The sequence below is a fragment of the Gordionus sp. m RMFG-2023 genome, chromosome 3, assembly GCF_954871325.1.
Source record: "Gordionus sp. m RMFG-2023 chromosome 3, tfGorSpeb1-WG-v2, whole genome shotgun sequence".
Classification (NCBI taxonomy): Eukaryota; Metazoa; Nematomorpha; class Gordioida; order Chordodea; family Parachordodidae; genus Gordionus; species Gordionus sp. m RMFG-2023.
This window is the reverse complement of record NC_088777.1, coordinates 15292063-15355784: the sequence shown is the minus strand read 5'-3', so window position 1 is coordinate 15355784 and position 63722 is coordinate 15292063. Positions and strand designations below refer to the sequence as shown.

At 26.5% G+C, this 63722-nt stretch overlaps 1 protein-coding gene across 1 annotated transcript; it reads left to right on the top strand.

The window, feature by feature from the left end:
* The first annotated feature begins 18002 nt into the window (after positions 1-18002).
* On the top strand, positions 18003-60879 carry LOC135927622 (metabotropic glutamate receptor 2-like). Its single transcript, XM_065463729.1, has 9 exons — positions 18003-18649; positions 40981-41138; positions 54839-55009; positions 55636-55780; positions 56491-56810; positions 57262-57508; positions 58362-58608; positions 58740-60106; positions 60215-60879. Exons 1-9 carry the CDS (start codon positions 18265-18267, stop codon positions 60616-60618), a joined length of 3444 nt encoding a protein of 1147 aa, XP_065319801.1. The 5' UTR covers positions 18003-18264; the 3' UTR covers positions 60619-60879.
* The last annotated feature ends 2843 nt before the right edge of the window (positions 60880-63722 follow it).

Genomic DNA, 63722 nt, shown 5'->3' with positions numbered 1-63722 from the left:
ATGGCACATTTTTATTGAAATTTTAATTAACTTGTTTATGATTTATATTTTAACATTTTTTTCAAAATATTCCAAAAAATTACTAACATGGCTATTATCATTTTTTCATGGTTCCTTCATAACTGAAATATTGATTTAACATGTTTACAGTATATATTTTTATCTATTAGCTTCAATAATTCAAAAAAGTATAATTATAATGATTATGACAATTGTCACTTTCCTATGGTGCATCTTCACTGAAATTTTAATTTAACATTTTACAATATCTATTTTTACCCATTTGCTTTAAAAAAATTCAAATAAGTTGAAGTCGTAAAAAAAGACCCGATGTTTGAATTTGAGTCTGAAAACGACCCAAACTTTGAGTCGGGTCGAAAAAACCATCCATATTTTGGGTCGAAGTCGTTTTTTTGGCTTGAACTTGGGTCGAGGTCGAAAAAAATGACCCAAATTCTGAGTCGGAGTCAAAAAACGACCCAAACTTTGAGTCGGAGTCGAAAAACGACCCAAACTTTGAGTCGGAGTCGAAAAACGACCCGAACTTTGGGTCGGGGTGGAGACTCGCGGCATTTTAATAACACTACTTGTAAGATTTTCTGGAATAAATCCTAGCATAATTAATGTGTTTATTACCACCCCATGGGTGGATGGATTTTTAATTATGTAATTAATTTTTATTAAAATAATTAATTCTTAATTTTAATCACATAATTAATCAGGATCTTCCCCGCCTTTAACCACTTAGAGTTGCTTAAAAGTTATTTTTTTTAAGATTGCTCAAAAAATAATGATAATAAAATTTTTAACAAATTTTTTTATAGTTATTATGGTGCTAAAATTTTTAAAAAATTGGGTGATTAAATTAAATTTAGGGTTATCCTTATCTGATGCAATAATGCATATGTATACTACTGGATTGACTTTCAGTGATTTTACATAAATTAATTGAAGTGTTTACACTAACATAATATAATTCACTATTGTCATTAATTTAATGATTTTTTTGTCCCGGCCTTTTAATTATTTACTATTGGTCCCTCAAGGAATACATATAATATTTAATAGTTTTTTTTATCCCGCCTTTTTTTATTTTCTAATATGAATTATTTTATGAGAAAATGCATAAAAAATAAAAAATTGTCATATTCGGACCATATTTTGTTTGTAGTTAAATTTTAAATATTTATTGAAATATAAAATTTAATAATTTTTACGTGAATGTAACTCTAGTGCCAATAAAAATATTTTAAAACATGTCGTGTATGACCAAACTTTATCCTCTTTTTAGAAATAACATTAGATTTCATCTGACAAAACTTTACCTATGTGCCGTTTAATATTTTATTTTAGATCTAAACGATTATGGTTATATATATATCCATAATGACGCGGTCCATCTCACCCGTAGTCGAAAAATAACTATTTGTCCACTGACAACCCCTCCCAAGTTCACATACCATACCACAGTTAGCCGGCTTTAAAAATGGTAGAACCCTGGGTAGTCCTAGTTCTTTCCTTTATTTATATATTATTTTAATTAATTGAAAAATATACGTGAATTAATATAAAGCATAAAGTAGTTCAAAAGCTTAAATCCTAATTGTTTGAAATTAATAAAGCAGGTACACGATATGATGAAATACATTTCCTTCAAAATCAGATTTTATAAATCTAAAAATTGCCCTCATAAAATTATTAAAATTAAGATATTCCGAATTCCTATGTTTATTTAAATTTTTTATGTTTATTTAGCTTTTTATAAAATTATTTTTTAGGAGCACCCTATAATTAAAAAATATAGCTTTTAAGGATGTCTGAATGCAAAAAGCCAGTGATGTCTGAGTTTGCAATCAAATATAAATTTCTAAAAGGTTTATGGCTTGCCAAGGGAAAAATATAACCAAAGATATTAATAAAAATATCAAACTAGCATTTGTATTGTCTGTTACGGGTATGGCCTTCATGGACCGGCCCACAACCCGCAGGTCCAAACCCGGCCCATATTATATTTTTACCGAGCTTGGGCCAGGCGTTAGTTTTTTAAATTTTTTCCAATGGCCTTGGGCTGGGCTTGGGTCTTTTATTAAATTTAATTTATTTAAAACAGTTGCTAACTTAAAGAAATATTGCCATTTTTTCTTATAATAATAATAAATTTCAGTATTGTAAACAAAATAATTGCCTAAATACATCTAAATATTGTTTATATTCATTAAGTAAAAAAAATTAAAATTTTTGGATATGGGCTTGGGCCTGGATTGGGAAATTTTTTTTGATTTTTTTTAAATATATAGGCCGGACCGGACCTGAGGCCTATAAAATATTTTTACTTCGGGCCTGAGGCTTGATTAAAAAATGAAGACCCATAAAGGTCTCTGCCTACTCTTAAAATGCCCCCTTCTGACGCCCATATTTAGTTATCATTTATTTTTACCACTTTAGTCAATTCTAATGTTGTTAAGGTTTCATTTCCTCTGGTCCATTTATTAGCATTAGATATTTCAGCAATTAGCATAATTCTTTTGGTACCAGGGATATAAACCATAGAAGTTTTTTTGTCTCAAAGGTATCATATTGTTAACTAGATAATTAATTATGGGCTGGTTTAAATTTAACTTTGAAAGTTTCCACAATGAAATATGAAGTCGAAATGAAATAATTAAAAGGGATTAAATGACCTATAACTTATTAAAATATGATGTTATATAAATCAATTTTTTTTCATAATATAGTATCAAGGGGGGGGGGCAATCATATGTGTTTTCCATCTATTCATTTTTTACAACAGGTAAATGTTACCCTATATGTTAAAATGATTTATTCAAACTTTTTCTTTTCCAAGACGATATACCAAAAAATGATTTTTGTCAAATAAATTTTTTTTTTAACATATCACATATTCTTTAGTAATTGTATACAAAACTTAATTTATAATGGCAATCTTTATTTTAAAAAGGACTATTTAAAATAATCATGAATTTTTGCAATCATTGTTTGGTATAGCTAGTTATATTCAATATTATATACAAAATATAATGTAATTATGTTATTTTAAATATTTTTCCAGCTTATTTTTGGAAAAATTAATTGTTGGAGAGTATATATAGACCTGAGGCCGAGATATATATAGGCAGAAGTATTTTTTTACTCGGTGACTGTAGGAACTCCGAATATGCAGCCGCCTGATAAATTGACAGTACAGTAGCGTATTTCAAAAATTTTAAATGATTTTATAATTTATTGCATTTTTATAAATTCTTAGTTTTATCGTTTTCACACTTAATATAATTCTTAAATCTTTTGCCTAACCCTTATATAAATTTATTCATTTCGCATTCTCCAAAAATAGGTTTATGAAATGGTATAATATTTTTAAAAAAAGATCCCTTTTTACTTAGTCACATCAAAACAAATATAGATATATAATATATACACTATCTTTATAATTATTATTATACATTTCCAATGCAAACAAAATATTTACAAATAAATTAAAAATCAAATTTAGCTAAATGATAATTGCCGCGAATAATATGACTTTGATTTGTAGAACATAATATGTACTGGCGTTAAGAATTAATCGAGCTGTAGATTCTTTCGCTAGGCATACATTACAGGTACACAAGAAACTTTTCTAGCTAAATTAGCTAGTTTAGGGAGTCCTAGTTTCTTTTTACCCTAAATTAAATGATAAGGCATCCTGTTTTGGTACAGATTGTTGGGTAAGTAAAATATAACATTCCTGCTTTAGATTGTTAGTGTCATTTAAATTGATACTTAATTGGAGTTTTCGGGCTATTTTGGCACTATATGTACCTGATTTGCGTCTTGCTATTTGAATATCAGCTTCTGCGTCTTAATCATTCTCGATATATCTTAAATGTTTGTTCAAAACTGAAGTAGTGTCATAGAATTTGTATGAAAATAATATAACAATCCTAGAATTTTGATATCGCGAATCAACTGCTGTCGCTAATAAGCAGTGTTCAAAATATTTTAATATAATTAAAGTAAGTATTACGTTAATACCTATAAAATAAAGTACTTAAAGTTTTGGTGATAGGAAATCTATGATCAAATTTTTTTTATCCTACTTTCTTTGCGGCAAATTATATCAAAGGTTTAGCACTCTGGAAATTTGTTTCTATTTTATTATAAAATAATAAGCCTAAAATTAATAATAGATCTCGGCAGAAATGTTTCACGAACTCTTTAAATGTAGTTAGTAAAGCCAGTAGTTGGTCGACTAGATCCCATTAATTGTTGAAAAGTTTTAAATGTTGTTTCCCTCTTTTATTTAGTGCTTGTATTTACGGGGCCCTGCAGTACTAATATTTTAGGACACTATTAAAATGCTGTGTCAACGGCTAGTGTAATTTAATCTTTAGGTTTCAATTATTCGACTTGTTGGAGCATGGCAACTTGTATCATCAGTTGCATCAGAAATTACAAGATGTTTATCTAGCTATGGTTCAGAGTCAAATATCTAAAATTTTCCCTGTCTTATATTTTACCGTCAGCTGTTACCAAATTATAGAGACCGTGCCCTAGGCACAAACGATGTTTATATCTCCCAACCGAATACTTCTATTAACATTTGGACCTGCGCTAGCTGTCACTTCTATTCTATCAATCTCATATAATATCTTCACCAGTATATTTTTGCACATTTCTAGTTGCCAATGTAAAATATTTTAAATTAAAATTTTTTATCTATTTGATGAGGACTAAATGTAATGTAATTTAGACACCTGAATGTTCTGTCCATAAATAACGGTGATGGAACATATTTTTGTCCATAATCAATTAGGTTTGCATATACTTATAGATAAATGAAAGAATTTAATGAATGACAGTAAAATAACAGAAGTATATCTTGATAATATTAACATAACTGGAAAAAAGTATACGAAATATTTGAACAATCTAAAAGAATTTAATGAATGACATTAAAATAACAGAAGTATATCTTGATAATATTAACGTAACTGGAAAAAAATATACGAAATATTTGAACAATCTAAAAGAAGTATTAATGAAATAAACACAATGGATTAAGGTAATACATAAAAATATGTTTTTTAAAAGAATCAATTCCTTTCCTGGTATTTGTAATAGATAATCGCAACATTCACCAACAGATGCCATTCGCATGATTCTAATAACCCCTACTAATGTTACATCTGTTGCGATCCTTTCTTGAACTCATTAACTATAATTAAAATATTTTAACACATTTACAAGGTACAGCCGTACATTGTATAAACTAACAAGTCAGCTTTCTTCGACAAGAAACGACATGTGTTTAATAAAATAAAGCCACTAGTATACTAGTATCGACATATAGGAAATTAATTCCTTATTCTCTATACCTGCAAATTTTATAGGAATTGATGCTCAGCGTCTACATGAACGGGGGGGGGGGGAGGAGGAATAGGAACAATTTGCAACCTATTATTTGTGTGGGGGGGGGGGGGGGTAGGGGGCTTTAATGGGGGCAGGATAAATTTTTTCGGGGGTTATCTATTAAATTTTGAGATGAAATAGGACAAAATTTATTGCTTTAAAAATTAATACTTTTATTATAGAATTATTATAATACAATTCATCAACCAAATCTATATATTTCAAACAATCACAGACATTATTTTCTAAATAAAACTTTCTGCTATCCTTCCAAATATAATTTAAAAGGTTTAGACATTTTCAGCAAGCTCATAATGCTATAATAATGAATTCATTGTAAATGATAGGGGTTTTAATTGAATTTATTATCTAAAAAATAACTCCTTTATATTCACAAAATGTCGATAGTTGGTAGTAGAGATAAAATAATATAAGTTATTCTTTTTAAATTTTCTGAAAGAGTATCATTATAATTAAAAAGGTGAAATTAGAAATAGGGAAACATCGGCACCGAAAGTGGGGGAAATTTTTTAGGGGGGTAGGCATGGGATTTTGAAGTTTGCATCCAGTGAAAATCCTGTCATGTAGACACTGTTGATGACAACAACATTAGTCCTATTATATTCATTGTAAAAATATTATGGCAAACGATTGCTCTTGCATTGTGAACACTATTAGAATCGGAGAAAAATTAGGCGTCACTAGCAAAAGAGACACGACCATTCTTGCTTGGAATAGAAAAATTCCATTTAACTCCTAGAATAATTACTTGGTGATGGGTTAGTTACAAAGTCTAATAATGAACTTACTCAGTGGACACGGAAAATACCTCCTTATGCTTTTCATTTATATATCACTCATGAAAATAATACATACTCGCAGGTACTTTATCAAGACTTCCAATATCAAGCAGAGAATAAAATATTGATTATAAAAACAATAAAAGTTATATCTATCATCTTATTATTACAAGATATAAATCTCTCCTAAGTTAAACTCCAAAGAGAAACGGAAAGATAAATGGCTAAATAAAATAATTAAAAATATCGAGCGAGTATGGGTTGGATTCGATTCAAAAAATGATTCGGGATTAATTTTTAAAATTATCGTGATTTTTAGAATGAATTGTTGATAGCCTAATTGCTATAAAATCATTGAACAGTGTGTTTGCCAATGTATCCCTTGTCAAAGTAACAGACAAACATAACGAAGATTCCTTTATATTTATGAAACACCGCTAATACACTATGGGAGCTCATTCACTTAGATTTTGATGAACCTATCAATATTCATGGTAAGTTCGAGTTGATACACACTCCAAATGGGTAGAGGTCGAGTTGATGAGAGAGATCACTTATCTAACAATGGTTAATGAACTAGTTCACAAGTTTTAGAACGCTAGGGTAAATTGTCTTAGACAATGAGACAGTTATCTTTGAAGAATTCAGATTTTTAGACTAAAAAATATTAAATTAATACATTCAACACCATATCACCAAAACAAATCATTTAGTTGAAAGGATCAGAACACTGAAAATTCGATATTTTGCCATGAGAGAAAGGAACCAGACAAAGCTGCTGGTGAATTTTGGACAGTATAAAATATGAGCGTGTAACAATCATCTAGACGTTCATCGATAAAACTATTATTGCGAAATTTAAAAACTGGATCAGATTGATTACATCCAAATGTTAAAGATGAGATCGAACTAGCAAATGATAAATAAAAGGGATCTCATCACCGAACACATTTGAATGAGAGAATTCAAGATATATAATGAAATCAATTAAGGATGGAGGGAAAGAATCATAAAATAAGTCCATGGTAAATATTCATATTCGTCAGAAAGTAACGATAAAACGCTACTGAAAAATTTCAATCAGCTGCGAAAAATGAATATAGCAAAATATATGGAGAAGCTAGGGAAAGGGAGAAAAGTTAGTCAAAAGAGTTGAAAAATTGGAAGATGTAGAAAATCAATTAAGGCCGAAGGGAGGGATCAAAATAAATCCATGGTAAATATTCATAACCAGCAGAAAGTAACGATGAAAAGCTAAGGAACATTCCGATCAGATTCGAAAAATGGTTATAGCAAAACAAATGGAGAGCTAAGGAAAGGGGAGGGAAAGTTAGTCAAAAGCAGATGAAAACTTTGAAAATGCAGGCAGAAATAATACCTAGAGAGGAAGAAACCTGTTAAAGAGACTGAGAAGAAAAGATTGGATACATACAGCACCACAGGAAATGGAGATAATGAGGCTGTCCATATAAGGGAATATTGCTAATGAATATGAACTTAAAGTTTAATTCGTAGGTCTATAATGTTATAGAGTTTAATTGAAATAAGAGGTTTATTGTTTTATTTGGAATGAAATAAAATAGATTTAACGAAGTTTTTGGACATATAATAAAATCAGAGGTTATATTGGATTTCCCATTAGCTGAATCTTTGGGGGGGGGAATAGGGTGTAATTATCGCTAAGTCTTATAATATCCACCTTTATCATTTAGTCAATGCATAACGAATTGGGTCCTTGATAAAGACTTTGCCTTAAATTGATCACCGTTTGCCTCCCTGAATTTTAAGCATTGACTAGTGATCTTACTCTACCTTTGATTATCGTAAATTCATTTTTGTTATAGTTTCTTTTTATAAGGTCCACTTTTTGTCTGCTTGGATATATTTTAAATGGTTATGAAAAGTTCGATTACCTAATTAACATCGAACTAAATTAAGTATACTTCAAATAGAGGGAGGAATATTCTAGTAGAGAGGTGGTCAGATAATCATAGGAAGGGAAGATTATCCTGAATTTGACTGTAAATAAGATCTGACCTATTCTAAGTCTATAATGTTAGAGTTATTAGTTAGACTTAGTAGTATTTTCTAGAAAGAACTCTAAATCCGCCTAAAATTGGTGATCAATATATTTTCAGATTACCATATCAATTTTATCGTTGGTATCTAACAATATTTTGCCATCAGTTAGGCTAGGTCAAGTTACGCTATGAGAACAAATTCTCATCTACCAGGTAAGAAATTTGAATCTTTATACCAAGAGAATTGCTATATCTCACCCCCGTCTTTCATAGCTTTAGTAGGTTTTGGATTGCAGTAGCAAAATACCCCTTAAATATTATATTATGAATTTTCTAACTGAAATCAACTTTTTCGAGCTTTGTATTGATTTTTAGTATTTTCATAAAAGGGATGGAGATGTTTATTGGAATATTTTTTTATTGTTTAATACTCACAAGTCAGCTTTGCATTACCAGTTATTTTTTCTTTTGTTTTTTCAAAGTATATTACATTTCAGGTGTCTCTGCTGGGTGTTATGGCCCTTACTGGGAAAGTATTTTGGTGTGAAATATTTCTTCTAAATATATTTTTAATTAATACCTAGTAATTGAAAAATTAATTCTTATATTAACTTTTATTTCTAATTTTAAGAAACTTTTTTTCAACATAATGAATTATCCACTCAGGTTACAAAATTCGGGCATGACATTTGATGAAGATTAGTAAAGATCAATACTGCCATAATATAATAGTGGTATATAATTAACACATAAATTTTTATAATAGTGGTATGTAATTAACACATAAATTTTTATAAGATTGCCAACAATTAAATTAAATTGTTCTATTTAAAAGAAAGAAAACAGGTATTTTCCTCCAATTATGAAGTATGGGGTAAAAATATAAATAATTATATTTCATAACGCTACAATAAAAGTCTACCAACGAAAAGTTGAAAATTATATATTATACTTTTAAAATACAAATGATTATTTTTTAACAAATGATTTATTTAGCAAAAATAAAAGTAATTTTAATTTTTTTTCATTTATAAATCTTCTTTGTTATCGAGATCTCTAGTCTTAGATCTAGGTAAACTTAAGTGTCAATCTTAAAACATTTTTTATTGATTTTTATTTTAAATAGTTTCTCAGGGTCAAAATATTATCATTATCAGAAATGAAAGCTCCGATTGCTATAAATAAATCTGAGGCATATCAAACGTTCTAATAATTTCTTTATTATGGAAAATATATACTATAGGCAAATCAATGTTATTTACAAAATAAAATATGGGGTTTGAAACTGATAAAATGCAAATTGTATGGAAATAAATCATTTATTAAGTCATTGCAGGCGCGTACGCAGCAGGCGGGGGGGGGCAGGGGGACTAATCCCCCCCCTAGCCAAAAAATGCAAATGCCGGGTATATTTTTCAAAAATATTACTGTTTATATTAATTTATATTTGTTAATATTTATTCCTATCTCATATTAAATATTTAATTACATTTATTTATCACATTCATCTACTAAGTTATTTTATCAATTAATTTCGATCTCAATTTTTCCCGCGTAATATTTACTTATTATTTTCAAATTTTTAGTGGCGTAATATTTATCTACCATTTTCAAATTTCTAGTCAAATAATAATTATTTTTGAAACTTCTTGTCCAACAGGGAGAAAGAAATTGTAACCTTGTCCAGCGAGATAGAGTCTCCGCCATCAAGCAGTAACAGCTTTTATGGAGTTAGAAGAGCCGATTATTTGCTATTACTGAAATATCACAATGGCCTGAACGAAATATTTCCTCAGAAACAAGAAAATTATCGGATTCAATGCTTATTCCAAATTTTTTTCTTATTAGAATGTATTATTTAATTATACAACTATTTTATGTATTAATTTTCAAAAACATGACATTGACTTGATTAAGAAGATGAGAAAAGCGGAGAGCATTTTATTAGAACTCAAGGAAATTAGGGCAAATGTTGATGAAGAATTTCATATTTTATATGTTATTGTTGAGTCAAAAGCAGAACCATATACATGTTTAATATTTGTCTCCCTCGACTTGCAGCAAGGCAAGCTCTTCGTTAAAACATTAATATAGGATCAGTAGAAGAGTATATCTTAGATACAGATACATTTATAACCCAAATAAATGAATGGTTTTTAATTAATCATGCAGCACTTACCAATCTGCAAATATTACTTCCACAAAAGCCTTCCCAACCTTTTTCATATTAAAATATTTGTTAGATTTTTATATGAAGATGTTAAAGTATCTTATGATGCCTTATTAACTGAATAACTATGTTGATATAGTCCCAAAAAATGCTATGGATGCTCTGCATTATTTCAAACACATTTTAGCTTATACAATGTATTAAAAGGGTTTATATATATCAGCAACCCTTCCCATTAGTAAACTAATTAGAGAACATTCTCTTTTTTAAGAAGAATAACAGAGCCCTGCAGAAGTACCATTTGCAAGGCACGGCCCGGAATTTTTTTTAAAATTTTTTACTGCCCGGCCCGGGCTTTTTCTAAAAAAATTATCATGCCGGGCCCGGCTTGTTTTAAAATAAAATTTTCAGGCTCGGCTCGGATTTTTTTAAAATAAATTATATTTATTTTGGATTTTTATAGCTAATAATAATGATTTCAAATATAGGCTGTTTTAAAATATATAGCCCGGCCCGGATATTTTTTTAAAAAAAAATTTCGGGCCCTGCTCGGGTGTATTTAAAAAATTAAAATACGATCCCCGGGAACCGGTCCTTCAGTTCTCTGAAGACATACCTAAGAAGTACAACTTCTGAAAGTGGATTGAATGGTTTGGATCTTTTGAATATTCTTAGGCATTTGATGACAAGCAATGATGAGATAATTGAAAAATTAGCCCAATCCCAACGAAGATTGGATTTTACATTGTAAATATATATCATACAAAATACAATTATTCCTAAGAAACATTTTGTGTATTAATTTTTATTTCCAACATTTAAATTATAAATTTTAAAGGCTCAAAAAATTGAAATTTCTATTTTGGGTCATTTAAGTGATTCTTATAGTGGTTATCTTCACTTTATATTTTATAATTCACATTTATTATATAGTTTTTCATATACCTTGTTATATCCGTTTAATATTTTTTAATTCACATTTATTTTATAGTTTTTTATATGACGGTTTATACATATAATTTTTTTATAATTCACATTAATTTAAAATTGTGCATTAGAAATAGTTATTAGTCCTAATAAATTTATGCTTGATATTTTTTATTTCTTAAAAAAATTTATTATCCCCCCCCCCCCCCCCCACCTAGACCAAATTCCTGCGTACGCGCCGACATTGTTATGAATATTTATACCGGTCATATTATATAGTGATGTGCATGTTTTAAAACCCAAAAGTTTCAGAGGTTCAAGTTTTCCTGCCATCTAAAATTTATTAATAGGTAAAAAAAATTGTCAAATGGAATTTTGGGAAAAAATTTCTTCCATATAATCCAATGAACCCCCTCCAGTCAAGATTAATATTACGGGGCAGACAATCATTCAGCTAACCTCTTGTGCAAACATATATCCACATTTTAATTGGTGCAATACTTTTATTAAAAATATTTTATTTCTAAAATAATAAAAAACAAACGTGTTAATGTCTAGTGGAAAGACACTTCTACCCAGAGTTCTCAAGTTTCAATTTCATGACAAATCATTTAATTCTGAAACAAATTTGATATTAGACACTAGGTTTTGAATAATTCATTATTCATATCCTATTTGTATTTTAGGAATACGAATATATTTATAATAATTCGAAAATATGCGAAATCGGGGTTTTGTTAAGAATATTAAAATATTTATAACAATTTGTAACTATATCATCAATGAACGTAATGCGATTTGCGATCTTTCACGTGAAAATGTTTTTTTTTATCTCAATTAACGAGGTTGATGTTTCATTACTTGCTAATCCTTCAAATTCTTTGATAAGTAAGGTTATTCTATTGTATTTTTCTTTTCAAAATGTTTGAATTTAATTATTATAACCAGTGTTTTAAAAATTATAGTCCTTCATTAAGTAAAAGTGCCCATGACATGAAGCTTATAGAATTTGCCTTAAGAATGGGATGGCACATCTCTATCTTATAAAAAGCCTTACCGGACTCATTGGTAGGTTTGCAGATAACGATAGAGAATGTTTCTTGAAAGTGGTTAAGGTGATGGAAATAATGGGAATGAATACGTGGACATTCGAGATTACTAAATATTTGGTTATTTTCAACTGTTTCTCTTTCTCATATATGTTGAAAACTTGATTAGAATAGGCCCTAACCATAAAGTTAATTCATTTTCAGGGTTTTTGATAAATCTCATCAAGGCATTCCTTCAAATCTGAAGAGAGAGGGCGTTTCTAAAATAGACGATATTCCAGAAGAAAGTTTTATCTGTTATCGAGTTAAAGTTGTTTCTAATAATTAGACAATTCTAAGCCCGTCAACGAAGGCTAAAGTTCATGGGAAATTAATAATAAATAGATTTATTTACTGACTAAATGCACTTTTTGCCACACAATTTTTGCTTGTAAGTTTATATATCATATTTATAAGACTATGGAAATAATAAATAAGTACAAAATAATATTTTATGTTTTTAAATCTATTAACCCTTTCTAACAATGCCCTATTTACCATCGATTGTTAACATCCGAATTATTCTTATTTGATGGGAAGGAAGGCCTATTATTTAAAAATCGAATATTCTGCGCAACTCTCCAGCAGTTTTTTTAGACGTAGAATGTTATGATTTATGAATATCATATTTCAAGATTCTGATTGCAAAATATATTTTAGGTTTTATATTATTTGTTTTGAAAATGTCCTGATAAAATTATTTTGTAAATCAAAGTCATCTAACTTATATTAATTAATATTATAATAGATTAGTTATTCATAAAATAACAAAATGGTTAAGATAAAATAATTAAATTATATGTAATTTGAATTAATTAGTTCCAGACCCCTGATTTCACTTTTCTCCCTCGCCGTCTTTTATAATTTTATAATTTCAGTTGTTTTCTGATTTTTTTATACTTATAGACACTTTAAACTTTTGGATTGTCGGATGCTTTTTAAATTATTTGCAATTTAATTACTGGCTGAAAATAGCGACATTTATAATATCGGATGCTAACTATTATATAGATTAATAGGGTACGATGATAAATCGATATTTCATGACAAAAAAATTTTAATCAATAAAAACGGATATTTAAATTTTAAAATATTTTTAAAAAAATTGGAGGGTTTTTTTTTGTATTTTGAATATAAAAAGGAGATTAATAAAAAAATTATATTTTTAAAATAGGGAAAAAATTATTAGAATTATTGTATTTTGTGTTAATAATTTGTCATTAAATTTTTAAAATTATTATTATTGTATTTTCGCTATATTTTTTTTAATTATCTAACACGTTTTTAAAAGCCCGATGAATGATTGATACTTAATTAAAAGAAATGTAATAAATAATAAAAAAGGTTTTTCAGATGAAATATTGGCACAAAATTAATTTTCTATTGTGTATTTAGAATGACAATGAATTTTGAAAAATAAAATTTATCATGAATCCTTGATATACTTTTGCATTGAATGAATTTTGTAATATTTTAAAATCTTTTTATTCTGTATTAAGGAGAATTATAACCCTGTTGAATTCGGTGATTAATTTAACTTATTACGGGTTCATTTAGGAATATTTTTAATGTTTTTTATGTGCTTTCCTTTTTTGATAAAATAATGCGAAGAATAGTTGAATGTCATGTCAAAAACTTTTTATGAGAACCCCATAATTTTCTTTAAAAAAACTTAGCTTTAAAGCATCTCAAAATAAAAAGAATAAAAAGTCACCTTTCTTGACCTAAACAATCTTGGGTGGCGATTGTATCTTATCTTCATTTATAAAATTGATTCGTTTTCCATTTTTAAATTAACAATTTTATTTCCTAACCCACCATCATTCCCCAATGAATAAGAGGTCTAAAGCTAATTATTTTTAATTAAAAAATGGCGCTTTTGAACATAAAATCTATGTAAATTTTTTAAACGTACCTAAATTTGTAAGTTTTTTTCATAAATATCATTTTAAACCAATAAAAATTATCCCACTTCAATATAATTTTTTTTTCAGAAAAGAAATATTTTAATAAAAAAAAACTTTAAAAGTAAAATTATTTAATAAAAAATATAACCCAGCCAAAGACTTGAATGTGCCTAAAGTCTTCCAATAAAATTTATGAGATAAATATTCTAGCGTTAACTGTATATGGACCTGTGGAATTTAAATTAACTTTACTATACATTCACAGGCGCGTAGCCCGGGTGGCAGGGGGCAAATCATCTCCACCCTGCATAATAAAAAAAAAGTGCAGATTATAAATTATTTTTTAAGAAATATAAAAAGCTTTCATGACAAGTAGGTTATATTCTATTTTAAATTTTTACAAAAATTTAAAATTAATTTAAATATTTCTTTCTTGTTTATTAATATTTTTTTCCTACGAAAATTTATAGTATATATTTTTACATTTTTTTAAAGCTTAAACACTGAAGGATATAAGAGATTTTATCAACCAAATACACCAAAAGTAAAACTTAATATAAAAACATATAAACCCAAACCCGATATTAGTTTCAAAAATTATAATAATTGATTCATCATCACAATCTTTAATTGCATTGTAATGTATTAATAAATAATTCCATTACACACAATTTTATTCAATTCAATAAAATGATATGGATGGCTGAGGTTATGTAAATCGCGAATATTATTTAAAACTTAGAAAACTAAGAGATAATATTGATCAAGAATTTCACGAGATTTATGTGATTGTTGAGGGGAAAGTTAAATTATATGATTTTGAGATACTCAAGCCTCTAATTGCACCTAGACAAACAAATCGTTCCAATATTAACGTGGACGACTCAATTGAAAATTATTATAAAATAATAAATATTTTGGACATATTTTTGGCTCAAATAAATGAAGGATTTAATATTTATCAAATGGCTCTATCCAATTAACAAATGCCATTACCTAGAAATCCTTCTAAGAATATATTAAATTATGGTAATTTAAATATTTAGTTTTTTATTCAAAGGACATAAATCTATATAATGGCCAATTAATTTTAGAGTCTAAATCTTGGCATGAAAAATTAAATTTCGTAGACAATCCTTTAGAAAAAACGGCATGAAAGTATTCCTTTAAAAAAATATATGCTTTTTTGTGATACTTCTATTATTTTAGATATGATAAATCAATTTATAGCATGCGTTTTTTTTAATTTTAAAAAACGTGTTTGTCGAAATCGTATTCAAGCATTTATAAAGTATTTTTGTTCTATGAATTTCGACAATTTTGCCATGAACAATTCCTTAATTTATACTAATTTTTAAGATAAATTAAGAAACGCACAACATTTAATAGAAATTCATAGGTATTCTTAAGCTAAGATACACTAGGCAAAATCAGGTATGTCTAAAAAACTTGCTATTAATATTCGGGTCATCTGAAACATTGTCGCTAAAACCCCCAGGACAAATATATCAAATATGTTAGCAAATTAGACTTATTTTCTATCACTTAGAGTCGCTAAACACCGCAAATATAAAGTATTAATAATAGCATAAAATTATGAGATTTTATTCAAAATAATATTATGTAAGCCTTGAGATTTTATTCACAGATGGCAGAAAGGTTTATACCTCTATTTGCCAAATTCCGAAGCTAGCATAATATTATTTTGGCTAAAATTATAATCGGGACTTTATTAAAACTCGACCCAAATAGGGCTTTTTAACAACACTAATCCAAGCAATAAATTTGCTGTTACTGGGATAGCTCAAAAATTTAAGATTAAAAAAATAATAGATTTAAACTTCTTATACTAACATGGTTATCATACCAATCCCTATAATAGGGATGCCATCAATAATTTTGTATATCTAATTATATCATAGGAATTATTGTCGACATCTATGCTAAAGTTTTAAGATCGATAATAAAATTTCAAATAAAGGAATAGAATTCATATATTTTGGACTTATTTTATATAGTTTCAAAAAAAAATTCACTATTTCCCTCATTATTTAATTTGCACTTTATATTTTATATTTTGAGAGGGGAATTATTTTTTTCTTTTGGTATTTACTATATTTAGCATTTAATGAGATCGAATTCAGTAAAGAGATGAATAAATAAATGATTGCTATATCTCTTCGCTTTATTTTTTATGGTAATTCGAATTCTTCAATTTTATTTTAAATGCAATATTAAATTTATTGATTTGAATTCTTTCGTAATATTTATTCCCGATATTTCTAAAAAAAATATTTCTAAAAATATTTTAATCTTTTTTTGTGTTTTGTAATATTATGTTTATACATAAAATAAAAGCATATTAATTTTTTTTAGTATAAAATTATTATTTTGTTGTAATCTAGGAAAGTGATCTATCCCTTTTTTTAAAAAAATATTTATTATATTAATTGAGATTTAGAAAGAAAAAAAATATATATTACATATTTTTTTTCAAACAAATATGTTCGGAAGATAGTCTTATATATTTTTTTTAAAAATTAAAATTTTATTCCATAGCATTTAAGAAACTAGAACTATTTGTATTTATAAAATTATGATGAAAAATCATGGGAAAAATTCCTTCTAATTTGAAATATATATCAGGTAAATTAAAAAAACACAACAATATATTATATTTTGGAATTATATTATGACATCTAATAATATAGACTATAAAATTCCCACTTCAGATATTCATTGGTTAAGTTTATTCAAAGATAATTGATTATTTTTATTCCATTTTGCTCCTTTTGAAAATAACTAAATAAATTTATTGGTCGAAAAAAATGACGAGGCACTAATTAATGCTTGTTTGAATTCATAGCTATCACGAAGAGGGGGAGAAATTTCGCTATTATTTAAATAAAAAAATTAAATTAGCAACTTCTTATAAAATATACATTATAATTTCAAAAAAAAATGCCTGTAAACGAGCCCAAACAAAAACAATGTCAGACACTTATCAACATTAAATCAGATCTATGTTATAAACATTTCATAAGGCTTATATTCCCAAGTACCTTCGGGGATTTTTGGAGCCGGAATTCACCATTTATCACATGTTCGGTACTTTTAATAGTTACCTTGACCTATGCCGTATCGTGCATCGATGCCATTCGAATCTTTAAAATCGCGAACAAGCCGATGTACGGCCGGAATAATATGTATTCTAATTCAAATATATACACAGACAAATTATTTTTAAAGAACTCACCTAAGATAGTTGTCCCTAGGCCAAACATAAATGCATATTATAACGATAAATTATATGTTACTGCCTCATTGTGGCCTTTTAATGATACAAACATGTCCGAAGATATTGAAGGCAATCACATAAAATCGTCGCCTTTATATATTAACACAATACTATCCTCCCTTAAATCCCATTTTGCTAGGATAACTTTTTGGGGGAGAGAAATGGTCAGAGAATCTGCTTTTAAGACGCAAGCGTTAGTAAATGCAAACACTACTAGTTCGTACTTCAAAATTGAAAATCGTATAACTTCAAAACATTCAGGCCGAATAAGTTTATTCAATAAAAATTCTACGCGTTCAGACATTCATCCCTTTTCTAAATCCAGGAGATATAAAAAAGATATTAGATCAAATTATCCATATCCAATTGTTCCTTATAGGCCTTACTTTACGAATTTCCCATATTTGATTTCAGCTACCTTATTTTCTAATTATAATGGGCAACTAGATGCACACAATTCGGCACATCTCAAAAGAGTAACCCGTAACAAATATTATTTTCAGAACAGAAATCGGAGACGGTCTCGACAAACCTCTCTGATTTTTAAAACCTCGCCACCCTCTCCAAAAATAAATTTACCATCTGTTATTCTTCCCCCTAAAAGCAATCTTCAACATAATATTGGATCACCTAAAAAAGATTCAATGATATCGCCCCTTTCTTCTGACCAACTTAAGGCTTCGGATGATGAGAAGGATTACAGTTACAATAAACCTAGCTTGGGAGATAATATGCATGTGATGGCCAATGCTTACCTCAATTTTACGTGGCCTAACAAGAAAGTCAGTCAAGCTGATGGAGACATTATGTTGGGTGGTCTGATGATGATTCACGAGAGGGAAGAACAATTAGTCTGTGGTTTAGTGATGCCACAGGGAGGGGTTCAGGCCTTAGAAGTTATGCTGTACACATTGGATTATGTAAATGAAAAGTCTAATTTGTTACCTGGCTTTAAACTAGGATACTACATTCTTGACGATTGCGATAAGGACACGTACGGGCTAGAACAATCGGTGGATTTTATTAAAGGTTTTGGTTTTATAAAAAATTATCTTTTGATGGTTGTATAAATAGTATTTCAGTATATTAAACATCCAAATTAATAGAGAAATGCAGATGACTTAATGATTATGTGAACATGTCAATTTATGCATACTATTAGTGTTAGATTTTAAAAGGTCTATAAGTTACATGTAGCCGTATCCGGTATTTCTTCTAGTGTTGTTAAACAGCTCGTTTTGAGCCGATTTTTAAAAACGGCTAACTCAATATTTTCGCCAGAAAAATATTGCCTAAGTCTCAAGATTTTGATAATATATGTCTAGATCTTTGTTCCTTCTATGAGCAGAATCTTCAGACTTACTTATTATTTTTCTGGATAAAATAATGAGTTAGCTGTTTTTAAAAATCGGCTCAAAACGAGCCGTTTAACAACACTCATTTCTACCAGGGAGAAGGGGGGGGGGGATGTATATTTCATTTATTTTTACATTATATTTATTTGGAATGCAAAAATTTTAAATCAATAACCTAAAGTATATAAGACATTGGATGAATGGGAAATAATTAAGAAAATATAAATAAATTAGGAATATTATAAACCAGCTGACTTTATCAATATTTTATAGTGCAAAAGTATCAAATTATACAGCACAGCACTAGTGAATGCAAGATTTTTGTAAAAGGAGGGGGGGTGGGTGGGTTAATTTTTTTGCCATAAATTTTATTTATCCTTTGAAGAACTTTGGTCTGATTAATGAAAGTCAACGATTCTGTCCTATCGAACATAAACCGGGATGGATGAATTAACCAATCTTTTTTCGAGACCGCAGTCCGGACATGTCTTTAAATTTTTATAGTCCGGACAATGGTAGGGCCGGTCTTTTATTAATATTTAAGATAGCCTTATTATTCAATTCATATAAATTTTATTTTATATTACTTTTCATATGACATATACTTTTTTGTAATATTTTCTTTTTTTAGTTCATTTTTATTTTGTTATATACTATAAAACGCAATGTTTGTCAAAAAGAAATTTTACCGTCTGTGCATATTTCAGACCAAAGACCGGACCGTGACCTTCCCTAGGGATTACATTTTAAAATTTTCTAAAATTTCTGATATGGTCATTATTTAAAAATAATTATTAAACTTATACATTTTTTATAAAATATGTTTTATAATGATATATTGTATTTATTTTATGGGAGAAAGTGAAAGTGGAGGGGGGAAGAATTTTTTATTTAAAGTGACATTCACGGAAACGTACAAATAAAGGGAAGGGAGATGTTTCACGCCCCTCCCCTTGGTTACGCTAAGTGGCGTGACTAGCCTTTACAATCTTAGGGGCTCAAAAAATTTTTTTTTAATTATCTGATTTTTTTAGCTAATAATTTTAAAATTATCTCTTTTTTTAAGTTATTTTAAAAATATTTAATTTCCAGGGAGCTCTTTAAATTTTTTAGGTTGCTCGAGCCCCTGCTCTCACCCTCCCTACTGACGGTAATGCTTACATGATCTACAATATATTAACAATCAACGCACATATCAATATAGATATTTATAGATCGATAATTTTAGAAGTATAAATATATATATTTATAAGGAGTTTCATATGCTAAATAATACTGTTGAAAATTCAAGAGCTATTTGCAACAATATTTACATTTTTTAATCAAATAAATAGAGGACTATTATAATATATTAATATTTTTACACTATTAGAAAAAGATTTGAGGGTATATTCATTTGTAAATTTAAGTTATGGCATAATAAATTGTTGCATTCACCCCTTTTGAGTTTGATTTCTTTCTTATAAGTAAATATAAATTGAATATCTAGATATTTAAGATTTTTTATTATCTCTTCTAATATTATTTTAATATTTTATCTCTTTTAGTTATCTTCGGTAGTATTTCTTTATGTTATTTTATTTATAAATAATCGGCTATCTATTGTTCAATATTGATGATTAAGATAGAAAACTACCAATAACGAGTATATTTGTCTTATCTAATATATATAATCTCCATAATCAAAACATGATCGTTTTTCATATCTTCCTAATGTATTTAAAATTTAAGGAGACTATATAGTGTAATGTTATTTTATTGCTCTCTACGAGAGTTGAACCAGAAACCTCCCGTTTCAAAGTCGTATGTTTTAAGCTTGTACCAACTTGAATATAATTAAATTTAAAATAATAATGAATTAATAGCTGATATTTTTAAAATCTTGCCGTTTATTACCATACTAGCTGACGGGATTGAAGGGTAATTATTTAGTTTGTGAGTATGGTACTAAAAATACTTTATTAATAAATTTTATATAAGGAGAAAAAGAGGTAAAATTGTTGCAATGTATACCGTGATGTATTAGAAATATCAAAATTTAAATTTGTGATGGAAATCGTATTGGATAAAATTTAAAATAGAGATGCTTTAAGATCTTTGAATTTTAAATATGGGTTATACATTGGCCTGAAAATTTTTTTTTGAAGACATAGCCAGGCCTGATCAAAAAACCAAGTTCCATGCAACTTTTGCCATTTATTTTTATTGTAATTTAATAAAAATGTCTTAAATTTAATTTTATGTTTAGAATAAAATTTAGATTTGTGATAGAAATCATATTGTGTAAAATATAAAATAGAAATGCTTGTAAATTTTTTAATTTTATATGGGCTAGATATTGGCCTAAGAAATTTTTTTTGCAGAAATCGCCAGGCCTGATTAAAAAACCAACCCATGCAAATTTCATATCCGGATTTTATTTTTAAATGAATTATGACTTTTATATATTTTATTTCAGTTCTCAACTAACAAAATTATTATGGTCTTTGGAGGGTTTGAGAAAATTTTCCCAACAATATGGTTTTCAGAGATTTACCTATCTCCAGGCTTGGGAAAAAATTACTAAATTATTATGGATTGGCCAGGTTTGAAAAAAATTTCAATCCAATGTCTGGTCCATATTTAAAATTAAGAAATTTTCAAGCATATCTATTTTAAATTTTACCCAATATGATTTCTATCACAAATTTAAATTTTATTCTAAATAAAATTAAATTTAAGACATTATTATTAAATTACAATAGAAATAAATGGCAAAATTTTGGGAAAGTTGCATGGGACGTGGTTTTTTGATCAGGCCTAGCTGTGTCTGCAAAACAAAATTTTGAGGCCAATATCTAGTCCATATTTAAAATTGAAAAATTTTGAAGCATCTCTATTTTTAATTTTACCCAATATGATTTATATCACAAATTTAAATTTTTTGATATTTCTAATACACTTAATGCTCACGGGTTACATTGCAACAATTTTACCTCTTTTTCTCCTAAATTTTAAAGCGTATATAGTATACCACACAGATCAACTAAAATACCCCTCAACCCCGTCTTTTTGACGGGTTATTAACTAGTAATTTATAATAGGTTTGTAATTGTCATCATCTTTTCTCGGCTGTTTAGTTTAGTCAAATATTTTGATCGAAGTTTTAAACCTCTAACTCAACCCCCAAGTACGAGAGTATTTTGTAACGAGTTCATTTTTGCATAAATTCCTATAGTTTAAGATTTTATAGTGCTATTGTATCTATATTATAGAGTAACGCTAACTCTAAGTTGGAGGGAAGGAGGGGTAAATAATTAGACATATATGATCTTTGAATATATAGATTATATAGTAATCGATCATCCTTTTTTAGGATCATGTAGAATTATCTTTTCACTTTAGCTATTCTTCTGCTTATATGCTAGTTAATATACCTATGTACTTGCAATATGTCTATAATATGTAGCACGTTATTTAATTTTCTGATATTAATATAAATGATTGTTTATAATATTATAAAATCAAATGTAACTATCTCAGAATATATATTATAAGTATTTCTGCAAAAAACCACCATTTCGAGTAATCTATTTAAGAAATTTACGACCATTAATTTTCACATATTTTTTATTTTTTAAATTAAAAGAGCATAATTAATCCTTTGGGAAGTAAATTGAAGTTTTTATTATCAAAAATTAAATTATTTTTTTTTATCAAATAAAATTTCTTATTACATTTTTTTGGTATATCAGTAAAAGATATTTGGATTGAAATTTTTTTCAATATATTATTGTCCATCAGAGATCTGCAAAGCCCGTTCTTTTACGATATTTTGCACAAGTTTCCCAGCCCGTTATCTAAATATTTGTCTGCCCTGATAATTTTTTAATCATTTTTCGACCTGGCTTGACCCGTTATTACGAAGATTCAGGCCTAGCTAGCTCGGACCGTTTAATTTTTTTAGACTAATTTTTCAGCCAACATATTCTTAATGTCTTTATATATCCGATTTTTCTCAATATCAAATGCACCTCTCTATCTCTACTCTATGACTATCTATTCCTAACCGTTTTATATATCAATTGTATACCACATCATAAATAACTTGTTTAATATTTTGTGATTTACTATTTTATTTATAGATTATGCTATCTAATTCAATAACAACCATTTTATAAATCAATTGTGCTTATCATATTATAAATAACTTGTTTTATATTTTCTGAATTTACTATTTTATTTATAGATTTAGTATTTTAGTCAGACAGCTCTTAAAATATAAAAAAAAAATTAGCAAATAGTATTAATAAAAATCCTTCTATATCAGGGTTGTGCGTTTGACCAGTCAAATCGGTCAATTGACCGGTATTTCTCCGGTCAAATATGGTCAATACGGTCAAATTTGGTCAAATTCGAATAAATATTTTTTAAGACAATATTAACTTTATTTTGTATATTGAATCTGTAATATAAATTTTATAATCCTTTTTTAAATTCATTGTTATTTTATAAATATTCAGCTCTTTTAAGCAGAGTCTTGTTCTTGTTCTTATTCATATTCAATATTATCATTTTCTTTAATATTTTTTAATCAATTTTCCTGTTGTCGAGGTTTTAAATCGATTTCCTTTTTTCGTGTGAATATTAATCCAGATCGACCATCTGAAGAAGAAGTAGAACTATGAATTGTTAGTAAAATGCAACTTCTCTTAATGGGTAAGGTGGGCAAAGCCAATTTCACCAACTAGGGGCCAAAATCTGATTGTTTTTTATGGAAGTTACTACTTTCCACATCTTTTACTATTAAATATGCCGTTTGTACTTCTTAAATTTATTAGAAATATTTTGATCATCACAACCTTGTAAAAAATGCCTAATTCATATTTCATATAATGTTTTGTTAAACTCATTACTAGTAAGATGCCCTCTTTGATATTGGGAGTTCAATAAATAAGTGATCACATATATTTATATGGGTTTTACTTTTTTCATAATTTTTATTTCTTTATTTGACCGTATATTTGACCATATCAAATATTCCTTCGGTCAATTGATTAAATTTGACCGTTTAATTGACTGACTTGCCACCCCTGATATATAGTATTAGCTTGTAACTCTAAAAAATATATCAAAATTTCAATGCTATGCTTAGCCCAATAAAATTTTCTTAAAAAATTAGATATTCTCGAGTCTGGCACGATTTTGTAGGTATGTTCCGTCAGGGTTTGCCCGTTTCTTTCAAAGAGTTTTTCAGCTCGTCAGATAGACTATATTTGTTTTGCAGTTCTCTATTGCCCATTAATTACTAATAATCTATAAATTTGTAACTAAAATATACTTGTATAAACAATTTTAAAAGTTTTAAATATCCTTATTTTAGGAAAACCATTTATATAAGAGACATAAAATAGTTTTTTTTAAATTAATCTAGGTGAATTTAACAATTTTTGAATTGCTTTACATTAAATTAATAATCTATAAATTTGTAACTAAAATATACTTAATAATATAAACAATTTCTAAAATTCTAAATATTTTTATTTTAGGAAAACTTATATCAGAGATCAATTTATATTAACAGCTCCATTATAGGATTTTCTAAAAAATTTTCAAACTGATTGATAATAATTTTAATTTATTTTGTAAAAAAATTAACCCATCATTGATTTTCAATTTTTTAAATGGAATTAAAAGTAACAGGGATGTCAGAACACTTTAATTTATTTGTAAATATTAAAGTTTAGAGAATTCATATCAGAATCTTATAATTTTATTGTCATATATGTGTTTCTTTTACCATACATTTGGATAAAAAAAATATATAAAATTTATTTCCACAAAATTTTTAATATAGTAAATGACACCCTCTTCTAACACATCAATGTTGTTAAAAGTAGCGCGCTACTTTTTTCAGTAGCGGTAGCTTTAGCTGACTATTTTTTTTAGAAAATAGCGATAGCGGTAGCTCGCTACTAATTTAGAAAGTAGCGGAGTAGCGCGCTACTTCGCTACTTTCAATTTTATATAATAAATACATCTAAAAATTATTAAAATATATTTTTTATTAAATCTAAAATTATAATCCTTTTATTTAATTTAATTTTGAAATTTACATTTATATTTAAAAATATACATTATAAATCTAGTTAGCATTATAAATCTAGTTATTAAAAATGTGTGAGATTGTTGAAGATAGCGAAATTTCTTTGGAAAATGAAAAAAAATATTGATTATCCTTTCCCAAAATTCAAAAAATACTTTAATCTTGAAGAAAAAATTACTACTGGATATCGGTTTCAATTTTGCCAACCACTGGTAGAGTCTAGGCTAAAAGGCAATGAGAAAAGGACAAAACATTTTCTATTATACAATTATATAAAATGAATCATTTATTGCTTGATTAGCCATAATTTAAATTGGCTTAATTTACAACACAATCTATAATATTAATATATATTATTAATATAAAATTCAAAATTAATATATTATTAATTACCTTGTGTATAATAATTATATTTTTAAAATCTTTATTTACCATAATTTAATGCTATTTTAATATTTTTTTTATAAATGAATTTAAATCTCAGATAAATTTAAATTTTGAAAATTAAAAAGGTATTCTTCTTATTTTATAATTAATACAATCGCTTTATATAAATTAGATTTCCAGATCTGTATGATGATGATAATGTAATAGCTGGTATCGTTCATCCTAGTTTCAAGTTAAATTGGCCATACATTAATTTGACTGAATCTAAAGGGCAACTTGATAGGCTGATGGTAACGTTAAAAAATGTCATGCCCTAACCACGATACTAATACTATAGCTAGATCGAAACCGCGCCCTTCCATAGACGATTTTTTTGAAATAATAATAATATTATTGAACCTCTAGGTGCTTTTTTTAAATCTAAAAATACTCATTTAAATATCTTTGATGATTTTTTTCATATAAAAAGTGTGTTTATTAAATTTAATACTGCGTGCCCTCAAGTGCTAGTGCTGAACATATTATTTAGTATAGCAAAGCTTATACTTTCTGATCGTTGCTCTAGACTTGGGGATGACAGTATTGAAATGTTATTATTATTAAAGTGCAATATTGAATAAATTATATATATATATATATGTAACAAATTATAGTCATGTTTTTATACCAATATTTTATTTGTGGAAATAAAGTTATGTAAAAAATATTTTTAAAAAAAATCAAAATAGCGTAAAAAGTAGCTAATAGCGCGCTACTTTTAAAAGTAGCGTTTAACAACACTGTACCTGTATTTTATTTCATAACAAAACAGGAGAATATTATTAATATTAATTGAACATTAGGACACGTAACAATATTTATATTTTTCATTGGTATTTTGCCAATTTTCTATTTTAATTTAACATAGAACCAAATAATATTAGAGAAAACCGCATTAATATTGTAGATGTTGCTTTTGTGGCCAGGCTCTATAAATACTTGATATATATTTAAGAATTATTTGTTATCATCATCACTAAATTTTACTTTAATTTTCATTTTTACATGTGTTTAATAAATTTTTAATAAAATTATTATTCTCGCATGTTATAAGATTAATTTTACTTGTTCCATTGCGTCACATGGCTTCGGTTAGACATATTCAGATGTATATTTACCATTACATGTTAACAATTACCATTTAAATATTGATCTATCATTTTAGTTAAAGTTTTATATTTTTTAAATATTTTTACAAAATCCTCAAAATATTATCCCAACCTTCCCTTACAAAAATATTTTCCAGGGTTACATCTCTGGCCTTTAGCTTTTATTTTATTAAGCATACAACAAAGTTATTTTCCAATTTAGGAGGGCTCAAATTCAATTGGCTATTTCCCCAGCTGTCTTCCAGATACTCCACCAAATTTGATATTTGCTCTATCGGATTATGAATATATGTATATAATTATTAGTAATTGTCAATAGGAATCAAATTAACTTAGACCATTATATTTACATAATAATTGAGAAAATTTTGTTTAAATTGAAAATATAACATTTTATAAACACCATTAAGAAAATTTATATAAAATGATCAACCTAATTTTTTTTTTAACTTCTTATTAACTCCATTTTGATCAATTTTTAAGGGAGAGTGGTTTGAAAAAAAAAACAGCATCTGGTTTATATTATAAGAAATTTTATTTTATGACATAAAAAAACTTAGTTTAAATTAATTTTTGAGATTAATACTAGAACTTATTAATAATCTAGTTTTAGAGTCTAGGTCTGTTTGGCATATATCTTTGTATACCTCGCCTTACTTCAATAAAAATCAAATCAGTTAAAAGCTTAAAACAGTATTCTCACCTGTTATAGAATAAAGTTTATTTTTATTTCTTATTGACTCAAATGGGCCTCTTTACTAATAACAACTTTGTTAGTAGGCTATATATATCCAAAAAAATCTTTTGCCCACCTTAGTTGTGCCCAGGTCAAAATTTTATTCCTGATCTCCTCAAGGTCACCCCTATGGCTTACCATTGTTAGGTGAACATTGCTTGGGGGGGGGGGGCAAAATAAAAAATAATAAAAAGAAAAAGGGGTCAGCAAAATCGAGAATAAAAATAAATTATTAAATTTTATGGAATGAATAAAAGAAAAATGTAATAAATGTAAATTATTATAAATATTTTTCTCTATTTAGTTTTTCGTTTTCGGCATCTATGATTAGGTGTAATGTCCTAAGTAAATTTTGTGACATTCGATGCGAATCGTTTATGACGCTTCAATTCAATGAATTCCATACCAATTTGCAGAATTCTACCATGCAAATATGAATTCAAAAGATTCAGATGACCTTCAAACGAGAGTTGGTGTACACTCTTGCGAAGAATATTTGTAATATAAAGTCATCTGTTGTCTTATATTTTTGCAAATTAAATACAAATCATTCTACAGGTGAACAGTTGTAGTCCCCAAATTTAAGTCCTTTTAGACTATTTGAAAAACTTTAGGGAAGAGTAATTTGGCGATATAAACAATACCTGCCAATGACGGTCAGCTTTTAATTGTTGGTATACGAGCAGATAACAAATTAATATACTAACTAAGAAAAAATAGGCGACTTATGAAAATAAATTTCCCCTCCACAACACTAAAATAAGTTGAAACATTTTTTTAACTTTTACAACTTTTATTTCTTATAAAGCATTATTTCCTTGGCTGGGTGGGTCCACTTTGCTCAAATATTGTAAAGATTTTGTTATACCTTTTTTAAGAGCCAAAATTACTTTGGAGACATATTGAACTAAACAGTAGACCACAAACTGTATTAAATTTATTTATGATCGAAAAATACAATATTTTCTCAAATAGACAATAGCTTTAGGAATGCTTAAATATGGCGCAAAGAGATAGTCAATTTGAGGTTAACAATAAACGAAATTGACTGGTTCGATGTTATCCAATCAAAACAAAGTCTTGTATACCTAAATTTGGAGGCAATTGACAAAAAAGATAGAAAATTAATTTATAAATAGTTATTATATATATTTATTTTAATAAATGATATACATCTTTTTTGGATTGTAAGGGAGCAAATTAATTTTTTCTTAAGGGTAGAAGATAACTTGGGGAAGTGCCCGGATATCCTGAAATTTAATATTTGAAGGAAACTAATACATATTTTTTAAATATTATTTTGTTCAACCTATAACTTTTTAGGATATTTTAAGACATGATATTTGTATTTATATTGATTATTTTATAAATTTTTATTTGTTTTATTTTATAATCGAGTCAAGATTTATGCTTTTGTTTTCATTTATATTCTTTGACCGAATTTAAACATTTTAATTGTGAGAGCCATAATCGTGGGCCAAAATTGAATTTTAAGAAACTATTAAATATAAATCCATTGTATTTATGAGGATAATTAAAGATATAATTTTTTTAAAACAGAGAGCAATTAAATAAAGTATGAATATTATCCCAGCGATTAACTATATCTATTATCCTAAAATAATTTTAAGCGGTATACTATAGCAGTTTCTTTGAATTGTATGTAATTAAGAAAGCTAGAAAATATAATATTTTTTAATATTTGATAAAATTAAAATCAAAAATGGACCTCTTAAATATTGTTTGCCTATAAGTAAATATGTCTTAGTTTTTATTCTCTATCTTAAAAGTATTGTAAATTTGTTAAAATACTACTTTAAATGTCTTGGATTTTGCCTAAATGTGGCTTAATCTCCCTTGACATTGAATTTGGTTGTCGCCAACATTCCTTACTGGCTATTAAAATATTTTTTAAACGAATAAGAAAAGCGAAAATAGAATTATTTTTACTAAATTTTAAAAATAAGCATATTTTTAAAAATATAATAAATATTTTAACAATATATACCTGATCAATAAAATTCCATTAATCATTCCAATTTTTCATTAAATATCAAATACAAATATTTTTACAAAACAAAAGTTTTTTTAAGGCAAAGATGATTTTTTTAAAATTTGTATAACTAATTGGTTATGCTTTTAATATAATAAGATGACTACGTAATATAATGCAAAAAGAAATAAATTCTTCCTATGTAGTAGTCTTAGGAAGGAAGGAAGGAAGGAAGGAAGGAAGGAAAATAACTTGTCCCTCGAAGCTTAAGTAGATTTTCAGCTTAGCCTCAAAACTTGAGCCAACTAAGGAATACAATATATTCTAATATTATGGTAATTCATTCGCATCTCTCCATCACTATTTATTTCTTTATCTTCTTATCTTAGTGTTGGTCAAGAACCTGCCCAAATTGAGAGCACTAAGGCGCAAAAGAAAAAGAAAGGAAGAGAAGGAAATGGGAAAATGAAGAGAAAAAAGAGCCCCGCCCCCCTCCTCTCCAACATATTAAATATGAGCTAAAACAATGGTCTAATATAAAAGTTAAAAAATTTCTTATATTTTTTTTAATACATTGAAACATTTTATATATTTCATTTTAAATTTATTACATATAAACAACATTAATAATTTTATCAATAAACTATCATCATTCCATATTTTTAATTTCTCTAACTCTAACTTAAACATCTGAAAATAAAATTTTAATTTTTAGTTTTATTGATAAATTTTACCATATTTTTATCAATATTTATTTTATTTCTAAATCCGATCACCTCATGTTAAAAGTGAAATTTAATTTTTATCATTGAATTAAAATGTATAATAAAGAAATTATATTTTAAAAAAATAAAATTGTTACTCAAAGGATTAAAAAAAAATTTTTTATATAATAATTTAACCCTAATAATTTACCCGCTTATATCACATATCTCAGAGGATCATAATCTAAATCCCTTAAGTCATTGCAGCTAATACCCCATACTAGGGTATCCCCATAGTTTAATGAGGCTATCAGCTAGTTCTCACGATCCCCCCTCTCATTCCAACAATGCATCTGCAGATTAAAAGTCGTTTAATTTAAGCCACATTTATATTATAACATCAGCCATTTATAGTGTTTATTTATTTCATACATTTTTAAAATCAGTGAACACGAATATCCGAAAGAGTTAGGCTTGAATATTTTCATTTAGGGGATGTTTAATTTATTTATCTGAATATATATTCTGACATAAAGAATTGCTTATCTAAAACAGGCATATTTTGGAAATTATTCATGGTATCTTCTATTATCTTTTGAAATACTAATTTTATTAAAATTAGAAGATTGGTACTGTTTATTTTCTCTTTTTTCACATTTACTGAAAATTTTCTAATATACTTTTACAAAATTCTTCCCATGAAATTTCTAACATTTGATGAGACTGCAAAATAATATCGTGATTCGAGGGATGCAATAAAAATTTGACCTTTCGAAAATTACAAAAACTTAAAAAATAATAAGGAAAAATCTTCAAATTTAATTTTTCAGATGGTGGAGAAATTTCAAATTACATAAAAATCCTTAGAAAATAATATATATAAAAATCACTTATAAATTTTGTCAGGGACCACTTACCTCCCCCATGCCTACCTATGCGCACTAATTTTTTAACTTGTTAAACCTAGCTGTTTGCTATAGCTAGGAAGGACCGGGGTTAGTTGAGCTACACTTTTCAAATACCCTATCTAAAATAATTTTTTGTTCTACATAAGGATTTTTCATTTTATATGTCTTAATTATAGGTATTAATGGTTTAGTTAGAATTTTAAGGAAAACTCTATTTTTGAAAAAGAAGATTTACAGAGAAAGTTTTCCAGTTTTATTTTGGTCTTACCATAGATCAAAAGTTATAAATATCGTGTAAAAGTATATTTTAAAATAATCCTCGAATTCTTCATTGATATTTGAATAAACGCAAAGCGTTTCTGAAAATAAAGTGTTCCCATACTTACACATGGATTAGGGGAGACCGGGCCAATACGGCAGATGTTTTGCTCTTTTATGATAAAATTTTAGTTTTATTTTAGAGAATAAAGAAGTGTACACATCGTTAGTCTATAAAATAAAAAAAACACGGGGCTTTTATCTTTTATACTGTGATTCTATTTATAATTAAGTAAAAAAATTTGATATTTATCTATGACCCTGGGTAAGATGACAAGACCCTTGGGGTAAGATGGCAAATATAAAATTCAACGCACAAAACACAAATTTTTTACTTTTTATTGTTATATTAAACACATATTATTTACTAATGATGAATATTTTTCTTTAAAAAAAATGAATTTTCACAATAGGGGCACACATAATGGATCATTCCTAGCCCAACTTGAATGGGCCCATTCGGGACATTTGGCTACACACTTCATCCAGTCTTCCCGCTTTTATTATGGTTATAACTTTTGCTGCCCATTACACATTCAATATTTTATTTTATCGTTTTAAGATTTTAATAATTTTTTCTTATGCAATATTCAATGCTCTTTTATTTTCCATTGTACACCCTGACGCTTAGCCCCAGTGTAGTGAGTTAGCAAAAATAGCTATAAAAACCTTTCTAAATGAGCTAGAAACTTCAGACTAAATTTAATTCGTAGCCTAGCTATTGGACAATATGGCATATAAATTTCATAAAATTTAAAAAAGTATTTTTATTTTTCTCAAGACAAATAATACTTAAAAGAAAAGTCGTTGAAAAAGGGCTAAAATATTGTTCCGATCAATATTTTTTGAATAAGAAACTCCCATTGAATGAACAATAGTAAGTATAGAAATATATATTTTCACAAAATTTGAAACAATTAGCCGTACAGATGAAAATTTATAGGCGTTTGTTTTTTTTACCCCACATGATGAATAGCCCCGGTTTCCCCTATAATATGAAAGAAAATGGTGTTTTATGAAAATAAATTTTGTATTTGATCGCTATATTTTATTTATATAATATGTAAATTTTGGATAATTATGTTTGTATTTAATATAATATATTTAAAAGAAAAAAATTATTATTACTCACTGAAAAAGATAAATTATTTTGTCGCATATACACTATATATTAGGAGGAAAAAAAAGGCTTGGACTCTCTATTACCTCTGGCTTATTATAACCCCACTCTATACTATCTCTTATATGATCTTATATATTTTAATAAACAAAACATTATTCTGACCAAAACAAAAGAGTGAATATTGATGAATCTGAGCCCGATCTATATATAATAAATTAATATATTCCAACCTAAGCCGAGCTATTAATTCACAATCATCAGATTTTTATTTGAATTTCCTGTTTTAAAATTTTTATTTCTCTCATTTTTTTTAAATTAAATCAGCGGAGTTTGATATTTTTTTTTACTAGATTATAAAACAATAACAGCAAGTAATTTTAAAAATTTATATAATAAACTCTTTTTTAAATTTAAATTATTGTATTACAGTTTTTAAAAAAAGGAAAGAAGTGTTATGGGACGATAAGAAGAATATTTTTGATGTTTCTTTAAAATTTCAAAAAAATATATAATAGATAGATAATATTTTATTCGTTATACAACTAACTTTACATATTGTCAATTATAAACTCTTGAAATTCTATATGAGATTTTTTTTTATCAAAAAACACCTAAAATTTCTTCCAGATAAATTTAAAAAAAAAAAATCTTAAAGATAAAAAATGGGTATGAAAAATAGACCAAAATTTGCTAAAATAAACTACTTCCCTCAATAACATTGGCGTCGAGGTACAAATGTAAATTTAATTCCAGTCGAACCTAAAATTTTGACTTCTAACACGTCTCTTTAAAAAAAAATTTATAAAAAATATGTATTTTTCAAACTTTGTTTATTTTATACAATTTTTGTGTTGTATTTATATAATTCTGCAATTTTTAGTCATTTGACTTGAAGCTGCACTAAGAAGATCTATATTGATTATGCTGGTGATTTCCTTTCCTTAATGAATAAGAATAATTAATGAGCTAATTTCGTTTTAAACCATTTTTTTTATAACTGAAAAATAAACAAAGTGGAGAAAAGTGTCAATATGTAATAAAAATACCAATTTCCTATATATTTGACAAAATATATATATAATAAAATTAATGGAAGAAATTCTACGAAGATTAATTTATATATTTTTTTAAAAAAAGCAATTTAATCTTTTCGTTGCTAAAATATTTGGCCATACGCCACCCCTAGGGTCGTTAAAAACCCCGATTCGGATCAATTTTTAAAAACGACCAGATGATTTTAGTCACAATAATTTGGACCTCTATTTGACGAAACTCGTGGCTAACAACATTATTTAAAATCTTAGTTATTAATAAAATAATTTGTTTACATTTTACATTACCCTATAAAGCATGATTCTATTTTTTTTATTAAAATTGAAATTGAGATTAAGAGAATTTGACCTTTTTTTGTAACCAGACGCTTTTCATACATATTTGTTATAATCAATACACTATATTTTTCTAAAAATTATTCTAAAAAAAACAATCTCTTTATCATTGAATATTACTTAAAATAATAATTTAAACTCTAATGCGGCGTTCTATCTAAAGCGTATCAGCGATTTGGAAATAACAAACCATGTGATTTAAAACTGGAAAATATTTACTTTTCATGTCCCCCATTATATAAATTTTATTTAAAAAAAAATGTAATTCTAAATTCATTGCCGATTATATTAGATGGTTTATATTTATTACATCAAAGAATAAAAATCTTTTAAAATTTTATTAACCTTTCGTCGGAATACTGCAAAACCTCGACTATGGTCCAACTCAAGGAAACTGCCTTAAATTTATATTCATCTATTTATACTCATATGACCTGTATTAAATTTTATTAAGACCAATCTAAACTCTAACCCATATATCTCTAACTATTAAATGTCCTAACCTTTAATCCTACTTCTTACTTCAGATACTTGTTCAATTATAAACATATTTCTTCCAATTATTCAGATACTTGTTCAATTATAAACATATTTCTTCCAATTAAAATTTTTTAATCTCCTTGAGTTGAGCGATTATTCAAAACTTCGTAAGTGACTTTTTTTAAATTGTTTCAGGGAGATGGATCTTGATCTATTTTATTAAGAAAATTGATGAAATACATATTTATAATTATTATTATTAAGCTGTTTTTATAAAAATATTTTATTATTGAAATATAGGCAAAAAAAAATTTGGGGAGGGAGAGGGAATCCCTGTTATATTTGAAGCCATTGAATTATTTAGGGTAAGGGATGACGAGGATAGTCATAAGATTTGGTGCGCCGGCTAGCGGTGAGTTAAGATTATGCGAAATAGCTTTGACCATTAAGGATCACACAGCGTTCAACGTGTCAATAAGGACTATCATTTATTTTTAGATGAGCCTTAAGGACTGGTGATGTAGATGACCTAAATAAAAATGTATACAGTGTTGGACATGTCAATTTGAGTCTATTCTTTATTTTAGAATGTAAGACAAAATGTAGCACGCTAATATGCTATAGTAAACATGTACAAATTTAATCCAACGTACAAATAAATGTAAAAGATTAAATAATAATTATAATTAAAATCATTAAAGTCTACGTAAAATAAGGGAAAGAAAAAGAGCCCTATCACAAACAATCTCGTCCTTTTATAAGTTTTTTTAAATCAATTATAACATCTGGCAGGAACGTTGTGTTTTTTTATTAACCAATCTGATATCTTAGAATTGGCGTAACACCTTAACTACACAAAAATATTAATGTGCGGGAAAATGTGGTTATATAAAATAATGGCCTATGTTCGACAAAAATGAAAGTGATTACTTGTTTATCACTTTCGAATTTTGTATGTTTAGTTAATTGCAGTAACAAAAGAAGGAGACAATTAAAATTAATTAGTTAAATATGTTGTAAACACAAAATTCCCCTATGCAGGAACTCCTACTCAGGAGGATGCTTCTAATAATAATTAAGATTTAAGGTTTTAGGTGACAATATAGGACCTCTGAATCATCTCTGCAAAATTATTTTGAAAAAAGGCACTTACAAAATTTAGCGAAGTGACAGAGGTAGTTCTGTAACTTAAGTAATGGTTGAGGGGGGGGGGGCGTCATTAAATGAAACTCCTTTTCTTTTTAATACAAAAGATTGTGTTACTTTTTAAAGTAACTTTTACGACCAGTGCTTTACCACCTTGCACAAGATTATTATTTTCCTTCATTCCGCTTTTTAATGAAACATTTTCAAATTTCCAAAAAAACCCATTAATTCTTCGAACCCTTTTTTCTTTAATCGGTTCTTAAAATTCTATTCGTAATATGAATAGAAACAATTTTATGGTATATAATACTTTTTAATAAATTATTAATAAATATATAGTAATATTATATTACTATATATAGTATTTTATTTTATAAATTATGCAATTTTATATAATTTCTTTCGAAACCAATTCTATATTACAAGAAACACTTATTTATATTTATTATTTTTAAAAAAAACCTAAAAAATTTTTTTATACAAATATAAATTTTTGTAATTTTTATATTTATATATTTTTTTAATGAATATTTATGAACTCATTGTCCAATGTCCATCCATATTTTATTTTTTTCTCAAACTCATTTCTTGTAAATAAGATAAAAAATTAAAATATATATTAAAATTTATGCCTTTTTTCCTTATTCGTCTTAAGAATAATACCTAACCTAAGGAGAATCATTTTAAAGCAGTTTATTTTTATTATTTATTTTAAAAATTCAATAAATAAATCATTTTTAAAAATGAATAAACTATATTTAATTCAATTAGTATTTTTGGTTCGATTTTTGCTTTATTAATAAGATCTATATTCTATATTATTTTTAAAAAATTAATGAATTATTCAAAACTTTTACACCGCCGCTTTTATTTGAATGCCCAATTTTTGATATATATTAATGGATGGATATTTAATCCAAATTATGCCCTGTTATATCTATTATTACCCCCCGGTATCCTATCCCAACCTGGAATCCAACTCGGGTCTCAAACATTAGTCACCATGCATCATTACCCAAATTTAAAATATTATATTATGTTAATAAGGAAAAATAATACCGGGTAAAAGATACGTAAACTAAAAATCCACTCTTTAGAAATTAGTATTAACGGTCCATGTATATTAAAATAATGGTTCTTAGTTTATTATTTTAAAAATAAATTCAGAACGATACTATCTTATAATAATGAATTTGATTAACCATGAAATATTTCAAAATATAAATAATTTATTTATAAACTACAGAATTAATTAAGAAAAATGATTAATAATGTTTCCAAAAAGGAACCATAATTACATCTAAAATTTTAAATTGAATTTTTTACCTAATATAAAAGAATAACTCCCTGGCCTCTTTTATAAAGTTTTTAATTTTGAGGTCTCTGGGTTATGGAAATTATGTTATTAGCAAAAAATTATTTATTGATGTTACTTTAAGGATAAAAAATGGGTTATGATGTATAGCACCGAACGTTTTTGATTTTCTATCTGTTTTTATAAAAATTTTAAATTATAGCGCAAAGTGTCTTCATATACAAATAAAATCTTTTTTTTCGAGCGCCGTCTGTGGCTATGAACACTGATTTGGGAATCACAATAAACTTCGACCTGGGTTCGAATCTAAGAAGAACTGTGTTTTATGAAGTTAATCTATATTCATAGCTATAATGATATATAGCAGATAATGCCAGGGCATGATTTGGACTCCTTATCTATCTGTTAATATATTTAAAATGGGTTTTATTACATTTTTATAAAATTTCATTGTCGTTTAGCACAAATTACTATATTTTGATTACCATTTTTAAGAGACATGTTTGATTATTCCAAACGATTGGGAAAGTGAGCTGCTTTTAAACTCAGTTTATTTAGTGGTTAACAGTTAAAAATAAATTTAAAAAAATAACTATTTTATTTTTCTTCGCCTAAAGGGCGATAATACCGCCTGTAAAATTTAATATTTTTTAGACAATTTTGGTTTTGATCAGATAAAAGTTCTAGTTAGTTACCAATATTACAAAACTTTTAGGTATATTGTTTGAATTGATAGTTTAAGTTTTATTTACTCAACGAGGGGAAAAATTTGAAATTTTTAAGCAATTTAGGTTTAGACAGAATAAAAATATTTAGGTGTAGAGCCAGTATTACAAAACCTTTAGGATTAGTTAGATATTAATAATATCCACTAAAGAAAATTACAAATTTTAAACAATTTTGTGGAACCGAATTAAAAGTTTGCGCTCGGGTAGTGGATTAGTATTACAAACATATGTGAATAGTTGTTAATTGATATTTTTATTACTGGTCTACTATCCAAAAATTGATCCAGTCAAAAACACGAATAAAAAATTTTATTTAACAATTTCATGAGATAGAAGTGGCACTTTTGCGGCCAGAAAATTATAACTAAATAAAATATAAAGGTAATTTTATTTAATGATTTTTAGAAAAAAATGATTCAAATTATTATAAAATATTAATAAATCTTTCTAAAAAAATTTTGAAATGATAATTTAAGACTTGACTCATTATTTTAATTAAATATTTGTTTTATAAAGCATAATTATTATCTATGTTAAATTTATAGACTGATCATTTATATGCATTCACAGTTAAAAAATCATTATCTTCTTTTTGTTAATATTATTGGATATATAATAAAATAAAATAAAAATTTTAAAGTGTCTAAATATACATAATCGGTCATATTTTGTATACTTCCCCACGAATTCTCGCTAACTGTGAATGCAGTGTAAATAGTAAATTTTTATGGTTACGCTTTTGCAGAGAATTAATATACAATCTGTCGAGTAATGTATATCCGCATTTCTGTAAAATACATTTCTTTCGATAAATCAATTATTCAGTAGTGTATTCTTCCAAATTAACAATAAAAATATTAAAATATAATTTCGACTAACAATCCTTTACTTGCATTGTTCCTGAAATTTTTTGAGAAATAGATATAAAACACTACAATACTCAACCGACTTTTTAGAAATTTTTATAACATATCATTTGTAACGTGCAATTTTTTAGAAAAATTTTGGATTTTAGACAATTTTCTCGTGAATTTTTGAAATTACACTTAAATTTATATTCATTTTTTTGTTAGATTTTTTTTCATATAAATAAAAGAAATGCACTAATACTCATGGCGAAAGTTGTCTGATATCTGGAATAAGCGAGGCATTAAATATATTATGCCGGGATATGATTTCGGAAAAATCAGGTTCTTCAAAATTGAAGAAAAAACGCGCTCTACAAATGATTTAAATTTTAAGAATTTATTTTTTTTAAAAAACTCCGTCAATAAAATATATCACTGAATTTATGTAATATCTTATCAATTAAAAGGGGCTCAGGGATAAATCAGATTATTTTTTGGTACTCCAAAAAACTATCTATCGAGTTCAGTGCTTCGAGGTTGCGTTCAGGGTTAAACATCTACTTGTTATTTCTTTCTTCTTTATATTTCCCTTATTTTCTTTCAAAAGAATTCACATAAATTAAATTAAACTAAAAGAAAACAGAGGAAAAGAAAAGCAGTATAAAATTTCATTAGGTGATAATAATGTCTATAATAAAATGAATTTATTTGATCGGTTTTTTTATTGATATTATTTTTTGATAATTACACATATAAATAACCTCTTTCGATGTCATTAAAATATTTAATATTTCAGATTTGCGAAAAATGTTGAAATTATTTTTATACAAATCTAAGTTATATTAATATAGCTTTATACTTTTAGCTATTATCAAAGTTTAAATGTCCATTAGTGAAATGAGTGTATATTAAGTTTTTTTTAATGTTATAAATTTATATTAAAAAAAAATTACTTTATTATTGCTGAAAAAAAAAATAAAACTATAAACTAAAATTTTATTGTGATAATAAATTTTATTTAAATTTTATCAAATTTTTATATTGTTTAATGTCTAAAATGGAAAACTGTATATTTGATTTCCTGTCCTTATTTTTTTTTTAAATTTCAATTTACCTTTTTTTTCTTTTCTAAAGATCATAGATATTTAATTTGAAGGTTTATAGAATTTATATTTCGATTAGAACGTCATTTAGACATGGGCATAGACATGATTTTCACAGAAGGTTGAAATACTTTTCCGCTTTTTTTGGCCCTTGGCTAGATTACACTTATTTTGAATAATATTAATTTTATACTATATTAGTTAGTTTTAAATTCCTTCCTGAATAATTTAAATTATGTTGATTATTTTTTAAAATTGTTTTTTCAATTACCTATTTTATTCATTTTGGGGGATAGGCGGCATCCTGAGAGACAGTTCATTATGTCCCCTCCTCTCACCTAATTCTCTTTTTAAATACATTATTCTGATCATTTTGAATCTTTTTATTTATAAATAGTTAATAAGATCACAATACCCTGATAAGGTATATTCACGGCAGAGATCTATTTTTGCACAAATTGCCCAGTACTACCTGGCCCGTTAAAAAAAATTTTTTATGGACGAATTTCCATGCCATTAAATTTTTAATCTCTATATTTAATTTTTCCCAAATGTCAATAATGGCTCTTATATTTTTCCTCTATGGCTATCTATTTCTTTCGACAACAACGATTTGTATTGTGTATTTGCAATTGGATCATATAATAAATTACTAGTTTAATTTTTTGTGAATTTGCTATATTATTTATTTTTATATTTAATATTTTTGTTAGACAGCTCTTAAAATACAAAAATAAGTATATTGTAATTTATTTTCAAATATTATTAATCAAAATTAAAATTTTAGCTTGAAATTCAAAATATTAATCAGAATTTAATGCCCTCCTGATTTTTTGTGTATAAATTACATAGTCAGGCCCAAAATTCTTTATGTACTAGTTGATCGACCCGGCCCGCGGCAGATCTCTTATACACAATGACTGAATTTGTGAAAATTTTCAACGATTTTTATTTATTACCCTTTGGATTGGAAAGCTTATTTATAACTTGATCTTCAATAATAATCATAAGTAAACATTGTATTTGTAACTTAGGGGTAATGAAAGTCAAGCACTTATTTTTATATACATAAGATTTCGCCTGATATTCCTTACACTCTCATATATCAAAATTGTATACCCAGCTCGGATTCAATAATTATTTGTTCGATTTTCGATATTTACTCAATCAAAAAAAGATTGTTGATATTTGAAAAATTTAGGACCTGGATTCTTTTAGACTCGAATTTGTAATTTTTCTATATTTAGGCTTCAATGAATATATTTTATTTCTTTTGTAATGTAATTTTAATAATTATAATGATATATAATATTTTTAATAATCAGTACGAGCAGATAACGATAAAGTTATGAAGGATTTATTTTCTTTGTACATCACATATCATATAAAACAGAAAATTGAATATAGATTATAAAATTTATATGCAGTTTTTTATAAAATATTTCTTAGAAACTTTTTGGGATAGTTAATAAAGTGTCGAGAAGTGGGTGGGGGGGGGGGGTCTAATTATATAACTACATTTTAGGATTCACAGCCGAATACCTCATATTTTATAGGAGGATTCCTTAAAATTATATTTATTATATATGCTTCAGGTTCCATAAGTAGCATAGACGACAAGGAATACAAATGTGCCGATGGCTCAGTGCCAGAAGGAAGTCAAATGAAGATGATATCGGGAGTTGTAGGAGCCCCTTCCAGTGTTACTTCGATTCAAGTGGCTAATCTTCTTAGGCTATTTAAAATACCCCAGGTAATTCATATTTTATGTATATTATATAAATGCTTTTGTAGCACTCCCTTTCTAGACTTTAATCACCTTAAAAATGTAAATGCTGTTTATGGTAGGTTGAATCACATGTATACTGTGCATTAGAAATGCTATAGTTTATTTGAAGGTTTTGAGACTTTGCTCTTCTAGTAAATAATTTTAAAAAATTAAATATTTATCTGTTAATTTTAAAATGAAAAAAAAAAAGTTTAAAAAATTTTTTAAAGTAGAAATTCATACCTCCTATATTTTATCCATCCCTATCTTCTCCCTTTCAACATTTATTCTACAATTTTACATCATGCCCCACCCCGCCGTGGTAGAAGTGCCTATTATCATGATTAGATAGTCTGGCTATAGACTCAGCAGGCATTCTGGGATTTATATTAGCGATTTGGGTATCACGAAGAATAACGTCCAATGGTTTAATTTCTAGAATGATCATTTATTTGGTGAAAATGTTTTCAGTGGATAATTTTAAGGGCAAAACCCCCATTTAAGATATTTTAGATAGTCGTTGCCGGAAAATTATTGCTTCACAAATTTATAAAATTCCCCTTGCTGTATAGACCCAGGGGTTGTGAGGTAGCTTAAACTGAAACTATTCTGGACTAGAAACTAAGGACTGAAATTATTCGATAGTCTAGGCATTGAGAAATATATCCTATAAACATCCAAGAATTTAAACGAGTATAATACTTTTGTCTCAGACAATTACCAAATATTAAAAGGTTAAAAAGGGCTGAGCTTTCATTACTAAATGGACGTACGACGGTTAGTATCTATAAAAAATATTGACAGTTGAAACAATAACCCCTAAAGATAAAAATTTAGGGACGTTTGCCTTTTTACTCCACCTTCCATATGCCACCGCTCTCCCCTATTCACTTGTAGTATAAAGAGGAGACCGGAGAATAGTGAGCTAAGGCGCATATGAGTCCTATCCTATTTATTTTAAAACTATATCTTAGAATTGAAATTTAATCCTATAGAAATTAATTATGATATACACTTCTCGACAAAGAATATTTGCCTTAAGTTAAATCATTAAATTTTATTATTTAATATATGCTTTTATTACGATACAAATAATTTATGAGCAATTAATTTATTTTGGAGTTAAACTAATAAGATTAATTATCGCATATAATTATAACAAATGAGAGCTTAAACTCTTCTTTATCACATGTGACATAAGATTAGATACCCGCGGAATTTTTGTCTCAAAGGTTCAAATATTTTTTTTGTAATATTCAAAAATATATCCAGTTATAAAAATATAATTTAAAAATTATTCAATTTGTTTGCATTATTGAAAAATCTCCTTTATACTATCTCTGATGCATTTGTGAAAGATATTTTATGTTGACTCGAGTCTACGGATCCCCCCCCCCCCCATAGGGGAAAAATACGTAAGAGCAAGAAAAATGATTACTCGTACATTTTTTATTTATAGTTAATAGAAAACACAATTGTATTGCCCTGCTTTCACAGTTAGTATGATTTCGCGGTGAAGTATACGAAATATAATGTAAAATTATAATATTAATATCATATTTTGTATTATACTCAGCGAATTCGGGCTGTCTGTGAATGCAGGGTTAGGTGTCAATGGTTTAATAATCTAGAAAAAAAATGTATATATTCGATTGGCCTTTATTTTAAATGAATAATATTAACACAAAATAATATATTTATACCTAATAGTTATTAAAATTCGATGAATATTTGTGGAAATAGATAGAATTGATAAAAAATTTAAATATAAAAGTTTTAGTGAATTTGACGAATTAATATTTTTCTGAGATCTAGTTATGACTATGGTTTGGTTATTTCCATATTATTAGCTATTTAAGCAATTTTAGCCAGCTAATTGACTGCTTTTTTAGCAACTAGCATTTATATTAATTTTTATTCAAAATTTTATCATAATTATTTTTATTTGATGACAAAATTTTATTCAGTATTTGTATTTCCCATAATCTTAATTAGTAAAAGGATATTTAATTTTTATTAAAATATAAATATGATCCTCTGTGTGGTTTTATTTATCCTGTTACTTGGTACAATGTGCCCTGAATTTTTTATTTGAAAAATCCAAACAAATTTTAAAAAAATCTGTATATATATACTAAAAAAAAAATTAATTTTATACATTCAATTCATTTAGTCAACTATCTTAACTGCTCAAAATTTTTCCTAACATATATTTTTTTAAAAAAGAATTATTATGAAATACTGTCCACTGTGCTCCGGTCCGGTTTCCCTAGTTATATGTATCTAACGATATTTAATATTTCCCAAAATATAAAAAAGTACGGAAGTTATAGACAATTTTTTATAAGTCATATCAATTCACGTTCCTAATTTTAAAATTTAATTTTTGACCCTAATATAATAATTTAGTCCAGTCCGTTATTTGATCCAAATAATTTTATTTTTATATTCAAGAATATTATTATTCATACGAATAATTTTATTCGAATAAGGAATTCATATTTGTCAATCAAATAACTAATAATGAAATACCAAATCCGTGAAATCGAAGCACCAAAGATTTGGAGAGTAAGAGCGAATATAATGCATTTTATATGACTATTTTTTAGCTTTTAAACTTAAAGGTATTTATAAAATTATTTGGAATTGTATAACTAAAGAAGAATAAAAATCGTAGAAAAAAAAATCGCGAATAAAGGAATCCATCTAATCTAAACTATTATTTTTTTAAGGTTTCATTTAAAACTGAATAATATGATAATCAATCTATCAACTCTAAAACTTTCCATTTTTTATTTTTATAAGAAGTTATACTATTCTATAAGAAATATAATTATTATTTTTTTAATCAATTTTCTTGGAAAAAATTTTTTTTTATCTATAATTAAAATATAATAATAATTTTTAATTTATGTAAATCTTAAAAATTTGTATTTTTATTTTGAGGAAAAAATAAAGAATGTCAAAATTGGTTGGTTCATTACTTTGAAATTTTTTTTTTATTTGTTGGTTTATTAAGTTAAGAATCGATGACCCTTATTTGGTTCGGCTATCAAAATTAATTTTTTAATATGGAAATTTAATGCTAATTTTTATAAATATAAAATTATCTCTTTTTAATCTTTTTTTCTTTTAGTCTTTCCCAAACGCTGGAAATTTTTTATTATTTATTATCTATTTTTAAAAAAGGATCATTTATTTTTATTATTTAGACAAATAATTTTCAATTTGATGCAAAAAATTAATTTAAAGAGGATTATATTACATGATTCTTTATATCCCAAAATGAATAAATTTTATTTGTCAAACCGCCAACGAGGAAAATAATTTTTTAATATAAATTTGTGAAATAATAGAAATTTGAGAAAATTAACTGCTAATAAAATATTATTTCAAAAAGAGTAACGGTCAAATTAAAAAGAGGAAAGCTCATAAACAAGATAAATGGATAAGGAATATTTCCATGTTTATATTCTAGGTTCATTAAGAAATTTTAATAATTCATTACTAAATCCAAATCGAAATTATACATATTTATATTAATCCCATTATAAACCAACAAAAAATTTAATTTCAAAAAATTAGCCAACTGAAGGAAATTATTCCCTAAACGTTCCGCTAATTGAGCCCAATAATTTTAAAACGTTAAAATAGGATAAAAATTTATAACACTACTGAGACCCGAAATCAGAGCGCCAAAAGTGGAAACTTTTTATAAGATTCAGAGTCAATCTTTTACTTAAAAGTTTTAACATGAAATATACTTTAACATATTTTAAAATATTTTTTACCAATGAAAAATCCCGAAACGTGAGTAAAGAAATTTTTAATATTTTGGCCATAATCTTAATTTAGCCGTTAAAAGCGCCCAAATCGAGGATTTTCAACAACACTACTTTGCAATAAAAATTGAATATGTAGTATTATTTTTTTTTTTTAAAAAAAAGAAGAATTTAATACATAAAAAGCTTAATAAAACTATCAAGTTTTTTATTTTATTTTAATTTTCAATTTGTCTGAAAAGATACTTAAAACTTAATAAAATGCATAAATATAAATATTAAAATATTCATAAAATATTTTTAATAAATCATAAAAATATTATATATAATATAATAATAATAATAGCATAAGTAATAGAAACAAAAACAAAATATTGCCTAAAATATATTCTCCTAAAAAATAATTCTGAATTCATATCGATTTTTACGTTATCTGTATAATAAATTAGGGGGAACGCATTTTTTTAGAAAGATAATCCCTTTATGTTATACACAACAACGAAAATTCATACCACAAATTTTTAGAAAAGATTATCTCAAAGTTAAAACAACATTATGAGTCTTTTTGGGGTAAGAGAGGTATGGGGTAAAAAAGATGATCAAGGAAAAGGAGCAAGTAATATCTTGTAATATATATATACAATTTTTTATATAAATTAATACTTTTTTAAAAAAATTCATTTTTAATATGGAATCGATTATCTCATTAGATTTAAGAATCGTGAGCATGTGCATATTAGAGGCATGCAATGGGCGATTTTTAACCCGAATGCCTTACCCATGATTTTTTTAAATTCCAAATTCATCGTCCGCTCATTTATCTAAGAAAAATTGTTAAACCCGTCCGCTCGCCCAATATAAAAATTATTTTATTGGTTGGCTTTATTTTTTATTTATTTTATTTAAATGTATTTATAACTTAAAACTTATAAAATATGCAATATTATTTTTAAAATTTTTTTAAAAGAATTTAAGTTCGTTCTCCTTATTGTTAAAAAAATTTAACGAGCAGACTTGGGGGAGGCGAATAAAAGACTCTCGCGTTGCAGGCCTTTATCTAATGCTTATTGTATTGCCCTTTAAATCCTATACCATACCATAATTTCACAGTGGCAATCCATCACCTCCGAAAGAGTTAAAGATTACTCCGCGTGTTTTTAATAATAGCAAAGGTAGGGGAGTTAGGAATAGGAGCATTATTAATAATATATTAATTCTAATTCAGGTTAGGATAGTAGGATGTGTTGAATGCTATGCAATGCATAAAAACAATGAATATTTCACATAATTCCGGAATAAAATAAATAATTTTTACTAATAGATATAACATTGAAGAATTTAACTATTACCCATATACATTCTCTTTTTCAAAATTCCAGATCACAGTGAACTAGATTTCGTAAAAATTCTTATAAATTTATCGATATTAACAAAAATGTATGCCAGTTATCTCGACTAGTAGCTAAAGGATGAATATAATATAATTAATTATAAATTCAATTTTTTAATTTATTTCAATTAAAAAAAATAGAGCCCATTGTGCCAAGTAACGGGGTACATAGGACCAAGCATTGCGTCATATAAAATATTCCTTTATTATAAACGTTACATGAAATGCTAAAAATCTCAAATTTATCATCAAATTTAAAAAAATATATAATAAAATTTAGTATAAAAGTTATATTTTAATTCCTATGTACCCTAGTCCTACCTACCTCTAGTCAGTCGTGGTAATGATTAAAAAAAATACTAATAGAAGATCTTTTGATATAAAACATACATATGTGATAGAGAAGAGTTCAAACTTTTATTTGATATATTAGTGATATTTAATCTTATTAGTCTAACTTCCGATGAAATTAATTGAACATAAATATTTTTATATTTCCGCGCTAAAAAATATTTATGTGTATAAAATTCTAGCAATCGATGTAAGGCACATATTTTTTTCGAGCTGTTTATATCGTAAATTTTTCTTCTTTCACTCCTCTAATCTATCTTCTTTTTTTTAAATTCAATTTTTTTTCTTTTTTTCAATGAATCCTAAGTTATTGCATAGTTTGTATTGCATTTTAAACTTATTTATGAATTATGAATTGTAGGGATATCTAAATTTTAAAATAAATAGCGGCCTGCTATAAAATAGCTTTTTATTTACACTTTTTTTCATAAATTGTTTTAAAAATGAAACTTAACAGTAGATTAATGAAATACAAAAAATATACTTAATAAATAAATATGTATTCAAGTATAAATTTTTATTAAATTTTATAATTTATTTTACAATTATATACATTTATTTCGAATATTGAATATATTTTTCAAAAATTATAAATAATATAATATATTTTATTTTATTTAAGACTTTTTTCATCTCTAAATAATCAAAAGTATAATTACAATTCATTAAGCAAATTTTTTTAAACACTTCTTGATCAATGCACAAACAGTGTCATTGAAAAAAGTTGTTTTCTATATTTTATAAGGGTTTTATGGAGAGCCAATATTTTTAAATTTTTCGATCTAAAAGTTTGGTTGGATAATATCAACCAAAATTTTTTAACATGGTATTTTTACGGGAACATTATAAACATTTTCAAACGGTGATAGAAATAGTGTTGTTAAAAGGCTCATTTTAAGAAGGTTGAACATCTATTAACGAACTCGAGGCTTAGATAATATTTTTCTGACTAATTGAGTTAGCGTTTTTAAAAAAGCAATTTAACAACACTAGATGGAATCATTATTTGAATTTCTTTTTTTGTTTATTGTGTTTTTTAAAATCCCTATACTTCTCTTTTCTTTCCCTTTTTTAAAATTCAATTTATACTTAGCTATGGTCGTTGAGATTTTGACTTAATATAATATCTGATAAAATTTTAAAATTGGTATAAAATTATTGATCAAAATGTGGAATTTTTTAAAATTTAGATTAGAAGTAACTTTTTAAATTTTACAATTTTAATAAAAATTTAATTATTGGGAATAGTTACAAGTAAAAATATAACTGGTAAATTTGTAACTAATTTATATCTTGGAATGTAACAGCAGAAACTAAATTTTTTATATGTTAATTATTTATATTATTCATTATCTTTATATGAAGATTTCCCAAATTTAAAATTACTGTTTATATTATATATAATGTCTCACTTAATCAAGTATACTCTTGTAATACCTTTGTATAGTAGAGAAGTGTATTATTGAGGAAGCATGTATTTTAGCCATCAATTTTTTTTAAAGTTTATTATTAAAGTCATACAATATATATCTATGCCAAATTTCGTGGAAAATAAATATTTTATTGTAGTATTATTTATATATTTACAAGCCATATGCATGATATTTTTTTTAGTGTATTTTTTTTTCAGTGTTATCATTTCAAAGTTTAAATTATATTTTCATTTACAGGGTTTCCCATTCAAAAAAGGAAAAGTAGGGAAAAAGATCCGATTAAAAACGGAAAAGTGTCAATCAAAAAAGGAAAATTCCCAAAAGGCAGAGTTGTTAACGATCCTTTTTAAAGGTAGCTAGCTCCCGCTTTCGCTCCTACCTTCTCAAAAGGAGCTAGCTCCCGCTCTCGCTACTAAATTTTTAAAAGAAGCTAGCTCCCGCTCTTAGTAATGGAGTGCCACTCCATAACCACTCCTTTGATTTTCATTTTTTTGGAGGGTATATGAAATAAAATCTTATTTTTTTTTATTAAAAAGCTTTATTTATATTAAATTATCTATCAAAATATTTATAACCTTTTATTAGCTTTTAAAAGTAATAGATTTTCTAAATTAGAATCTAACAAACATCCACGCCTCTCCCCTAAGACCTGTTTTGCAATACTAAATAGGCACTCCACAGGAGCACTAGGGGAAAGCGGGGTATTGTATTTTATAAAGATATTTTTTAATTCAAAGAATTTATCAAAAATAGTAATTTTGGTATCATTATTTAAAAAAATATTGTCCAATATATTATCTTCCTGATGATCAATTTCATGGAATCCAAAAAAATCTTCCAAATCAATTTGTATTTAAAAGAGAGATTTTTTACTTTTAGATACTTTTTTAGATTGAAGCTGCTCACTTTTGAAAATTAAATAGTTTTATTTAAACACAAAAGACATTTTGCCCTTAAATTTGTTTGATCATTTGGATCAACATCTTTTAGAAGTTTAAAATATTTTTTGTATGATGGAAATGGAAATGGAAATTTTATTTCTTCATCTATGATCTTTAAATCCATAATATAAAACTATTTTTTATTAAATATCTATAAAATGAATATTAAAATGACTTACAAGATTTTCCAAAAAAATTTCAATATAAAAAGAAAAACTTGATGTTTAATATTTAAAATGATTAGATGAATAACCAATATAAAACTCTGCTAAACATTTAATAATGGATAAATTAATAATTAATAAATATTATTAATATTTAAAAAATAATTTAATTTATACATTAAATTTAAAAGAGCGGTGGAGCGCCGCTCCTTAACAAAAGGAAAATTGTCAATCAAAAAGGAAAATTCCCATTCAAAAAAGGAAAATCGTTATTATTTTTTTAAATATTTTTAAAAAAATTTTAATTATTTTTCTTGTCAATTTTTGTTAAATTTTTATTGTTCCTTCTTATTTTATTTCTAACTTTTTGCGACTTATTTATTTTATTTTTCTTACTATCTTTTATCAATTTATTTTTCTTCTCATTTTTGACAATTCTTTTGTCTTTTTAAAAATAATTTATAAATTTTCCTTTATTTTTCTTCATTTCTCTACGCCATTTTTTAAACAATTCTTTCCTTTTTTCTGATCTTTTCTCAATTTTTTCTTCTTCTTGATAATTCCTTTTTGTAATTATTTTTAATTTTCACTTAGTTTTTATTTCTCAATGGCACAATAAAATTTTAAAAATACGAATTTAAAAATGATTATATTTTATTAATTTACATTACGTTTGGTATTACAGTTCAAACTTATTTAATTTAAAAAAGTACATTATAACCAAACGATTAATTTAATTCAGTAATTGTAATTAAATAATTACAAAATCTACAAATTACTATTTTAAAATATAATTATTCATGTTTTTTGGGAACTTGTAGTCCCACCTCCGTTTTTATAGAATAAGGTTTTTATTTTATTTTATTTTGTATTTGATATGTTAATTTTCATATAATTTTATAGTTCAGGATAATGGTTTAATTTGAGCTGGTCTTTTTCTGAGAACTTTAATCCGGTCCAAAGACCGGACCTTGGCATTCACTATAAAAAAATACAAATTAAATTCAACCTAAGCTTAAAGTTTTTACTTATAATTTTTTTGCTTTAAATTCTAAGTTTTTATTTAGTTTGTTGTGGTATCAAATCAAACATATTTTATTTTTATTAAAATAAAAATATAGATTTATAAATTTTAAATTAAATATAATATGTTATAACATGATTTATTTTTCTTACCTTTTATAATCATTTTTATAAAAAAAATTAAAATGAATATATTCTTATTATATCGGGGAAGGTGGTATATTCTATAATATGTGGTATGAGTTTTTTTATTAAATCATCATCTTAATTTTTTTATTATTCTAAAATTTGTGTCATCTTAATTAAATATAATTGGAATGGAAAGAAAAAAAAATATATTTAATTCTTTAGAAGATGTTATAAATGGAAAATAAAAATTAGATAATTGATTTATTTGATAAAACATTTCGCATATCATCCCTCAATTATAAAAGTGTTATTTTTAAAAACATCATTCTTGGGCCACATAGTTTAACAAATTATAACAAGGACAGTTTATAATTTTTACATAAAAAACATTTAATATATTTATTTTGGGCTGTGGCCTAAATATATTTAGAAAATCTCAAATATATAAATTTTCGTAATTTATAAAATTATAAATTTTTAAAGTTTTGCAAATTTTAAAATTTATAATTCTTACTAAATTGTTTTATACATCCCATTAATTTTAAATAATTTCCAATTTGATTTCTTATTACAATTTGAAAAAAAAATATATAAATTAATATTACTCACTTATTTTTGTAAAAATTTTCACAACAAAATTTATTAATTTCTAGATTAATAAATTATCGTAATTAGAAAAAATGATTTAGACCACAATTTAATTTATACATTAAAAATAGCTTATTTTCCCTTTTTCGTAGGTAGGGTTAACAATATCATCATTAAATTTAGAGTCCTGCATCGGATCTATTTTTTCAGTTTAAATCCGATCCGAGAAAAAAATTTTTGTCCCTATCTATCCAATCTGAGAAAATATTTTTTAAAGATCCGTTTCCCAATCTAATTTTTTTTTCCTGAATTTTTAAGCGCTGATATTAAACAATTTTGTTTATATTCATGAAAATAATATTCACTAAAAAAACAGTAGAAAATTAAATAAAAAATTTTGTTAAGACCCGATTCCGGTTCAAAATAAGTTTTAAAATCAAAGTCTAAATCTGATCCAGTCTGAAATAGCACATAGATATTTTCTCTTTGAGCAGTCTACAACATAGTATTGGGTTAAAATTTTGGGTTCATACACCCCAAATAAGTTAAAGCTCTAAATAAAACCGAATCTCGGAATGAGCCTTAAAAAAATAAGATAAAAATTTAGGGCTGACCGTCAAAAATTTACCCCATCTTTTGTTAAACTTTAAATAAATAATATATTTAATAGCTATATTTCACTTTTATGTTAAATTAATATCAGAGTTATGCAGAGGTACTTATTAGATGGCCAGGCTCATGTTTGAAAAAAAGATAAATTCTTTTAAGGCCCAGCCCGGATTTAAAATTTTTTAAATTTTCAATATTGGTCGCCCAATATTTTTTGAAAGATATTGTATTTTTTGGCCATCTTCCGCTTTTTTTTTTGATTATTTCCACTCGGTCCTGAATCTTTAAAATTATGTTCGTTTTTAATAATTTCGACTTTTATTTCCTAAAATATTTAAGGGAAATTCAAATTACAAGCCCATTAAATACTCCATTATATGATTTTTTAGCATAAAAAAAAATTAATATTTTAGGCCCAGTCAAGAGTTGATTTTCTCAATAAATTGGAAAAATGTTTTGTATAATTTTAAAATAGTGATTAACTAATCAATTGGCTGAAAAAATATTTTAAGTATAAAATTTTAAATTATGTATTTTTAAATTTGGTATAACAAACTTCAATATTCTATTGAAACGTAAAATATTATCCATATTTCCTGATAAATTTGATTAATTTATGAGTAATATAGTGCGCACAAATTTAGCGTTTCAAAACGCAAATAATACATTTTAAATGCACTCGTTTAAATTGAACAATATTTTTTTTTGTTTTTAATTTAGACGTTTCATATTAAAAAAATAAAAATTAACGGTTCAATTTAAACATAGCTGCGTAAACGTTTTTTATTTGCTTTTTGATACGCTGCGTTGAAACGTTCAATTTGTTTTTATGGTAAAAAAATAATATTATAAATCAAAAAAATATATATTTATTGAAGAGAGAAATTTGTTATTGATTTAACCAAAATCAAAATAATTAAATTATTAACGATCGAGAAAACTCCCATTATATTCACAAATTTTTAATCAACCTCAACATAAAGAAAGGTGGTCGATATCAAATATTATGGTTAAAAAAGTATGATTTTTTGCAGAATCATACTAAATCATTAAGGTGACCAAAAAAAATATCTGCCACGAAATGGAAACATATAATTGCCTTTTTTATAAATATTTTTATAAAGAATTTTAAATCCATATATAAAATTCACAACAGAATATTTTTCCAAAGAATTAGCATATATATATCCAAGTAAGAAATATTACTTCTAGATTAAGGTAATTTTTGCATAGCCCTCTACTAACACTGCGGGGGAAGGGGGGTCATACAATTGCGTTATCGAAATTTCAAGGGGTTAACTGGTTGTATCCTCTTAGTTATCATACATGCTCAGTATATCTATTTTATACAGATCATTTAATTAGTCGTGGATGGGGGGGGGCTCAGCATCATTAGTTGGAGGGTTCTAGAGGGCACTGGACCATAGCAATTAAATTGATCATTAAAATTTATTCTTTCCAATATTGTATTGGAGCTACATTATTACCCTTTTCCTAAAAAGCTTAGGGTGGTTGGAGGTCTCCTAAAAGGAGATCTGAATCCTTAATTACTTTAAATTTGAAACCTTTAAAAGCCAAATTATTGACTACGCCATTGATAATATTGCATCTAATGCTCAAGTTTTTAAAAATTGACCTTTTAAAGAGAAATGTTTTTAAAATTATTGTTATACTAAAAATATTCTACTATTGAAATCAATTAAATTTTAATTTATCGTGTCCTAATTTAAGGATTAATAAAAAAATTATATATATATAATGTTTAATTTTAATATTTTTTTGCTAAAAAATATATATTATTAAATATATTTTTCTTTCCTTTTGTTTATATAAAAACTTATTAAATGTCAAAATCATACCAAGAAAAGAGTGAAAAGTATTTTATAAAAAAGTATAATCTTAAATGATATGATATATTAAATTTTTATTTTATTAAACAACTCTTGTTATATTTATTGTATTTTTTATATTTATTTTGGAAAAAGTGTCATTTTTTTATTAATAATAATTTTTACTTTATCTCCAGATTTTGAAAGAAGTTATATAAATACACGATATAGTATATATTATATATCTTTTTATTTTTAAAAAAAAATGACAATTTTGTCATATTCTATTTATTTAACGTTTTTTAAATAAGAAAAAAGGGGGGTTTGAAACGGGTTTCAAATTTAACATTTGTCTATAAATAGATTAAGAGGATTTGTTTCTGCAACATTAGTAGTTTTTATCTATGCTAGAAAATTAAGTAATTATTTAGACGTCGTAAAAACGTCATTCTCCTGTTAAACACAATTTTGATTTTTTCCTTATTTAGCCCTAGTTCCATTGGTATAAAAGAAAGGTTGAAGAAGCTCAAAAATAGGAAACTTTCGATAAGAATGGAATATAAATAAATATGATTGAAAAAACCAGTTGTTTGTACTGAAAAAATGACTAGATTTTAACTGGCGGTATGAAATTAGAGATCCCTATTTATTTAAAGTTAATTATTTTGTTTTAACTAAAATTCGGAATGAATCATTTAAATTTGGTTATACTTTTTTAATAGTTATAGTAATCATGTTTAATAGTTCTTTATTTTATTTTGACTATGTTCAGATATGAATGTTAGAGATTGGAACGGAATTTTTTTTTAACTGTGATTGTTCAAGAAAGGAAAGTTTTCATATTTTCAAAACTTCCAAACATGAACAAACTTTCTTTCAGCACGAATAGCATTTATCTTAAAAAGTTTGACAAGAATCTTTGAAAATTATTTTTAAAGAAGTGAAATCTTGATCAAATTTAATCTAAAAATGCCAAAATCTTAATACGTAAATCTTTTGCAATTTTCATGTACAAAAAATCTTTTAAGGTGAAATCACAATATTGTATTTCTAACCTATTTTAAATCAATTCGATTCTATCTATATTTTTAATGATTAATTTCAAAATAATTTTCTCGATTCATTAACCTGGAATTAATTTATGAATATATAAATATTATCATGTATTCGGTTATTAAAAGATTTTTTGTCAGTAGTTGTCAGTAGTCTTGTTAAACAGCAAGATTCAGGCGATTTTTAAAACGGCTAAATCAAGATTTTATTTCAAAACACCATTATCTTAGCATCGAAGTCTTGTCAATAAATGCTCAAACCTTTCTGTCTGCAAAATCTCTAAGCTTGCATAATTTATTTTGGGCTAAGATCTAATGTTAGCGGAGTCATTGTAATACGTTTAAACCTTAGAATCAAATATTATAATGCCAACTTTATTTTTTTAATTTTTAGATTAGCTTTTTCTCGACTAGCCCTGAATTAAGTAACAAGGAGAGATTTGAATATTTTTCCAGGACAGTTCCTTCCGACGAATATCAAGCATTGGCTATGATAGAATTAATCAAATTATTCAATTGGTCATACATATCTGTCATATATGAGGAATCCAATTATGGAGAAAGAGTGAATTAAATCATTTTAAATGCATTTTAAAAAATTTGGCTTTCTTGTAATGTATATTAGCGGTTTGCCTATCCCAGTCCGGCCGCCTATTTTTTTTTTAAAAAAAATTCGGTTATACAAATAGTAAGGATAGGTTCTATCAAATTAAGATTTAAATCCTTAATTAAAATCACTATTTTATGGGGCTTAATATTTCTTTTAAAAAATTAGGCCATAAGTTTAAATTTTGATATCTGCAAGAAACAAGGCGCCAATAATTTTTATTTATAGAATATTTATTTTTCCCGAAAAGCCCGTTTCGAAATAAAAATTATTTGTCAGCCCGGCCCAAAATTTCGTTCGGAATCGGTTCTGTTTTTAAAAAAAGGCCAGGCTTGTAAAATTAGGCCCGCTGCAGATCACCTGTATATCCAATCCATCATTTTTTAACTTTTATATGAGGAATTAAAAATAATTCAAATTATAGGATAAATGAGTTTAAGGTTTAAATAGGTAGCGAATATTTTTTAAAGCCCCAATTTAAAAAAAAAAGAAAATTATATATACTTATTTATTATCTTAATAAATTTATCAGAATTTTTATATAGTTTCCAATAATATTCCAATATTATACTAAATATTTTAAGGCCTTTACAGTGATTGAAGAGCAATTGGATAGGAACCACATATGCATAGCTGTAAAAGAAAAATTGACAAAAGATTCAGGCGTAGCCAAAGAGAATCAATATGACGTTATAGTGCGAAAATTACTGCAAAAGAGCAATGCTAAAGGTTATTATTCATAGATATTTATTATGAAAGAAATATTAATAATATAGGAATCATATATTCCCTATTTCTGATAGATTACAGAATAGTACTAAATCATAAATATTTTTATTTAAATAAATGTTTTAAAATTAAAGATTGGTCAATGGCATTGATGTAGCCAGGATTTTTCTAAGGAATACTTTTGGATAAAACTTTTCCTAAAATTTTATCGGAAGGATTTTTTTTATAAAAAATTTTCTTTCTGAAAATTTTCAGTCATTATTTTATTTTAAAAAATTATCAATTTATATCACTTTTTTTGTAAGTGAGCAGTGATTTAGCCATTTTAAGTATAATCAAGTAAAATGGCTTAGTGGCTACTCGCTTATCGTATGGAGATAATTTTTTATTAACTTATAATGAACTTTCTTTCTTTTTTTTACGGAAATTTGCAAATTCCCTAAGAGGGAAAAGAGCCCCACGTCCTCTCTTAGCTAAATCTATGCCTAATGCTAAAAATAAATTTGATAAAAGTTATCTAATCTCATTTTTATCAAACAGACCAATCCGAGTTTCAATCATGAGATTGTTAAAAAGTTCCTTTTTTTACAAGGGCTTGCTTTTAATTTTAATTTTAAAAGAATAGAATCAAACCCAGTTTATCTTAAAATAAAGCAGCGAACTCTAACTCTCTAACTCTCTATACAACATTACTCAATCATAACATACAGGTGTCATTATATACGGGTCGGATCAAGAGGTAGGCATGCTTATGGCCGCAGTGAGAAGACAGAGGGCCACGGGAAAGTTTATGTGGATAGGTTCTGATGGGTGGTCCGCAAGGGATATAGTGACCGCAGGCAGGGAAGCGGAAGTGGAAGGAACTGTTTCTGTACAACCGTTGGCTAACCCCATAGCTGCATTTCAAGATCATTTTTTGAATTTGACTGTGGCAGAACACGGTAGGAGAGATCCCTGGTTGTATGAAGTATGGGAGAAATATTTTGAGTGTCGGTTTCCCAATACAGATAAAACCTACGAGAATCAGATTGTAATTTATATTTTTTTTGAGATAAAATATGTATATTATTTATATAAGTAAATATAAAATATTCTAGGCCTGCGAGCAGTATTAAAGCCTTCTAGAGAACTTTAATTTATTTTTATCTCACTAATGCTCAATTTAAATTAAGTTATATCAATTAAACCAGTTGAAAAAATCTCATGATGGTTTAAAACATTCATTTACTTCTCATGTTTCGATTTCATTTTGAAACCATTTTACAATATAAATGCCTCTTAAAATTGAATATTTAGAATGAGCAAATGGGTGGGCCAAAATATTGGTATTTTTGCAGGCCTTAAATAAATTTGGCATCTCCTTTCCTATTGAATTCTTTTAAAAAACGAAACCTTATCTCATAAAAATCTATAAGTACGAATTTTATTTAACATAGATTTTAGCCTATCTTATTGGTTAATTTTTTTCAAACCCCTAACAGGTAAACCCTCAGTGGAATAGAAAATTGTGCACAGGTAAGGAGTCCATGAGATCGCTTCTACCTCCCTATGGAAACATCAAGATGGAAGATCAATTACAATTCGTAAGTGATGCTGTTTTGGCATTCGCATATGCTTTCAGTGATATGCATAAGGATCTGTGCGGCGGTGTACCAGGTTTGTGCGAAAAAATGGACCCACCCTCTGGGCCCTTAACTCTAAATTACATCAGAAAAGTCAAATTTACAGGTATAATATTGATATTAATTAATTTTACTCTCATAATGTGAACTTTACTTAATTCCCAACAATTTATGTTGAACAAATTATAGTAGTAGATAAAAATAGAAGGTTAGGCCTGAATTCTAAAAATCATTATCAGTTTTATTATATTGCCATAGTATTTAAAAATATTTCAATTCTATCCTTTTTCGATAGATTATAATGATTATTGAAAAATTTATTTATTTTTAAATGATAATTTTTTGATAGTAATTTTTTTTTTAAATTTTAAGTTTCGGTCTTAAAATTTCTATTAAAATTTTTATGCTTAATTAAATTTGATTACTCCTCCTTGTCAAAAATATCAAAATATAAATATAAATTTGATCAAAATTTTAATATTATACAAAATAATTTTAATAGCAAATCTTAAGTTTTATAAATCTATATACTTAATTTTTAAAAATTACTATTTGTCAGGTAAAATTGGTAAATGTCAAATAATTAAATATTGGGTATTCTGAGTGTCCATAAAAATAATAGGTTATAAACTTCAACGTATTAAAAATTAAAGAATTCAATTTATAATATTAAATTAGCCTGATCTGAAGCCCAAAAAATAAATTTGGGCCGAGTAAGTTTTGCAAAATATTTTTAGGCGGCGCCAGACAACTTATGCAAAATATCTTAAGGATCAGGCTAGAGTTTCACAGATCTTTTAAGCTTAATTAGGCAAATTTATGTTTTCTTTCATAAAAAAAATTACGGACCGGACAACTTGTAAAAACATGTTTTGCGGGTCTATTCGAGCAGGCCGTGCTGATCTATAATTTAATTAATAAAGAAATAATATTAAAAATAATAATTCATATACTTTAAGGTCTATCTGGTGACAATTTCGAGTTTTTACCTAACGGAGATGGACCACCTCGTTACAACATCCTTCATTTTAAACAAGTAGCTCCAGGTATTTATAAATGGGTCAAGGTCGGAAAATACGTCGACAAGGTATTGAAGGTAAACTTGTCAGAAATTAGATATCATTGGGACAGTCCTTCTCCACCCGAATCGGTATGCAGTAAACCTTGTAATAGAGGGGAAGCGAAAAGAGTTCAGGGTGACAACAAGTAAATACTAAATCTAGCAAAAGATATATTCAAAGGCAGTTAATTGTTTTTTTTTTTCAAAACATTAATTGAAACAGGTTTATCATGATCGGTTCTATAATTATGATTTATTTAAATTATAATATAAAAAGATGTTGTTGGCTGTGCGTAGCTTGTTCACCTTATCAAATTTTGGTCCCGACAGTAACGCTCGCTACGGCCCATACATCAAATCCTTTTATTACCCCCTCTGCAGGTCAGAATGGAATTGAAGAACTTCATACCTCTAGTATCAATGTAACTTCTTTGATCATCAATGCCACATCCATTAATGCTAACAACACTTACAATAATGGAACATCTCAAATTCCTCCTTATGTGATTGAATCAACTCATTGTGTAGACTGTGAGTTAGGATTCTTGCCAGAACCTCTGTATTTAAACCGGTGTTTACCTATCCCGGATGTTTACATGTCTTACTCGAATCCCTTGGCTATGGGAGCACTTTGCTTTTCATGTATGGGCATGATATGTGCTCTTTTTGTGTTGGGAATTTTCATAAGATTTTGTCAAACTCCCGTGGTAAAGGCCTCTGGGCGGGAACTCAGTTTCGCCCTATTAATAGGCATAATATGTTGTTACGGAGTTACAATCCTACTGGTAGCAAAACCTGCTTCTTCTGCGCTTTGTGGGGTTACATTTGTTTGCGTTGGTATATTTTTTTCTTTGTGCTATGCCGCAATTCTAACCAAAACAAACCGAATAGCCCGCATATTTAACAGTGGAAAGCGCACAAGTAAAAGGCCAACTCTCATCTCTCCAAAATCACAAATATGCATATGCAGTTTACTAGTAGCAGTGCAATTAGCTATAATGGTGGTAAAGCTGGTTATGACTCCACCGCGGGCTATTCATAATTATCCCACACGTACGATAAGTCAGCTCGTCTGTTCCACAAGCCTAGATTCTTCTTATTTGATATGCTTGGCTTACCCGTTATTACTCATTCTTGTATGCACGGTGTACGCCGTTTTAACCCGCAAAATTCCAGAGGCCTTTAACGAGAGCAAGTACATAGGCTTCACAATGTACACAACTTGCATTATATGGCTGGCTTTCGTACCCATCTATATCATAACGGCCAATAATATACCACTTCGAATAACAACCATATGTGTATCAGTAAGTCTTAGCGCTACCACAGCTTTGTGTTGCCTTTTTACCCACAAGCTTTATATTATAATTCTCCACCCCGAACGCAACGTTCGTCAAACCATGATGACAGGAGCAACTAAATATGGCGGGACTAAATCAGCTAATAATACTACAGGCGGTATGGGAACCGGAGGTGGAACCAGTTCTCAACTTCTATCATCTACGACAAATCAAACACAGCCACCTATTCCACTCCACGTGGCTAACCAACACAATCTTATATCTATGAGCGCTTTAAGTGCTGCAACTGCTACTACTCCAATAAGTACGTATAGTAGAATTGATTCGGGAACCCAATCCGATGGTATGTTAATCCATTTTAAATTAATGTTATAATATGAAAACTCCTAGAAGTCTTAAAACTTATGATTTTCGAATTTATTTTTACATATTATTATTAAATTTACCCCAGATTTGGAGTTGACGAACAAGCTAAGAGGTGCTGATTCAATGACCAGTTGTTACAGCAGTAGCAACAAGTCTTCAACAGGAACTCAAACAATATTTGAGGATAATTCTGATGAGGAAGAAAATGCTTCGGAACAAGAAAATGGAGAAGATGTTGAGGGAGAGAAAGAAGGAGAAATCGAAAGAATATCGGGGAGTGAAAACGAAGAAACGGGTCCTCTAAATGGAATTGACGTGGATTTGTTTTCTACTGCCGAAGATTTGAGACGCCGGAAAAGCAGTACTAAAAACGGAATACCATACCTAAAGAGTGGTATGGCACCCTCTAGCGATAAGAAAGATCGTAAAAGAAGCAGCACCTCAGTTTACAAATATGGAGAATTGTTGCAAGGAGATGTGCAGTTATAAAAAAATGTTAATTTATATAAAATTATTATAATTAATGATTTATATAATTCCGGAGTTGGAATATAAATTAAATTTAATAATTTACACCAAACTAAGGTTTTGATAAACTCTCAGCCAAAAAAAATTATAGCCAAACATAAAGAATATGCAATATATAGTTGTGAATATTTTTTTAATATCCATGTCTTCCTATGCATGTTTTTTTTAAATGTTTATAAATGATGTTTAATATGTAAATTCTAATATGCATTGTACATAGTTGTATCTTAACCGACCAAATTAAATCGTGCTATTTACTTTTTGCAAGTTGTAAACATATTTTTATATTGTTTTTTATAAAATCAATTTTTAAGAAATTTGGTGCAAATAATAATTCTTCCAAAGAAATTAATGTACCTTACCTATACTGGCAGGAATACTTGATAGCATTAAAGTATAAGCCAAAATATAAAAGTTATTACGTTTCTATAATTTACTATTAGTATATATAATCAAATTTATTTAATTATGTGTATAAATGCATTGAATCCAGTCCATATTAGATGCTCGTGTTTTAATTTGATTGTTACATTATGGTTAAAGGTATATATATATATTATTAACATTCCTTTAATATGTATATTATTTAATTTTTTTCTTAAATATAAATTTAATAATAAATTTTGCAACAATATATAAATTTATTTGTTTAGAAGATATAATAACAAATATTTTTTTGTATTATATTTATAAAGCTATTTAATAATTCCATGTGCAATCACTTTATTTTATTTTTTTCTCCAGATATCTAATTTTAAATATTTTCAAGTTTTATATGTAATCAACATATAGGATTTATATAAAGTAAACTGCCGATTCCTATAATCAGAGCCATAGGCATAAATTAGAGCTTCTATTATTGAATTTTTTTATTAAAATTATTGAGTTTCCGCTTATATTTTCTTATCTTTTTATAATTGATCTAATAATTGTCAACATTAAAATCGCACTTTTGTTCAAATTTGTTTATTGGATAAAATGGGATTATCAACCTAAATATGAAGAATATAAATTAGTTTAAAATAATACCTTCATGGGCAAAGAATAATTGTTGTTGCACAGGAATTTGTAAACCCCCCTAGATTAATAAAGATTTATCCAGTCTTCTTTTGATTCCTATCCCGTTTGCCCCCCCCCACCCTGGCTTCTTCCTACACCTCACTCAATTAATTTTACGATCTTCGTCATACCATCCCCTTAAATGTAGCACATTTCTTTACAAGTGACCTGGTATTGAATAATATTTTTCTATAACCCTGGCTAGAATTTTAAAATTATTCTAGACTGTAGTTCTGGGTGGAATTTGATTTATATATTTCTTTGATGAAATAGCCACAAAATTTAGGCTCATTTAACTTTTATTTTTACTACCTTAAAAAAATTAAATAATATTTTTATTAGCCTATAAAAATATATATAACGGGGAAGCAAATTTAAAACTTCTTATTTTTTATTATAAATAGAAGAGTAAAATCATTCTTATAAAATATATTTAAAAATAAACTGGGGAACTAAATATAAAATTCTTTAATAAATAAAGAGAAAATCATGTGAACGTTTTGTGAATTTTATGTTTAAAAAATAAGCGTTAGGGAAATAAAATAAAAATGCTTCTTTTTTTAATAAATAAAAGGGAAGATTTTGTTAAATACTTTTATCTTTTTTTTTTATTTAAAAAGTTTTTATTTTTTAAAAATAATGATTAATTAAAATGTATAACGATTGTAATAGTGTTAATATATTTTAACTCAAACAAATTTACAAAATTTGGAAATATGATCAAAACTTTTTATCCTATAATTGGTTCAAACAACCACAGATGCAGATTTAAAAATAATAAAAAGTTATTGTAGAAATAATAGATTATCTCTATCATTGATCTTAATTGAATACAAGTAATTACCATTTACTTTTATAATTTAATCATCGAGTATTTTATTCAAATAGCAAAGACAAATTCCGCTCATTAATTCATACATTTTATCAGGTTTTGTAAATTAAAAAACTTCATACTTAGTCACTGAGTATCAGAGTTGTTAAAAGATACTTTTTAAATGGATCTAGATACAGATACATCGTCTAAAATAATATCTAGATACAGATATATTAATCAAAAATTTATCTAGATACAGATACAGATACCACATTTTTATATCTAGATACTTGTATCTAGATCCTATAACAACTCTGCTGAGTATATATGAATTTTTTTCCTATTTTCTTAGTGACTTTTTTTATTTATACTGATTGACAAAATAGATATTTAAACTAAAATATTTGTTATTTAAGCATTACACATAAGCTTAAACTTTAGTTCTTTTAAAAGTGTGTTAAACTTCATGCCGAGATTGTCCCTTAATATGAGTCAGATTCGTATCAGATTTTTGAAAATATAACTCTATTCAAAATATAATGGGATTTCAACTATATTACTTCTACTTTTATTTAAACAGAAAAGAACCAATTTAAAATATGCTTCCAGAAGTTGTGTGACTTCACGCTTAAGGTGTAAATTCGTAGTTTTTATCTGGCTTAATAAACTTTTTTTTATGCGAGTCACAATTGATGAAAGAATTATAAGGTATAAAATATTAGCGTAAACAAAATATTTATAACATAATTAAGTGGGGTACATTAAATAATATTATTTTAACTGGATAAAAACAGTTAGTGCCATAAAATTTATGATTTAGAAGTAATTCAAATAAGAGAATTTTAATGAAGAGGCTTTAAACTATGCACATATCGCCCATCTAATTGAAACTTATTTTCTTATTTTAAAATAAATTTTCCCTCCTTTAAATCACATACAATAAGAATACAGCATACCAATAAAGTACTACTTATGGCTTACTATGAATGTAAATAAGGGTTTCCAAAAGATTAACTCATTTCACAACTAAAGCATGGCATTATCGCTTTTATTTTGTTTATAATCTCTTCTTTTTTATGGTTTTCAAAACTGATGAATTAATATGTACTAAGGTATTAAATATTCACGTAAATCAGCCACTATACTGGTTAGCACCTAGGCTTTATGATCCCGGCAACTAAAAAAATGGGGG

What these genes read in the sequence shown, in the direction of transcription:
- LOC135927622 (XM_065463729.1), top strand. Translation starts at nt 18,265, where the DNA reads ATGATATCGCCCCTTTCTTCTGACCAACTTAAGGCTTCGGATGATGAG. An exon ending in GGCTATTTAAAATACCCCAG is followed by an intron (nt 41,139 to 54,838) that starts GTAATTCATATT and finishes TTTAATTTTTAG; the next exon opens with ATTAGCTTTTTCTCGACTAG. An exon ending in AAACCTACGAGAATCAGATT is followed by an intron (nt 56,811 to 57,261) that starts GTAATTTATATT and finishes AACCCCTAACAG; the next exon opens with GTAAACCCTCAGTGGAATAG.